We start from the raw sequence: 70,100 nt of genomic DNA, 5'->3' as shown, positions 1-70,100 counted from the left end.
CATGCAGAGTGTATGGGATGAGATAGAAGTGAGAAGGGAAAAGAGGATAAGGTGTGAAGAGGCCCCACGTGACGTCACCTCCAGCGCAGCCACTCGCCACGCCCATGACCCGCCCCCCTGCCTGTGATGTCCAGCATGTCCTCCTCAAGTGAGGAGAGGGTGTTCAGGCAGCCTCGGCCTCCTCCAGTCACCGCCTCACGCTGTCTCGTCTTGTGTGGGAGCTTCTCCTGCAGGAAAGAAGGGATGTGTTAGTGTTAGCCTTGTGAGCTGTTTTGAGAATGTACAAATGCTGTAAGCAAGATGTGGTAAGACTTCCAATAGTGGTGCGAGTAGGAGATGCAGAGCGTGTGAGTAGAAGGAGAAGGAGGTGGGATGAAGTGTAGTGAGGTGGTTGTAGGAGAGTGAAGGGAAGCAGTGTGGGGGAGTGTTGTGCGTGGCGAGACTGCAGTGGTGCAGGTACGAGGAGAGAGTAATTGAGGTGAGAGATAGGATTCTTATCCTGACAACTCCGCTGAGGTCATTAAACCAATTCCCAATGGCAGTCGGTGTGTTGCCTTTCTGCCTCCTGAGAGGAACACAATCTCCCTCTTCCTGTCCACCACCTAGATCAGGGCCTTGGACAACCAAGGGGGGTCAATACACGGCTCTTGCTTTCAAGACCAAAGCGTGATCACTACTTCATCTTTTATCCTAATTCTTCTAACTTTAATGGTGTCCTGCACTATGGACCTTGACCCTTCACCCCAGCTTCCGAAATTCAGCGGAAGGGTTCCAATTGCGCTGTGTGATATTGTTGAACGAAACATCAATGAACTGTAAGAAGCTCATCTATGGCTAATTTAGCAGAAGCACTGAGTTAATTCCTTCATTAATATAGTGGGCAAAGAAATTTCACAAAAGTGCATTAACAAGTTTTAACATCAACCAGTGTATAGTACATAGACCCTTCCAAATCAAACTGTACTAAAAAAAAAACTTGCTCACAGTAGTTATTTTTCAAATTAAAGATGCCATATTTTGGAATCATCACCCCAAACAGCTGGCAATATTTAATCATGCGTTTGTTAGAACATTGCCATAATTTGCATTTGAAAAAAAATACTTTTTATAAATCTGCTAAAATTTGATTCTATTGCAGGAAAATGCTATGAATAATTACTCTAGCAAATTATTCGGTTTAAAAAAAGAGGCACCGGGCCATATTTTTAATAAGTGATGGGAAACACAATCACTTCCAAGTCCCCCTCCAAGTCACAAACTATCCTGCCTTGGACATTACGCTGTTCCTCCATGTTCGCTGGGTCAAAATCCTGGAACTCCCCACCTAACAGCATTGTGGGAGCACCTTCACCACACGGACTGCAAGGATGAAGAGGAAGGCCCACCGCCACCTTCTTAAGGGCAACTAGGGATGGGCAATAATGCCCACATCTCGAGAATAAATTTTTTAAAAGTCTGAAACACTGGGGGCATGTGCCTTGTAACGTTCCTCAGCTGCTGTTCTTGCAACATTCCACAACATTCACCTGAGGAAGGAGGAAGCCTCCGAAAGCTTGTGAATTTCAAATAAAATTGCTGGACTATAACTTGGTGTTGTAAAATTGTTTACAATTGTCAACCCCAGTCCATCACCGGCATCTCCACATCACGTTCTTGCAACTCTTAGAGGGTCGATACTGAAGGCAGCAAGGGATACGCCATATCACCAACAAGCTGTCCGTTCACTTGACTATCTTCCTTGAAGAGCTTAGAGAGGGCAGAATTTCTGAGGATGAATGCATCATGGCAACTTCCAGCAAATCTGGCACTTGTGTGAAGGATCCTTTTTTGTGGTCACGTACAATCTGGACGTTCAGCAAGTTGTATCCCTTTCTGCTGAGAAAGCTGAGGGAGTTCAGAGCTCGCAATGCTACTTTGAGGAACTCAGCAATGACACAAAACTGGACGATCCTAGAATGCTGCTGGATGAATTCCTCAAGGTGAAGCCCTAAAAAGTGTGTCAGCGACCTGATGGATGATTGCCCAGACACCACCCTGGGTGATATTACCCAGATCCTCCCCGACAACTGCTTGAAATGAGCCTCTGGCATAAAAATTGAGTGCAGTCATCACCTTTCTAGTCACCAGTCGAGATGTCTGAGCAGATGATCTTGGCCGCAGGTCTTCGTGTAGTAGCTGGCCCCCCTCCCCTATTGCCACTTTGGTGAAGTTCTCAATGGCCCAGAATTTGCTGGAGCGGAGCATCTCACAGTGTTCCCCGTTACTTAGACTTTTTCCCTCATCCTTCGGCTTGAAAATTTTTTACATCGCAAATTGCTGGAAGTGTGAGCTGATAATTGCACAGCGAGGTCAACAAGGCATCTGGGACCTTGGTGAACGACGGGACCAACAGTCTATCTCCTTAACCTGGCCCAATAAATTTGCACAGCCTGCAAATTCTCAAATTCTTGGGGCAGAGTTTATATCTTGCAGGACGTATCCCCTTAAATGGTGCTTCACTTTCCTTTCCTCCATTCTGTGCTGCTCTTTGAAGTTTAGCAGTAATTGCACTGAAGACTAGTCTTATTCATATTACCTGGATATGTGCTAATTAAAACAGGACTAGGGTGACTATAGTGAATGAGCGAATGAAAACAGATTCAACATTTTGACACCTGAAGATTGGTATTTTACAGGGTCAAACAGCAAGGCACACTGGCATATGGAGACAGAGCTCATCCAATATAAATGTGGGGCCTTAGAACGTAGGTTAGTGGAAATCTGGAACTCTCTCCCCCAAAAAGTTGTTGAGGTTGGGGGTCAATTAGAAATTTCAAAACTGAGATTGATAGATTTTTGTTAGGCAAGGATATTAAAGGTTACAGAACCAAGGCGGGTAGATGGAGTTAAGGTGCAGATCAGCCATGATCTAATTGAATGGTGGAACAGGCTCAAGGGGCTGAATGGCCTACTTCTGTTCCTATGTCCCTATGTTGTGGTAACAAAACTTTTTTATTCAATGTGCAGCATTCCGCTAGAACACAAAGTAAATCTACTTGTGACAAATATCTTCTGACAATTGCGCACAAGGACAAACTGTAAGGAATGCAGAACAATGAAAGCAACCAGTCATTGTAGTCTATCCAAAAAATGGAATCTGCTAAACACAGAGAGAAAGAGAACTGAGGGAGCTGGAGGGAGTATTTGCCACAGTCGACATCCTTCTCAATAAACTATACAAACCAGAATTGAAGATATAATTGGAAGTTAATCTCAAGCACATTGTGATTCCAGGATATAAACACTTCAGCGAGTCCAGCTGCCTGAAGTTCGTGCACAATATGTCCCAGATCTAGGCAGCCTAGTGCTGTCTTTTGACAGTGTTGTCATAGTGACAGATGAAATATCTGATATTGAAGACAGATGCATTCTGAACATTCATTGCTGTACTCTGCATGTCAGCTGATGTGCTACAGCAAAAGGTGTTTGAAGGAGGATCAAAGGCAGACTTCAGACTAACAGCTTACTTTGTTGATTGTTGTGTTTTGCCGGCAACTAGCTCTAAAACAGTGAGCCTGGCGATGAAGGACAACACTCGAAAGATGGACACCAGTCCCTCTGCAAGGGGCAAATGTTAACCCCCAAGAACGGGTGTGTTGGGAACGGGTGGGAAGTAAAAATTGCAGAAATTTGAAGCATGATTGCAACCCTGCTGCCACTTCCGGGTTTAATGGAGATGGGTCGGAGGCAGGTCGGGGGAGGTCGGAGGCAGGTCGGGGGTGCCACCAACCCACTCTCTGGAGGCGGATCGGCCAGTGAAATCTTTTAAAGAGGCTGCAGGCCTCTATTTTACCTAAATTTTTATTTTTAACCCATAGAGGCTGGGATTCTTGGCAGGTAAAAGGAAGCGAGAAGGGCCAGATCCATGAGGTAAGTGCATTTAAAACATTGCTTGTGGGCCAGGAGAAGCAGGAGTGTTTCCCCCGGCCTCCTAAGCTAACCTCTTTACACAGCCCGCAATCGGACCCCACGATGTCCAACACCCTCCCCCCAACCATGTCCAACTTCCCTCCAATGATGTCCAACTTCTTCCACAAACCACCCCCGCCCCACCCGCAATTGCCCTACCCCGTCCAAACCCCGAAGACCCTGCTCGCTCCCCAGCTGCTTTCTCGCCTGATAGGGCCCGAAATCTGTTGAAAAAATTTCAAAGATGTCCTACAGTCAAAATCGTCATGAAGCGCAGGAAACCCTCATTTCTGGGTTTCCTGTCTGAAAATCTTTGAACCCCTCCTGCTCTCTTCCCCCCTCGGAGTTAATATCGGGGCGGAAGTGTCAGTGTCTGTAACTGATCGTGCAAGGTACAATTATAAATGATGGGATTGTGCTTTGAAACCACATTTTCTAAATGCAGTACACGTTATATTCATTGCCCACGTACTGAAACACGTGGGTGACATCTCCTAAAAGGAATTCAAATCAGCGGATGCTGTCGCATGAATGGCTCCTCTCCCCACACAGCCTGGGAAGGTCGCTTCAGACACTTTTTTAGAATGTAATTCGATGAAAGCAAATATTCCTCCAATCCCTGGTCAGACAAGATGGAGTTTGTGGTTGGAAATGGCAGAATACTACGAAGAGTAGCTTGATAGTTACGCCAAGTTCTTTCAAGACGAACAAAGTAACAGGGCTTGTCAAGTACCACAGAAAGTGTATGAACTGGCCTCAGCTGGCACTGTGAAGACACAGCTTCACACATCAGCCAAATCCATCTGGAAAGAAAAAGCTGGCAAAATATGAAAGACCAAGAAGTACATCAGCTTCTGCTTGTAACGATAATCATGACAGCAGTGCTCAGGTTAGCACTTGAGCTGAATCAGCCCTGATTACATAGAATTACATAGAATTTACAACACAGACACAGGTCATTCAGCCCAACAGGTCCATGCCGGTGTTTATGCCCCAGCCGAGCCTCCTCCCTCCTTATTTCGTCTAACCCTACCAGCAGAACCTTCTATTCCTTTCTCCCTCATGTGTTTATCTAGTTTCCCCTTAAATGCATCTATGCTAATCACCTCAACCACTCCTTGCGGTGGCGAGCTCCACACTCTAACCAATCTCTGGGTAAAGAGGTTCCTCCTGAATGCTTTATTGGATTTATTGGTGACGACCTTATATTTATGACCCGTGGTTTTGGTCTCCCCCCCACAATTATGGGGTAAGAGCAGGGGAATGGGACGATGGTGCTCAATAAAGCATCTGAACAATTCACGTTGTGTATGTACAAGAGCAAGAATGCAGCATGATCATAGAATCATAGAAAGTTGTGGCACAGAAGGAGGCCATTCAGCCCATCGTGTCCGTGCCGGCTGAAAATGAGCTATCCAGCTTAATCCCACTTTCTAGCACTTGGCCCATAGCCCTGTAGGTTACGGCACTTCAAGTGCACATCCAAGTACTTTTTAAATGAGTTGAGGGTTTCTGCCTCTACCACCCTTTCAGGCAGTGAGTTCAAGACCCCTACCACCCTCTGGGTGAAAACATTTCTCCTCAGTTCCCCTCTAATCCTTCTACCAATTACTTTAAATCTGTGCCCCTGGTCACTGACGCCTCTGCAAAGGGAAATAGGGTCCTCCCTATCCTCTATCTAGTCCCGTCATACTTTTATTTACCTCAATTGAATCTCCCCTCAGCCTCCTTTGTTCCAAAGAAAACAACCCCAGCCCATCCAATCTTTTCTCATAGCTAAAATTCTCCAGTCCTGGCAACATCCTCATAAATCTCCTCTGTATCCTCTCTAGTGCAATCACATCTTTCCTGTAATGTGGTGACCAGAACTATACGCAGTACACAAGCTGTGGCCTAACTAATGTTTTATACAGTTCTAGCATAACCTCCCTGCTCTTATATTCTGTGCCTCGGTTAATAAAAGGAAAGTATCCCGTATGCCTTTTTAACCACCTTATCTACCTTTCCTGCTACCTTCAGGGATCTGTGGACATGCACTCCAAGGTCCCTTTCTTCCTCTACACCTCTCAGTATCCTCCCATTTATTGTGTACTCCCTTTCCAATGATGCAGTCACTCATTGTTTTTCCCTGTGTGTGAGGCTGTGGTGATGCAAATGAACAAGAATGAAACCTCCGATGCGATACGCTGGCTAGAAGACAGCCTGCAGCCAAATTAAAATTCAACACAGCCTGCGCGATGCTCAACGGGCAGAACCATCAATGATTGAGGGGGGAAACTAGCACAGTGTTTCCCAAACCTGCCAAAAATTGGCTGTGTGCTGTCAATATGATCCCGAGAACAGTGTTAATGCTGAATAAAGCTTTTCAGAAGATGAAAGTGTACAGACGAGCAGCTGGTGCATTATTCTGTCCAAGAACCTGAGTACATAATGCCAAGGCATCATGAACTAGCAGGAGTTCATAGAATCATAGAATCTTACAGCACAGAAGGAGGCCATTCGGCCCATTGTGCCTGTGCCAGCTCTTTGAAAAAGCAATCCAATTAGTCCCACACCCCTTGCTCTTTCCCCATAGCCCTGCAAATTTTTCCTTTTCAAGTACATTGCCAATTCCGTTTTGAAAGTTACTATTAAAGCTGATTCCACCACATTTTTTTGGCGATGCATTCCAAATCGTAAGAACTCACTGCATAAAATTCTCCTCATCTCCACCCTGGTTCTTTTGCCAATTATCTTGAATCTGTGTCCTCTGGTTATCGACCCTCCTGCCAGTGTAAACAGTTTATCCTTCTCAATAACGTCTATCAAAACCCTTCAGTTAGTTAGTTTTAAAAAAATTACTTTGAACTGTGTTCATGTTGTTTGAAATGCTGAACTGGCAGAACTGAGGCATAAATAAAATGAAATATTTTTGAATCTTTATAGGTTTGAAATGCTTGTTGTTGAAATGCAAAAACAAGAACTTGTATTTATATAGTACCTTTAATTAGTAAAACGTCCCAAGGCGCTCCACAGGAGCGTTATCAAACCGAGCCATATAAGGAGGTATTACGACAAGTAACCAAAAACTTGGTTGAAGAGGTAGGTTTTAAGGAGCATCTTAAAGGAGGAGAGAGAGGTAGAGAGGCGGAGAGGTTTAGGGAGGGAATTCCAGAGGAATTCCAATCTACTCTTGATAATTAAAAATCATTTGAATTAAGCAGTGTTAATAACACAGCAAAGTTTGAATTTAGTGCTAGAAAAATCCAATCAACACATGATTTGATTTAAGCTACACTGAATTAAGAAGATTAGATTGCATGACCTGGAAATTACTGGGGCCCCTATCCACTGGCGTAAGTGCAGTGGAACAGAGTCCTTGCCTGCCCTCGCTCAAGGCCGGAGACCCCACCCAAATTCTGGGAAAAGGGTCATTTGCATAGCTAAGGTAGGCTACCAACGTGAATGAGCAGGAGCTACTCAGCCTGAACTTTCTAAGGCAGACCGGAGTCCTCCAGAGGCCCAATTAGGCTGACATTTTTTTTAAAACCTTCAGCTCCCGCTGAAGTCACTCTGATCATCCATGATCGCTAACCTTCTTCTAGTGAAGGTTTGGAGGCTTTAAAAGGCCTCAGTGGGACCTCACTCCAGGTCTCCACTGAAGCCTCTCGTGAGGGTAAAACACGGAATTTCCTGGAGGAAGCCCGGGAACTCCCTCTGACACATCACTTCATGTGGGGGCGGTGGGTGGAAAATCTGGCCACTGCCCTTGCAATTGGAATTCAAAGATCCGGTCCAATACTGGGCACCCCATTATCATCATCAAAATTCTTCCTCTGCCGTTGAGGCACATAAGGCAGTAACCAAACGATGCCGATCAATTCTGTCTTGGACTTTTGCCTCTAGCTCCCATAGTTGCAAGTGCACTGGAGCTGCACCCATTGTCATTGTGTTGCATAGAGTTCCTCTTGGCTGATCTCCAGCTCTTTTCCTTCAAGGCTTCCAAGTCCATGTCGATTGAGGGATCCTTGTGTTACGCGTTCTCAGAATGTGACCTATATAGGTCCATCTTCTCTCCCAGACTGTTGTAGTCAGTGGTGGCATCTGTGTTCTCTGAAGTACACTTTCATTTGTCACTTACTTAAACCATCTGATGTTAAACCAACACCTAAACCAGATTATCTGGTCATTATCACATTGCTGTTTGTGGGACCTTGCAGTATGCCATTTGGCTGCCGCGTTTCCTACACTACAACAGTGACCACACTTCAAAAGTACTTCATTGCCTTGAAACGCTTTGGGACATCCCGAGGTCGTGAAAGGCGCTATACGAATACAAGTCTTTCTTTCTTTCTTAAAGAGCTGCCGCAGGTATCTACACTGGAAGCTGTTGAGCTTCTTTTTGAATGGCTTTATTGGTCGGCCGCATTTCTGATCATGATGTGGAGATGCCGGTGATGGACTGGGGTTGACAATTGTAAACAATTTTACAACACCAAGTTATAGTCCAGCAATTTTATTTTAAATTCACAAGCTTTCGGAGGCTTCCCCCTTCGTCAGGTGAACGATGTGAAAAATCTGGTCACATCGTTCACCTGACGAAGGGGGAAGCCTCCGAAAGCTTGTGAATTTAAAATAAAATTGCTGGACTATAACTTGGTGTTGTAAAATTGTTTGCATTTCTGATCCTCATAGGAGCACAGTCAGCGCATTGCTCTTCAAAATTCTCAGCTTTGTTTTTTCTCCAATCACATTTGATTTCCAGATTGAGTGAAGTGTTTGAAAAGCTGCACTAGCTTTTCCAATGTGAGCTTCAACATCTGACATGAAGTCGCCATCGTCTTGCACCACCCTAAGTACATGAAAGAATGCACGATTTGAAGTCGTTCACCTTCCAGGTATATTTCTTAGTCAGACTCAACATTAACGTTCAAGACCTGGGTTTTTGCAGCGTTGCTGTATAACCCAATTCTTATGGCAATGTCTGCAACTTACACCCTCTCCAGCCCCAGGAATTGTGGGCCCAATGTATCTTTGACCTTTTCTTAAGTTCAATTTTTCCGCACAACTCTATTCTTTTGTTGCACTCAGAAGCTGTATCAACATAACATAATCAACATAACATAATCAACACAACATAGGTCTAATGGTCACCATAGATAAAAAATTACACTTATTTCTGCAGATGAAGGACCTTCTGCTTGAATTTGTGGATTGCCCCTGCTCCTGTCTGTGAATTTCTGGATCACCCCTGCTCCTGTCTGTGAATTTCTGGATCGCCCCTGCTCCTGTCTGTGAATTTCTGGATCGCCCCTGCTCCTGTCTGTGAATTTCTGGATCGCCCCTGCTCCTGTCTGTGAATTTCTGGATCGCCCCTGCTCCTGTCTGTGAATTTCTGGATCGCCCCTGCTCCTGTCTGTGAATTTCTGGATCGCCCCTGCTCCTGTCTGTGAATATCTGGATCGCCCCTGCTCCTGTCTGTGAATATCTGGATCGCCCCTGCTCCTGTCTGTGAATATCTGGATCGCCCCTGCTCCTGTCTGTGAATATCTGGATCGCCCCTGCTCCTGTCTGTGAATATCTGGATCACCCCTGCTCCTGTCTGTGAATATCTGGATCGCCCCTGCTCCTGTCTGTGAATATCTGGATCGCCCCTGCTCCTGTCTGTGAATATCTGGATCACCCCTGCTCCTGTCTGTGAATTTCTGGATTTCACTTATAACTGCCATGTGACCTTTGGTAGTTTTGCTGTACCCATTAGTGATGGCACAGGAATTGTATGGGCAAACATTAATTCGTGGTTGGACAGGAAGCATTATATGGGTAAGCACCTATCAGTGATTCTACAAGAGAAATTGTATGGATAAACACCCACCATTAATAATATGGTGGAAATCGTTGGGGAAGTACCCATCAATGATGATAAAAAGAAGAAAGAAAGACTTGGTACAGGAGGAACAATATGGATAAGCAGCCATCAGTGATGGTACAGGACGAATGGCGTGAGTAAACAAGTATCAGTGATGGTACAGGAGGAGTGGAATGGCTCAGTCCTATCAGTGACATTACTCACCTGCTGAGTTACTCTCCCCCTTAATGGTTGCGTTGTTTATTAAACAAAACACCAGTGGCAATATTTACATTTCAAAGTTACTTAAAGGAAAAGTACAAGATGGACCACAGAGGTGCTCAACATGTCCTGGAATCCAGTGTACACTTCATACCTTTGTATAAGTCATTCCCCTAAGACATAAGACATATAAGGAATAATAAGGGAAAAAAAACATTAGTGGGCGTAGTATATAGGCCTCCTAATAGTTGCAACTCTGCTGGAAGAAGTATTAATCAGGAGATAGTCGGGGCATGTAATAAGGGAACAGCCATAATTATGGGGGATTTTAATTATCATATTAACTGGACAAATCAAATTGGGCAGAGCAGCCTTGAGGACGAGTTCATTGAGTGCATCAGGGATGGATTTCTTGAGCAGTATGTAACTGATCCTACAAGGGGGCAGGCAACCTTGGACCTGGTCCTGTGTAATGAGTCAGGATTAATTAATAATGTCCTAGTTAAGGATCCCCTTGGAACGAGCGACCACAACATGGTTGAATTCCATATCCAATTAGAGGGTGAGAAGGTTGATTCTCAAACAAGCATACTGAGCTTGAATAAAGGAGACTATGATCGTATGAGAGCGGAATTGATTAAAGTGGACTGGGAAAATAGATTAAAGGGTAAGACGGTACATGAGCAGTGGTGTTCATTTAGGGAGTTATTTTACAACTTTCAAAATAAATATATTCCACTGAGGAAAAAAGGGTGTAAAAGAAATGACAGCCATCCGTGGCTAAGTAAAGAAATCAAGGATAGTATCCGACTAAAAACAAGGACATATAAGGTAGCCAAACTTAGTGGGAGGATAGAAGATTGGGAATTCTTCAAAAGACAGCAAAAAGTAACTAAAGGATTGATTAAGAAAGGGAAGTTAGATTATGAAAAGAAATTAGCAAAAAATATAAAAACAGATAGCAAGAGTTTCTATAGTTATATAAAAAGAAAAAGGGTGGCTAAGGCAAACATAGGTCCCTTAGAGGATGAGACCGGGAAATTAATGGTGGGAAACATGGAGATGGCAAAAATGCTGAACAAATATTTTGTTTCAGTCTTTACAGTAGAGGACACTAAGAATATCCCAACACTGGACAAACAGGGGACTCTCGGGGGGGAGGAGCTAAATACGATTAAAATCACTCAGGAGATGGTACTCAGTAAAATAATGGGACTCAAGGCGGATAAATCCCCTGGACCTGATGGCTTCCATCCTAGGGTCTTGAGGGAAGTGGCAGTAGGGATTGTGGATGCTTTGGTGATAGTTTTCCAAAATTCCCTGGACTCAGGAGAGGTCCCGGCAGATTGGAAAACTGCTAATGTAACACCGTTATTTAAAAAGGGTAGTAGGCAGAAGGCTGGAAATTATAGGCCAGTTAGCTTAACATCTGTGGTGGGTAAAATTTTGGAGTCTATTATTAAGGAGACAGTAACGGAACATTTAGATAAGCATAATTTAATAGGACAAAGTCAGCATGGCTTTATGAAGGGGAAGTCATGTCTGACAAATTTGCTTGAGTTCTTCGGGGATATAACGTATAGGGTGGATAAAGGGGAACCAGTGGACGTAGTGTATTTAGACTTCCAGAAGGCATTCGACAAGGTGCCACATAAAAGATTATTACTTAAGATAAAAAATCACGGGATTGGGGGTAATATTCTGGCATGGGTGGAGGATTGGTTATCGAACAGGAAGCAGAGAGTTGGGATAAATGGTTCATTTTCGGACTGGCAACCAGTAACCAGTGGTGTTCCACAGGGGTCGGTGCTGGGTCCCCAACTCTTTACAATCTATATTAACGATTTGGAGGAGGGGACCGAGTGCAACATATCAAAATTTGCAGATGATACAAAGATGGGAGGGAAAGTAGAGAGTGAGGAGGACATAAAAAACCTGCAAGGGGATATAGACAGGCTGGGTGAGTGGGCGGAGATTTGGCAGATGCAATATAATATTGGAAAATGTGAGGTTATGCACTTTGGCAGGAAAAATCAGAGAGCAAGTTATTTTCTTAATGGCGAGAGACTGGAAAGTACTGCAGTAGAAAGGGATCTGGGGGTCCTAGTGCAAGAAAATCAAAAAGTTGGTATGCAGGTGCAGCAGGTGATCAAGAAAGCCAACGGAATGTTGGCTTTTATTGCTAGGGGGATAGAATATAAAAACAAGGAGGTATTGCTGCAGTTATATAAGGTATTGGTGAGACCGCACCTGGAATACTGCATACAGTTTTGGTGTCCATACTTAAGAAAAGACATACTTGCTCTCGAGGCAGTACAAAGAAGGTTCACTCGGTTAATCCCGGGGATGAGGGGGCGGACATATGAGGAGAGGTTGAGTAGATTGGGACTCTACTCATTGGAGTTCAGAAGAATGAGAGGCGATCTTATTGAAACATATAAGATTGTGAAGGGTCTTGATCGGGTGGATGCAGTAAGGATGTTCCCAAAGATGGGTGAAACTAGAACTAGGGGGCATAATCTTAGAATAAGGGGCTGCTCTTTCAAAACTGAGATGAGGAGAAACTTCTTCACTCAGAGGGTGGTAGGTCTGTGGAATTTGCTGCCCCAGGAAGCTGTGGAAGCTACATCATTAGATAAATTTAAAACAGAAATAGACAGTTTCCTAGAAGTAAAGGGAATTAGGGGTTATGGGGAGCGGGCAGGAAATTGGACATGAAGCTGAGTTCGGATCGGTCAATGCCCTGTGGGTGGCGGAGAGGGCCCAGGGGCTATGTGGCCGGGTCCTGCTCCGACTTCTTGTGTTCTTTAGATTTGTGGTTGGGATCAGATCAGCCATGATCTTATTGAATGGCGGAGCAGGCTCGAGGGGCCGATTGGCCTACTCCTGCTCCAATTTCTTATGTTCTTATGTTCTTATGCATGGGGCTGCAACATATCCACTAGATTTCACAGTAAGCTGCAATTACCAGACCATCTGTCTGATCTGGTCCCCGGATCCATTTCATTTTTGTTTAAGTCAGCCCACCAAGTCTTCAGAAAATACAATTACAATATTAGAACTAAAATTATACGCAATAAATGAGTCTGTCAGTCTTTATCAATTTTTAATATCAAGAATTGCTGCAGTAACAACTAATCAAAAAGAAGAAAATAAATTTTGTTCCATGTGATTGACATAGGAGATGATCATTAACACTGTGTTGTACACACATTATTTTAATTAATGTGCATTAAATCCAAAGCCATGTTATTCACCATTCAGTATCCTGGCCAATATTTATCTCCCAACCAACATCACTAAAAACAGATTATCTGATCATTATCACATTGCTGTTTGTGGGAGCTTGTTGTGCACAATTTGGCTGCCGTGTTTCCTACATTGCAACAGTAACTACACTTCAAAAGTACTTCATTGGTTGTAAAGCACTTTGGGACGTCCTGGGCTTGTGAAAGGCGCTATATAAATGCAAGTTCTGTCTGTCAGTTGATAAATACAGTGTCCAGTGTAGAACTGAGATATAACAGGCTAGGAAGGTCCAGCTTCAGTCCCAGTTTTTGCTAAGTTAGCTGGTCAAAGTGGTGCAGCAATAGCAGAAAGACTTGCATTTATATAGCCCCTTATCACATCCCTCTGTAATGTCTCAACACGCTCCACAGACAATGAATTTGAAGTGCAGTCACTGTTGTCATGTATCTATGTTGTTAAGTGACTTCGGTGCCCCAGGAAAGGGAGCAGAAAATTAGCTACTGGTTTGCTGTCCAGCAACTCCTGCTGTAACATTAGTATGAATATCAGGTGAGGACATGATCAGGTTGGGTTATGATGCCCTCTAATCGTCTGCTGACCCTCACTACCTAGACTCACAGATGGAAGAATTGGGGTGAGGTATGAAGATCGGTCAGTTCCCTTTGAAGTGTACACCAGGATGAGCCTTCAGGAGAGAAAGGGAGAAAGTTGAAGCCAAAAAAAAAACCAAAATATGTTTTGTTATTTCTGAATGGAATGCGTGATTTTTTTCATAGCACATCTCACCTGCCCAGACCTCAGTGGGAAAGATGCAGTCCTGTGCTTGAGGACTTTAACTCATCAATCAATATCCAGATTCGAGTGTTAATTACTTTCATCCATTCAGTTCCACAGTTCGAAATGGAGATTTTCCATTTACCTGATAGCAGCCACTAATTGCTGTGGAGAGATCATTGGCAGCCTTGTGTCACATGATGGTGATGTCGTGTGCTTAAAGCATACAGAATTAGAACTAGCACCGTGAGAACTTTATAAATAAAATCTCGGTAGTTATCAGGTTACCTAAGAATAGCTTTTTAAGAAAAGTGAATCTAAGAGGCTACATGACGGAATTGTGGGAAGCTCATTTTTATCCTCAGTTCCCTACTCCTGTATGTTCCTGGTCTGAGTGATGTCATCCAGGGGAGGGCTTATATCGGAATGTAAGTCTCCCCTGAGAAAATAAAGAATGCAAAAGGAAGGAATACTGGAGCTTCTCACACATTTCTAGTGGCCAGCTGTGGAGCAGGATCAATGGAGGCCTAGTAGCAGGGCTGCAGCCTAATTCCCTAGACTGAGGATAATGTGGGCATGTGGAGAGACTAAGGAAAAGGAAAAGAAAAAATACAGCAATTTATGAGGAAAAAAAATAAATTCATGGTACTATTAAATAGGTTTTCTGTGGACTAACCCTTTCCTTCCCTAATATATTTCCCATACATATCTTGTACGTGGGGTTGCCAACTCTGGCTGGACGTTTTCTGGGAGGTTTCATCACGTGACCTCAAATCGCTCCCGTCATTGGTCGCCCAACTCATCCTTATGCCACACCGCCTTCCCATGCTGATCGGAAATTGAACAGACTTTTCATTACCCGATTGGATGATTCTTGACCATCAGTCAAGCAGTCCTTTCCCCACCTCTCCATCTCTGATTTATTTTTTATGTTACTATGATTTTTCTCCCGGGTTACTTGCAGTAATGTTAATCTTTAATTCCTGGAGATTCCAGGACAATCTTGGAGGATTGGCAACCCTACACGCATGACTGATCTTTATGCAACAGTCACCTCACCAACAGGTAAACGTTAAGTAGTAAAACCAACATATTCCCCTGAGTTCTGAACCTATTTTCGAAGTACTGTGCTGCAGGATTCACAATCACAGTTGTTGAAGACATCTCGAGAACCAATTGTATCCAATCTGACATTTATTGTGCCATTTACAACTGAATTGCAGATTGCATTTCTTAAAAGAGACAGTTTTGGTGTCCTTAGCTAAGGAAGGATATATTAGTCTTGGAGGTGGTACAATGAAGGTTCACTAGATTAATTCCTGGGATGAGAGGGTTGTCCTATGGGGAGGGGTTGAGTAGAATGGGTCTATACTCATTGGCGTTTAGAAGAATGAGAGGTGATCTCTTTGAAACATATAAGATTCTGAAGGGGCTTGACAGGGTAGATGCTGAGAGGTTGTTTCCCCTGGCTGGAGAGTCTAGAACTAGAGGGCATAGTCGCAGGATAAGGGGTCGGCCATTCAAGACTGAGATGAGGAGGAATTTCTTCACTCAGAGGGTTGTGAATCTTTGGAATTCTCTGCCCCAGAGGGCTGTGGATGCTGAGCTGTTGAGTATATTCAAGGCTGAGATAGAATGATTTTTGGACTCTAGGGGAATCAAGGGATATGGAGATCAGGCAGGAAAGTGCAGTTGAGGTCAAAGATCAGCCGTGATCTTGTTGAATGGCGGAGCAGGCTCGAGGGGCCGTATGGCCTACTCCTGCTCCTATTTCTTATGTTCTTAAATAATAATCAAACTTAGGCTGAGGTTATTATTCATATCAATAATAAAATCATACACCGTCAGTCAAGCTGAAAACATACATATGTAATGCAACAAAAACAACCGACAAATTCCCACAAAGACAGAATTAACATCCCTGACATACATACAAATCAGACGCATTAAAGATGTAGGCCATGTTATAGAAATTAAAAGTGGCAAGGCCATTGCCAGTAGATGGCCAAAACATTTGTAGGCTCACAGACAGATTTTTATTGGAGGCTGGATGTTAGTGATTCAGCTTCTGTTTATCAACATGGACAAGGTAAAAATAAAAAAGAAAGAAAGAAAGAACTTGCATTTATATAGCGCCTTTCACAACCTCAGGACACCCCAAAGCACTTTACAGCCAATGAGGTACTTTTGAAGTGTAGTCACCGTTGTAATGTAAGAAATTTGTGCACAGCAAGGTCCCACAAACAGCAATGTAACCAGAAAACCTGTTTTAATAATGTTGGTTGAGGGATAAATATTGGCCAGGACACTAGGGAGAACTCCCCTCCTCTTCAAAATAGTGCCACGGGATCGTTTACGTCCACCCGAGAGGGCAGACAAACCTCTGTTTAACGTCTCATCTGAAAGACGACACCTCCGACAGTGCAGCACTCCCTCAGTTCGCCACTAAAGTGTCAGCCTAGATTTTTGTGCTCAAGTCTCTGGACTGGGACTTAACCCCATGATCTCTGACTGAGAGGCGAGAGTGCTACCACTGAGCCACGGCCTTTTCTCTTCTTTCACTTTGAGTCTCAAATTCATCCACAAAAGACAATGTGGCTGCAGCTTCTCAAGTTGGCCCCTAAATGTAAAGAATATGCAGTATTTGCTGCTGACATTTGTATGGCATCCCCTTCTTCCCAGGAAGGGAAAGGTTTTGTACGTTTGAAATACAACTAATGCCAACAGTCGATTTCAATTTGTGACTTGACCTTGATAAAGTAATCACATACGTTAGACAATAAAAGCCACGAAACATAAGATAGATTAATCAATCTGCCAACAGAGTATCAATAGATTTTTTTGTTAAAGGAGCAGATGCATTCATAATTTACACGGGATGAACCTAGTGTAGATTATATGTGTTCACCATACCCAATCACAGCTATTTCTACATAGTAACACTATTCTTATACTTCAGCAGTTCCTTCCCACTGTAGATGTATATAAAGATTACCCAAATCTGGAAGATTCGTATCTCACCTAACCAGTCTGCAGCTCCTATGCACTTGAATGTCTTGGAATAATCCACCATCTTTACTCTCGGCTGCTACAGGCCCATTGTCCACCCAGAAGGTCAATGGTAACGATCCCTTGGGGAAGAACGTCAAAATCTGAATTAGCATTTTCAATTTCCTCAGCGCTAATGGAATTCTCCCAGTTCAATTTAACTGGAGCAGTATTCATTTGAACAGCCTAGTTATGTTAATGGGATTATCTCCACACTTGCTGGTGACTTCAATAAATAGTTTATACTCAAAGACATATTCAAGGTACAACTCTGATGATTCAACATTTCTTATAGGAATAGAAAGAAAGAACTTACATTTATAGAGCACCTTGCACAAACTCAGGACATCCCAATGTTTTTATAGCCAATGAAGTATTTTTGCAGTGTAGTCACTGTTGCAATGTAGGAAACGTGACAGCTAATTTGCAAATAGCAAGATCCCACAAACTGCAATGTGGTGATAATGACCGGATAATCTATTTTAGTGATGTTGGCTGAGGGATAAATATTGGCCAGGACAATGGGGAGAACTCCCCTGCTCTTCTTTGAGGATCTTTTATGTCCACCTGATTGGACAGACAGGGCCTCGGTTTAACGTCACATCCAAAAGACAGCACCTCTGTCACTGCAGCACTCCCTCAGTACTGGACTGGAGTGTCAGCCTAGATTTTGTGCTCAATTCTTTGGGGTGGGACTTCAACCTAGAAACTTCTGACTCAGAGGCGAGAGTGCTGCCCATTGAGCAACAACTGACACCTGATCAAGGAAGATAAAAGGCCATTCAGCTCATCAGTGCTCTATCTTTCTCAGACTAGCTGCCAATTATGATAGCTTCAATTATTTTATCTGCTATTGCTAATTGGTCTTTGGATGCCTGGGACAAATTTGTCCTCTCTTTTTTAAATATGGGTATAACTGGCTGTATTTAAAGTAGATAAGTCATCTGGTCCAGGATGGGATGCTTCCTAGATTGCTGAGGGAAGTAAGGGTAGAAATTGCAGAGGTGCTGGCCATAATCTTCCAATCCTCCTTAGATACGGAGATGGTGCCAGAGGACTGGAGAATTGCAAATGTTACACCCTCGTTCAAAAAAGGGTGTGAGGATAAACCCAGCAACTACAGGCCAGTTAATTTAACCTCAGTGGTAGGGAAGCTTTTATAAATGATAATCCAGGACAAAATTAACAGTCACTTGGACAAGTATGGATTAATAAAGGAAAGCCAGCACGGATTTGTTAAAGGCAAATCGTGTTTAACTAACTTGATTGAGTTTTTTGATGAAGTAACAGAGAGGGTTGATATTGTGTATATGGACTTCCAAAAGGCATTTGATAAAGTGCAACATAATAGGCTTGTCAGCAAAATTGAAGCCCGTGGAATAAAAGGGGTGGTGGCAGCATGGATACAAGAGTGGATAATTGACAGGAAACAGAGAGTAGCGGTGAACGGTTGTTTTTCAGACTGGAGGAAGGTATACAATGGTGTTCCCCAGGGATTGACACTAGGACCACTGCTTTTTTTGATACATATTAATGACTTGGACTTGGATGTATGGGGTACAATTTCAAAATCTGCAGATGATACGAAACTTGGAAGTGTGGTAAACAATGAGAGAATAGCGATAGAATTCAAGAGGATGTAGGCTGGTGGAATGGGCAGACACATAGCAGATGAAATTTAACGCAGACACGTGCGAAGTGATACACTTTGGCAGGAAGAATGAGGAGAGACAATATAAACTAAAGGGTACAATTCTATAGGGGGTGCAGGAACAGAGAGGCCTGGAGGTATATGTGCTCAAATCTTTGCAGGTGGCAGGACAGGTTGAGAAAGCGGTTTAAAAAGCATACGGGACCCTGGGCTTTGTAAATAGAGGCATAGACAGCACCTCCCAAACCTGCAACCTCTACCACTTAGAAGGACAAGGGCAGCAGGCACATGGGAACAACACCACCTGCACGTTCCCCTCCAAGTCACACACCATCCCGACTTGGAAATATATCGCCGTTCCTTCATCGTCACTGGGTCAAAATCCTAGAACTCCCTACCTAACAGCACTGTGGGAGAACCTTCACCACACGGACTGCATCGGTTCAAGAAGGCAGCTCATCATCACCTTCTGAAGGGCAATTAGGGATGGGCAATAAATGCTGGACTTGCCAGCGACGCCCACATCCTATGAACGAATAAAAAAAAAGGAGTACAAAAGCAAGGAAGTTGTGTTGAACCTTTATAAAACATTGGTTCAGCCACAGTATTGTGTCCAATTCTGGGCATCGCACTTTAGGAAGGATGTGAAGGCCTTAGAGAGGGTGCAGAAAAGATTTACTAGAATGGATCCAGGGATGAGGGACTTCAGTTATGTGGATAGACTGGAGAAGCTGGGGTTGTTCTTCTTAGATCAGAGAAGGTTGAGAGGAAATGTTACAGAAGTGTTCAAAATCATGAAGGGTTTAGATGAAGTAAATAAAGAGAAACTGTTCCCATTGGCAGAAGGGTCGAGACCCAGAGGACACAGATTTAAGGTGATTGCCAAAAGAACCAAAGGCAACCTGAGGAAAACTTTTTTACGCACTGAGTAGTTATGATCTGGAATGCACTGCCTGAAAAGGTGGTGGAAGCAGATTCAATCGTGGCTTTCAAAAAGGAATTGGATAAATACTTGAAGGGAAAAAATTTGCAGGGCTACGGGGAAAGATAGGGGAAATGGGACTTACTGGATTGCTCTTGAAAGAGCCGGCACAGGCTTGATGGGCTGACTGGCCTCCTTCTGTGCTGTAACCATTCTATGATTCTATGATTCGATGATACTACAACCATCTCCCTCTGAATTAACAGAAGAATCACGCACCAGTTGGTAAGAGAAAAAGAAAAACTGTGCCAGTCCGAAGATACCATGTACCCACATTGTACACCTACACATAAGCAAAATTATTTGTCTTCTTATTTGGTCCCTTTTTGCTGGAGGAGTTGAAGAGTAGCTTGATTGGCATCTATACTGCAAGGCCTTCACTTTTAGTCATTCTCAAAACTACAATGGTTGTAGTGCCAAATGGGAGTCGTACTCAATACCAGTATGAACAAGGTATCGGCCTTTGTTGTAGTCTTTCAAGAATGGAGGATCCATGTTGTCCTGAACATTCATGGGTGAGGTCACTGGTACAGGCTCTTCTTATTCATCACTTCTTTGGATCTTGAGTCCTTCAGCAAGAAATCCATCAAATTCCACTAAACCACAAATGTCAATGGTTGGTTCCAGTCTTTTTCTCCTATTCAATTTGAGTCTTGAATTCATCTGTTGATGACAAGATGGCTGAAGCTTCTCAGGTTGGCTCTTAAGTGTAAAAGATACACAATATTTACTCCTACTCCTACTATTTGTAGGACACGTTCAAATTGATGTGGGGTATGTGTTTGGAGGATGGAAAGAGGGAATATCTATGGGTTTGACATGTAACTACACTATCAATTGGCCCCACAGTGTTTTGAAAATGAAATCTACTTCTTCAATCTGTGAGGTGCTCCCCAACAAGCCGATTTCAGACAATAAGTTAAAGGCTCCATACAGCAGAATGAGTAAATCAATCTGCCAATAAAGTACAAGCAGTTTATTTGATAAAGGCGCAGTTGCATTTACAATTTACATGGAAGGCGTCTAGGTTAGATTGCAAAGCATGTTTACCATGCACATTAGCTCCCAGCTATATATACATATACGTATATAGAGTTAAGAACATTAGCTTAGAAATGACGCTTTAACACAATTGAATGACATCATTTTGTCAGCTATTTCAACTAAGGCGTCACCCCATAAATTGGTTAACACCTGTTAAAATAGCATACAAAGTAATTTAAATGCATTAAGCATTTGTATGCTAACTTCACACAAAGTCATTTCTGGGCTATGATTCTTATATTTCAGCACAGCGCTCTCTCTGCAGTTGTCCAATTGTGGTGAGTACATTCTTTTTTTAAGTGAGTCATTTTTTGGAATCACTTTTCTTTTCAGAATGTGCGTTCAACATTTGGAATGTAATTCTCATTTACTATTTGGCTGCTATGTCAATCTCAAACTTTGAGGCACAACACCCATCCCATAATCATGCAAAATACAGTTGCCATTCTATTCCTGTTGGTCACCTATGAAGACTGTGTGGACTGAAGAAACAATTGTTGCGATATGGAGGATAGACTAGGTTCCTTAACCAGTCCACTCTGAAAATTCCACTAAGCCTTTACTAAAATGATACGGCCAAAGGCTGCGCTGATGGCTCAGTTATAAAATGCACAATCCCGCATTGAACTTAATCATAAAGACTAGACAGGTCCCCAGTTTAATCGCAGACCAATTAACCAAGTGATCTCATCCAGGTGCCATCCCTAGGCCACGCAAGTGGAGGGAGAATCAGCCAGGGTTCGCACTCCTGATCATTAGCCGGTAAATCCTGCTGGAAAGCATGTGTGGATGTCAGGTTGCCATGGCCCCTCTGTCCCCTCCCCCTCCACAGTTGAAATGTTTTCCAGCACTCACTGTGCATACTCGCACATGAAGAGCAGTCACTTGGATGAGGTACTGAATGGTGACCAGAGCCCATCAAATTCCCCCAGCCAGAGTCAGCGTCTTCAGGCGCGGGTGGAGAGGAGAACGTTTCGGGTTGGTAAGCAACAAACCAGGAAAGAAAATTGGTGCTTTTGTCAAGTTCTTACTGTACAATATTATGCAAAATATAAAAACATTGTAGTTAGTCACAGATATCTCTCCATGTGAGGTAGGATGTCTAAAATAACTGTGAACCAGAGCAGGTATATACTGTGAAAGCTAAACCTCCTCACACTGTTGGGATGACGTGGGTTTGGAATGGGATCTGACTGCGATCAGCTCAGAGTTCATTACTGGTGCTATATGACATAAGAGAAAAGGTTAAGGATTCCAGAGCTGTGAAGGATTGTTAACAGCCCACTTGTAAGTTTTGTTAATGTGGTTGATTTCATTTAGCTTAACTTACGTTCAGCTAAAACATATACCCTGTCACACTGTAGTTTGTGGAGAGCTGTTTTATTTGTATAAGTTCATGGGGCTCTATTTAATTCCAACAGAGTCATCCTTGAGAGAGAAATGTGTCCTGGAAGAGCAACATGCCACTTTGACATAGCAGTAGCAAAAAGAATTAAGAATCTCCTCATGAGCTTCAGTGGTCTACTGCAGCACAGGCACAATGGGCCGAATGTGCTGTATCATTCTATGATTCTATGATGTATCTGTATGTGCTGCTGCAATCCCTCCTAATGAGTTAAAGCTGGCCTTCAAAGCCTCTTGCAATCTGACACTGAAGCTGCTACATCACTTGCCACAGTCAGTTGGCACTTGCTGCCCATCAGATCTCACGCAGGAGAAGCCCTCTTCAAGCACGTTGTCGATAGGCTGCTCACAATGTTGGACACAGACTTTCAGAACATCCAATTCCTGATGTGCAGCGGTTCCCATGGAACCGATTGAAGCAGGCACACCCCCCCCACACACACACACACACACACTCACACATACCCCACACCACCCCCCCCCCCACACTCACACACACCCCCACTAAGACCAGCATCCTCTGCTCAGTGACCTGTTGAGAGGCCTACTTCCTCATACAAGTTTGGAGAGAACTCGGAGCAATTGCATCCCTTCTCAGCACCTCCCAGACTTTCTGGAGATTCCTCAGTTAACATCCTTCATCAGGAGTCCTCCAAGAACAAAATGAAAATTAGAATTATTAACTATCCTGGAACTAAAAGCAGGAACCTCCTTTTGTCTTTCTAATGCCTTTTCACAACTTGCATCGGATGAGCTTTATATATTGCTCGATACTTTCCACCTCTTTGCAGATTTTTTAGAGGCAATTAACGCTATTTGAGTCAGTCCAATAAAGGACATCGGCCGCCTTTCCTTTCCAGTCCTGACGAAGAATCTCTACTTGAAATGGTCTTTTTGGATGTTGACAGACGTATTGTGTGTTTCTAGTATTTTCTATTTTTGGTTCAGGTTGTTGAGAAGATCCATGGCAGTGAGTGAATGCAAATGTTGTCTTGTCTTTTGTGCATCACCTTATGTAACGTCATTGATAACTCCTACTGTGATTGATTACAATCTCCAAAGGCTTGGCGTGTGATGCATCGATTGAAGAAAACATTAAGTATCATATTAACAACATAAAACTTATACACATCATCGCAAAATATCTCAACATGTACATCCACTTGGTGAGGTGGGGGGGGGGAGTTGGAAGGGAAGGAGTGGGGAGAAAATCAATACACTGTAATTACTGTTTGAAATGTTTGGTGCTTATCAAGGTCAGGGATGTCAATGCTGGGGATGGAAAACTTTTCCACTTCAGAGATCCAGCATCAAACATTGTCAAGTTAGGTACAGGCCAGATATATAATGAAGCTTCATCGATTCTTCACTTACAATGTGCTTTGAACTTATTATCCTAATAGCACCTCCAGCGTGCATTTTTCCATCTACCTACACTGTCCACACTAAGAACATAAGAGCATAAGAAATAGGAGCAGGAGTAGGCCATCTGGCTCCTCGAGCCTGCTCCGCCATTCAACAAGATCATGGCTGGTCTTCTACCTCGGAACTATTTTCCTGCACCATCCCCATATCTCTTGATGCCTTTAATATCTAGAAATCTATCGATCTCTGTTTTGAATGTACTCAATGACTGAGCCTCCACAGCCCTCTGGGGTAGAGAATTCCAAAGATTCACCACCCTCTGAGTGAAGAAATTTGTCCTCATCTCTGTCCTAAATGGCCTACCCCTTATTCTGAGTCAGTGACCCCTGGTTCTAGACTCCCCAGCCAGGGGAAACATCCTCCCTGCATCAACCCTGTCGAGCCCTGTAAGAATTTTGTATGTTTCAATGAGATCACCTCTCATTCTTCTAAACTCTAGAGAATACAGGCCTAGTCTACTCAATCTCTCCACATACAACAATCCCGCTGTCCCAGGAATCAGTTTGTTGAAGCTTTGTTGCACTCCCTCTATGGCAAGTATATCCTTTCTTAGGTAAGGAGACCAAAATTGTACACAATACTCTAGGTGGGGTCTCACCAAGGTCCTACATACTTTTGAATGGTATCGCTGAGTTAGTACCATTTTTTTCCAGATTGTGGATGACTTTGTGTTATGGGCCTACACCACCCTACTGGGTGAAGTGAGACTACCTAAGTCACTTAGAACTAACAGAGACAGTCTGCATTAGATTCACACCCAAGTCCCAGCACTGGAGCTAGCTTAGTATGTCCTTGGGCCAGCTGCTGTTCTGGTCTTCTGTTCAAAAGTGAGGAGCAGGCTGTTTTTAATTAACTGCTTTTCCCAGTTGAGTATAAAAGATGGTTGGCATCAAGGTGGTCTTATTCGCGCCGGTGATGTCCATCTGATGATGAAAATGGTATAGCAAGTTTTGTGTGCGCTCATGTGTCCATTCAAACCCTTGTCCCTTCACCCATCAGTAACACAGCCTAAAGCCCAGTGCCACCAATAACAGAAGGAAGGGGAATACAATAGTACTGTTTTTATGGAATTGTACCATTAAGTATAATAATGATATCACAATAATGATAGAATCCTGCAGAGTCTTTCAAAGAATTTTAAAAATGAACATCATCAACAAATGTGCATACATAAATATACCTATCTATAATATATTTAATGTTTGAGACTTCCTGTTTGACATGACAATTTCCTGTTATCGTGATTTAGTGCCCTTCTGTCACACTTCTTCCTATTCCTAAGAACATAAGAAACAGGAGCAGGAGTGGGCCAAACGGCCCCTCGAGCCTGCTCCGCCATTCAGTAAAATCATGGCTGATCTTCGACTCCACTTTCCCGCCCGACGTGTTACGTTAATGTGTACCAGGTAACGCCTGCTTTCATGGTATAGATGGCACTGTCCCTCTCCTACGACCTTCAGTGGAAGCCTTGAATCTATTTCAGCCAGTTTGCTCACTATGGGATTTTCGACACTCCTCCTCGCACCTGCCTGCTTTATCCAAAATTAGAAATTTTTGATTTTAAATCAATGTTTCGCTTTATTGTTTCCCTCAATAAAAAGGTTATTTTCCAGAGAGTGATGAGAATGTGGAACTCGCTACCTCATGAAGTAGTTGAGGCAAATAGCATAGATGCATTTAAGGGGAAGCTGGATACGTACATGAGGGAGAAAGGAATAGAAGGATATGCTGATAGGGTTAGATGAAGTAGGGTGGGAGGAGGGTCGTGTGGAGCATAAACAGCATAGACCTGTTGGGCCGAATGGCCTGCTTTTGTGCTGTACAATTCTATGTAATTGTATGTAAAAAAAAAGGTAAGAGCAAATAAATAAATGAGTGATCCCTGCAATCCTGCAATATGGTAAAAAAAAATCCCAAACTAGTGCAGAGTCGGTGCTGGGCTTCCTTCTGTTAGCTTTCTCGGGTAAAAATAACTGGCTTTCCCCTCTCATACTGTCAGAGTATTTAAATTAATACGTGATCCCTGGCCAACCTGTGTGAGCCCCTCGCTCTCTGCGGTGTGAGGAAATTTCCCATTTCTTTCAACGTGGAAGTAAGTTTCCTTTCATTGAAGTCATTTCCTTTCATTGAAGTCATTTCCTTTCATTGAAGTCATTTCCTTTCTGTTTCTTCCACATTGCTCAGCTTTCCCTCACCCCGGGTTTGTCTATTGTCCAACTCCCGTTTTTCACCTTCTTTGCTACCTTTAGCCAAGATGCCAGCACTTTCCTGTCATCTTGGGCTTTCTGCTTCGAATCTCAAGCCATCTACCCCTCCCCCAGCATCGAGGGCCATGCACCCTCCCACCACTCTTCCCCACCATCTCACTGCTCTTGATTCAAGCATACATTCATTCAATGCCAGCTTCCTACCTGAAGTTGGGCCATTGAGAATTTATTTTCTCCCTCTCCCGTGCTGCCTGTTTTGTTCTCTCCACTGGATTGAAGCCAACTCAGATCAAATCGCAAAATTTATTTTCCCTTTGGTCTCCACTTCAAATCATCCCCTAGGGTCCCATTTAGTTCATCTTATTTACCAAGACCTTCCAGTATGTCTGCTGCTCTGCTCTGACCCACCCATAGTGCCTATTGCTCCACCCAGACCCCCCTATAGTGCCTATTGCTCCACCCTGACCCCCCTATAGTGCCTATTGCTCCACCCTGAGCCACCCATAGTGCCTATTGCTCCACCCTGACCCCCCTATAGTGCCTATTGCTCCACCCAGACCCCCCTATAGTGCCTATTGCTCCACCCTGACCCACCCATAGTGCCTATTGCTCCACCCTGACCCCCCTATAGTGCCAATTGCTCCACCCTGACCCCCCTATAGTGCCTATTGCTCCACCCTGACCCACCCATAGTGCCTATTGCTCCACCCTGACCCCCCTATAGTGCCTATTGCTCCACCCTGACCCCCCTATAGTGCCTATTGCTCCACCCTGACCCCCCTATAGTGCCCATTGCTCCACCCTGACCCCCCTATAGTGCCTATTGCTCCACCCTGACCCACCCATAGTGCCTATTGCTCCACCCTGACCCCCCTATAGTGCCTATTGCTCCACCCTGACCCCCCTATAGTGCCAATTGCTCCACCCTGACCCCCCTATAGTGCCTATTGCTCCACCCAGACCCCCCTATAGTGCCTTAATGCTCAGCCCTGACTCCCCTATAGTGCCTATTGCTCAGCCCTGACCCACCCATAGTGTCTATTGCTCCACCCTGACCCCCCTATAGTGCCTATTGCTCCACACTGACCCCCCTATAGTGCCTATTGCTCCACCCAGACCCCCCTATAGTGCCTATTGCTCCACCCAGACCCCCCTATAGTGCCTATTGCTCCACCCAGACCCCCCTATAGTGCCTATTGCTCCACCCTGACCCACCCATAGTGCCTATTGCTCCACCCTGACCCCCCTATAGTGCCAATTGCTCCACCCTGACCCACCCATAGTGCCTATTGCTCCACCCTGACCCCCCTATAGTGCCTATTGCTCCACCCTGACCCCCCTATAGTGCCAATTGCTCCACCCTGACCCCCCTATAGTGCCTATTGCTCCACCCTGACCCACCCATAGTGCCTATTGCTCCACCCTGACCCCCCTATAGTGCCTATTGCTCCACCCTGACCCCCCTATAGTGCCAATTGCTCCACCCTGACCCCCCTATAGTGCCTATTGCTCCACCCAGACCCCCCTATAGTGCCTTAATGCTCAGCCCTGACTCCCCTATAGTGCCTATTGCTCAGCCCTGACCCACCCATAGTGTCTATTGCTCCACCCTGACCCCCCTATAGTGCCTATTGCTCCACACTGACCCCCCTATAGTGCCTATTGCTCCACCCAGACCCCCCTATAGTGCCTATTGCTCCACCCTGACCCCCCTATAGTGCCTATTGCTCCACCCAGACCCCCCTATAGTGCCTATTGCTCCACCCTGACCCCCCTATAGTGCCTATTGCTCCACCCTGACCCACCTATAGTGCCTATTGCTCCACCCTGACCCCCCTATAGTGCCTATTGCTCCACCCAGACCCCCCTATAGTACCTATTGCTCCGCCCTGACCCCCCTATAGTGCCCATTGCTCCGCCCTGACCCCCCTATAGTGCCTATTGCTCCACCCTGACCCCCCTATAGTGCCCATTGCTCCACCCTGACCCCCCTATAGTGCCTATTGCTCCACCCTGACCCCCCTATAGTACCTATTGCTCCGCCCTGACCCCCCTATAGTGCCCATTGCTCCACCCTGACCCACCCATAGTGCCCATTGCTCCGCCCTGACCCCCCCCTATAGTGCCTATTGCTCCGCCCTGACCCCCCCTATAGTACCTATTGCTCCGCCCTGACCCACCTATAGACCTTGACCCACCTATGGTCCCTGCATCTACCACCCCATCCCCAACCTTTACTATTTATTTCATTAATATCTCCAATTCAAGGAAAACAAACATTTCTCAAATGGCCTCCTATACTGTAGTTTTCCTCTTTTTCATCATTCCCCTTTCCTCTAACAAGGGTATTAAGGGATATTGTACCAAGGCGGGTAGATGGAGTTAAGGTACAGATCAGCCATGATCTAATTGAATAGTGGAACAGGCTCGAGGGGGTGAAGGCCTACTCCTGTTCTTATGTTCTTACTATACTTATATCAGTTTTACCTTCTATTAACGTATCTTGCACAACATTCAGGAATATTTAATTTGATGCTTTGATGGAAAACAACAACAACTTGCATTTATATGGTGCCTTTAACGTAGAAAAAAATGTCCCGAGGCACATCACATAGGAGTGGCAAAAAAAAATAAATGCCAAACGGAAGAAGGAGATATTAGGAGGGGCGACCAAAAATCTTGGTTGAAGAGGTGGGTTTTAAGGAGGTTCTTAAAGGAGGAGAGGGAAGTGGAGAGGCGGAGAGGTTAAGGGAGGGAATTTCAGAGCACGGGGCCGAGATAGCTGAAGGCACGGCCAATCGTGTGGTGAATGGAAAGCACAAGTTCGGCGAGGGTTGTAGGATTGGAGGAGGGAGATGGGAGTGGCAAGGCATTGAAGAGATTTAAACACAAGGATGAGAATTTTAGATTTGGGGCATTGGGGGTCTGGGAGCCAATACAGGTCAGCGAGGATAGGGGTGATGGGTGAGTGGGACTTGGTGCAGGATAGGATGTGGGCAGCAAAGTTTTGGACAAGCTGAAATTTATGGAGGGTGGAGGATGGGAGGGCGGTCAGGAGAGCATTGGAATAGTTAAGTCTGGTGGTGACAAAGGCTTGGATGAGGGAATTTCATCAATGCTAAGACAGTGTTAGGGAAAGGCTCAGATACATCAGATACCTGTCTTATAAAATGGCAAACAATTTTACAACACCAAGTTATAGTCCAGCAATTTTATTTTAAATTCACAAGCTTTCGGAGGCTTCCTCCTTCCTCAGGTAAATGTTCATCGTTCACCTGAGGAAGGAGGTAGCCTCCGAAAGCTTGTGAATTTAAAATAAAATTGCTGGACTATAACTTGGTGTTGTAAAATTGTTTACAATTGTCAACCCCAGTCCATCACCGGCATCTCCACATCAGGGGAGTGAAGGAAGACAATGTCGCAGAGTTGGAAGTATGTTGATAAATAGGACATGGGGTTTGAAACTCAGTTCAGGGTCGTACAGAACCCTAAAGTTGTGAACCTGAATGGGCAGCCATGGAGGGGGTTAGAGGCAGGAACAAGTGAATTTTTAGTGGGGGGGGAGGGGCGGAAAATGACGGCTTTCGTTCTCCCAACGTTCAACTGGAGGGAGGTCCAGCTCATCCACGACCTGATGTCAGATAGGCAGTCTGATAACATAGAGGTGACTGTGGAATTAAAGGTGTGTTGGAGGTGCGAAAGTTGACCCCAATCTCTTTTCTTGGCACCAGTGCATGGAGACTCAGGGGCAATTTAAATAAATGATACTCCGAAGAGCGCAAGCAATTAGAAATAAGCTTTACCTTCATTTGAAAAAAATCCCTTGTGGGAGAAGAAAGCAAGCTCCAACTTTGAAGGTTAACTTCATTTATATCAAATTGCCGTAGTAGGCACAGCTTTGATCAATCTCGCACAGTCTGGAACTCAACCTCCTCCACCCAATCATTTTTTTTCCCATTAAGGAGTGACTCTTGCCATCAGAGACTCTTCAAATCCAAAATGCTTGCAAGTAGTCATGATTTCTATTGGTTCTTTTTGAAAATCAATTAAAGTGTAAAAAAATTGCACAGCCATAAAATATATAAATTCCTCGAAGGCACAGTCCATCTGGTCAAACAGCTGTCACGTGTCTGGTTTTCCGTGGGTAAATGGGAAAGTCCATCATGTATTGATTTAATGTTGCCTGCTGGCTTTCAAGGTCGCTGGGTGGAACCGTTGGTGTCTGAAGCAGAGAAAAGACACAAGTAAATCCTAACTAAGGCGTGTACAGACTGATTACTTTCAAGGGGTAAACTTCCCAAGTATGCACCTGCGCTGGGAAACTTGTCGGACGACAAAGTACATTGGAAAACATCGTGGGCAGTGTGCCCAAAAGTTTCCCAATGCGACGGAAGCAGATGAGGCGCCTTGTCAATAACGTGTACTTGGAAAATTACCTCTACAGATTTAAATTTTTTAATATATATTTATTCTCAGGGTGTGGGCGTCGCTGGCAAGGCTGGCATTTATTGCCGATCCCTAGTTGCCTTGAGAAGATGGTGGTGGCGTTTCGTACCTCTGCAATTTCCCCCAGCCCACGCTTTGCTGTCCTCCAAATTTGGGCTCCTGAGAATCCCCCTTTCCTGACATTCCTCACTTGGGGCCCGATATTAGGAGGGAGACGGGTTGCCAGTGGGGGGTCAACTGGGCACGTGGTAACCCGCCCAGTAAAATCAGTGGGTTCCCCACGCGATCGTGAGTAAATTGAAGCCACTTACCTTGGCTTCCGGGTTTCGCGCTGGAAAGCTGCGCAGTGGGCGGTCTGCGCACCCGCATCAGAGGCTGTCAGCTGGAGGAGCCCTATTTAAAGGGGCAGTCCTCCACTGACTGATGCTGCAGAAAGGAGCCAAAATTACAGCATGGAGCAGCCCTGGGGGAAGGCTGCTCCCAGGTTTAGTGATGCCTCTCTCCAGGTCCTACTGGATGGGGTGAGGAGGAGGGGGAGGACAGAGATCTTCTCCCCATTGGACGGGAGGAAGTGGCCTGCCTCTGCCACCACGAAGCCTGGCTCAAGGTGGCAGAGGAGGTCACCAGCACCACCAACGTATCACACACCTGCATACAGTGCAGGAGGCGCTTCAATGACCTAAGTAGGTCAGCCGAAGTGAGTACACTTACTCATTCCCCTACACTCCGTCTGCCACATCACCGCCCCCACCCCACATCTCCTTCTGCACTGCCAACACTACTCTATCACATTACTCCTCACACCCACTCAAAGCTCATCCTCACCTTACCTGCACTTACTCACCTCACCAGTACTCATCCCACCACCACCACTCAACCCAATCCTCATACAATGTTGTGGCTCTGTCTCATACTCACCCTCTGATGCACCTCTTTCACGGTCAGCCTCACCCAACCTGCCACTACCTGTGCTGCAGCCACAGGGCATGCATCACATATGTGTAGTAGGAAGCGTAAGGCAAACATGTCGTGAGCATGAAGGGGATGCACAAGGGTGTTTGAGGGTTTGTCATGGTTTTTACTTATATTTGATTTCTGATCAACTCACATTACATATTATTATTGTCACCACTACTGCCACGTCTTGGCCATTCTTGACTGGCTTGTGCAATAATGCCCTTTCATGAGGTTCTCCATGAACACCCTTGATGCCACCCATTGGGTCACCCTACAGTGGGTGTATGTGTAGTTGCATGACTACTTTGTGCAGGTGCCTGTTACGCAGCACTGTGTTGTGTAGTTCCATATCGCGAAGGTGGACGACATGCCTGGCAAGGCTGGTGATGTTGCTCGTCCTCCAATGGAGTGATGAATGCAGCAATGGAACCCCCGCCCCCCCACCAGCCTGACGGTGTGAGTGTGAGGGGGTCCGCAAAGTAGGTAAATGTGTTTGGACAGCAGAGTTTAGGGTATGATGTAATAATTTGGAGTGTGGAGACAACGGTGTGGCAGGTAAAACTTTGTCTGAGGTGACAGGGTGCCCTGCTGCAATGAATGAGGGTTTACCCCGCACCTGATAAATGGACCTTTGCAGCTGCCACTGGCTGCTGGCTGCAACACGTCTGTTTAAACAGGGAGTGTTTCCCCCAGCATGGGAAACACGCGCTGGGTAGTCCAAAATCCGAATTCTCCTAAAATCTCCAACTAATGAAGTCTGTAAATGACCTCAAGTACCCAGATAATGATCTTAGGTGGGATCCCGCCGGCTTTGATTGCCGGTGGGAGTCCCGCATGCAGGGGCTGCGTGCGCACCGATTCGCGTCATTGGGGAACCCGGAAGTGGGCGGGTTGGAGCCGGGCTCCGGACCCGCTCCGGGAATCCCCAATTTTAGGAGCCCCCCCATCACGAACGCACCCGCTCGGCCATCCGAAAATTGACGCCTTAGTATCAGAGCTTTCAAATGTCCTGGTCCTACCTTATGGAACTCACTCTTTAAGTCTCTAATTATAGTATCATAGGGTGACATAACACAGAAGGAGGCCATTCGGCCCATCGTGCCTTAGCCGGCTTTTTGGTAGAGCTATCCAATTAGTCCCACTCCTCTGCTCTTTCCCCATAGCTCTGTAAATGTTTTCCCTTCAAGTATTTATCCAATTCCCTTTTGAAAGTTACTATTGAATCTGCTTCCACCACCCTTTCAGGCAGTGCATTCCAGATCATAACATCTCGCTGCATAAAAAAAATGTTCCTCATATCGCCTCTGGTTCTTTTGCCAATCACCTTAAATCTGTGTCCTCTGGTTACTGACCCTTCTGTCACTGGAAACAGTTTCTCCTTATTTACTCTATCAAAACCGTTCATGATTTTGAACACCTCTATCAAATCTCCTCTTAACCTTCTCTGTTCTAAGGAGAACAACTCCAGCTTCTCCAGTCTATCCACATAACTGAAGTCCCTCATCCCTGGTACCATTCTACTAAATCTCTTCTGCACTCTCTCTAAGGCCTTGACATCCTTCCTAAAGTGTGGTGCCCAGAATTGAACACAATACTCCAGATGAGGCCTAACCAGTGTTTTATAAAGGTTTAGCATAACTTCCTTGCTTTTGTACTCTACGCCTCTATTAATAAAGCCCAAGATCCCATATGCTTTTTTAACAGCCTTCTCAACTTGTCCTGCCGCCTTCAAAGATTTGTGTACATACACCCCCTTTAAAATTGTACCATTTTGATTATATTGCCTCTCCTCATTCTTCCTACCAAAATGTATCACTTCACACTTTTCTGCTTTAAATTTCATCTGCCATGTGACTGCCCATTTCACCAGTCTGTTGCTATCCTCCACATTGTTTACTACATTTCAGAGTTTTATGTCATCTGCAAATTTTGAAATGATATCCTGTATACCCAAGTCCTGATCATTAATATATATCTTCACCTTGCTACTCGCACCCTGCCTATAAAACCCCCAAATCATCCCTTTCCTTTGTGCTTTTGTTCAATTCTCCTAAATCTTTTAACCACTCAGTTAATTTCTCTTGAGCGAAGTGGAGTATTTCGTTATGACAAACGCGCTATATAAATTTGTTGCTACCACTGCTTTGTTCACAGCCTAAAATGGGTAGAAGTAAATGAGTGAAAAAACAAAGAATAAGTTTTTTTTTTAAGGACTGCGAAAGCCTCACCAATCCTGAGAAATTGGTGCAGAATTGAGAAGTGAGTCAGGACAAGGGTTGGTCATAGGCGGGAAGGATCAGATTTAGACATATCAGCACAGTACCGAGAGAAGTTAATGGCACAGAAGATTTGTTTAGGCCACCAGAATGGGTGCAACAACCATTGTTGGCCATTTCACAGTATATCAGGAGCTGCAGGAGAGGAAAGCCTGGGAGTACAAAGGGCAGAAGATGGCACTGCTTGCAGAACTGCACTACATAAAAGATTACCATGGACTTTAAACCACAAGGAGTTTCAAGGCACCAACAGCGGGCATCAGATGCTATGCTGTCCGTTGCTGCATTGACCAGGTATCACCCACTACCCACACACATATGCTTTAGCATAGACCGCTGACATTAAGAGCAGGGGCTCCTGTTGAGAGACAGAGATGCATGGTGTTGCATACGCTGTATGTTTCGAGCAGTGAGGTTTAGATGACACTAGTGTCCTGTTGTCAGGAAGACCAAGAGGCATGTTGGTCACGATGGTCTTTAGAGGGAACAAATGAAGATCGATCGGAAGAGATTGGCGGCCTAAACAAACTTTTCATCATTTTTTGCTTGTTAAGTGGGTAATTGTGAAAAGGAAATGATTGCAGGTGCATCGCAATAGGCCAGTTTCCAGTCATTCTGACGGAGCAAATCGACGGCAAGAAATCCATTAATAATGCTATTTTTAGTCAGTTTTAATTGGGCCATTGACACCCATTAAAATTGATAAAAGTAACATTATTAGCTTTTGCTTACTGAGGAAAATATATTGCACAGTAATCAGAATTCACAGATTTCACTAAAGACGGAAAGTCACTATTTTATTTTACAATAAATGCAGTCACACATTAGCCCTGTAATCTGGATAACCCCACACTAAATTGAGGTGCCGTGAGTCAGCCTGCCTCCATTAATGTCACTCTGAAATCACCAAGGGATGTGTGAGAGAGGCCATGGCTGACACCCTCAGTGATTTTCCCTCCTTCTCTGTAGGAAAGCACCAGGCCTGCACTTGATGGCATGTCTGAAATAAAGGTGTTTATGGAGACTACAAGCACAATCCCATGGTGAGATGAGCTGGGCCTCCAACAAAGGTGCCACTAGCCCGTTAAACCAGTGGCGTCCAAGCTCTTTGCCTTCACGGGCCTCATTGAAGCCCAACATGGAGCCACGGGGGAGGGGAACCTATAAAGTTCATAATTTGTATATACCTCAGGCAGCATATACAAGGGTTCATCCACCAATGAAGCAACAGCACTAAGAATAGCCCTCCAGGCGTACAAAGTTCAAACAGGAACAACTAGCAGATAATAAACATATAAACACAAATAAGCAAGGAAGAACGTGCTTTTATACAGCACCTTTCTGATCCTCAGGACATCCCAAAGTACTTAACAGCAAATGAATTATCTTTGATGTATAATCACTGTTATTATGTTGGCAAACAGAGCAGCCAATTTCTACACGGTAAGGTCCCACAAATAGCAATAAGATGAATGACCAGTTCTGACTGAGGGAGTAAATGATGGCCAGGATGCTAGGAGAACTCTCCTGCTGTTTGAATAGTGACGTGGGATCTTTTCCATCCACCTGACCAGGCAGATAGGACCTTGGTTTAACGTCTCAGACAAAAGACGGTACCTCCCATAAAGCAGCACGTCACTGAAATGTCTGCTTAGCTTTAGTGCTGAAGTCCTGGGAGTAAGGCTAGAGCCTATGACGTTCTGATCCAGGGTAAGGCTTGCTACCAATGAGCCAAGGTGACACTTTGAATAGAACTGAGTTGCCTGAGCTGTAAGTGTTTGAATACCAGGGCTCGGGGCTTTACTTTATCTGGAGAATATATTTATTCTTAATATGAATAGAGTTCTCTCATTTTTTTATATACATGCACCGCAGGCTTAAAGGCAAAACTCTTTTGTTGGTTGTGGAAATATGCAGTGCAACCATCTTCAGCCAGAAGTGCCGAGTGGATGATCCATCTCGGCCTCCTCCCGATATCCCCACCATCACAGAAGCCAGTCTTCAGCCAATTCGATTCACTCCACGTATCAAGATATCAAGAAACGGCTGAGTGCACTGGATACAGCAAAGGCTATGGGCCCCGACAACATCCCAGCTGTAGTGCTGAAGACTTGTGCTCCAGAACTAGCTGCGCCTCTAGCCAAGCTGTTCCAGTACAGCTACAACACTGGCATCTACCCAACAATGTGGAAAATTGCCCAGGTATGTCCTGTCCACAAAAAGCAGGACAAATCCAATCCGGCCAATTATCGCCCCATTAGTCTACTCTCAATCATCAGCAAAGTGATGGAAGGTGTCATCGACAGTGCTATCAAGCGGCACTTACTCACCAATAACCTGCTCACCGATGCTCAGTTTGGGTTCCGCCAGGACCACTCGGCTCCAGACCTCATTACAGCCTTGGTCCAAACATGGACAAAAGAGCTGAATTCCAGAGGTGAGGTGAGAGTAACTGCCCTTGACATCAAGGCAGCATTTGACCGAGTGTGGCACCAAGGAGCCCGAGTAAAATTGAAGTCAATGGGAATCAGGGGGAAAACTCTCCAGTGGCTGGAGTCATACCGAGCACAAAGGAAGATGGTAGCGGTTGTTGGAGGCCAATCATCTCAGCCCCAGGACATTGCTGCAGGAGTTCCTCAGGGCAGTGTCCTAGGCCCGACCATCTTCAGCTGCTTCATCAATGACCTTCCCTCCATCATAAGGTCGGAAATGGGGATGTTCGCTGATGATTGCACAGTGTTCAGTTCCATTCGCAACCCCTCAAATAATGAAGCAGTCCGAGCCCGCTTGCAGCAAGACCTGGACAACATCCAGGCTTGGGCTCATAAGTGGCAAGTAACATTCGCGCCAGATAAGTGCCAGGCAATGACCATCTCCAACAAGAGAGAGTCTAACCACCTCCCCTTAACATTCAATGGCATTTCCATCGCCGAATCCCCCACCATCAACATCCTGGGGGTCACCATTTAACAGAAAATACTGTGGCTACGAGAGCAGGTCAGAGGCTGGGTATTCTGTGGTGAGTGACTCACCTCCTGACTCCCCAAAGCCTTTCCACCATCTACAAGGCACAAGTCAGGAGTGTGATGGAATACTCTCCACTTGCTTGGATGAGTGCAGCTCCAACAACACTCAAGAAGCTCGACACCATCCAAGATAAAGCAGCCCGTTTGATTGGCACCCCATCCACCACCCTAAACATTCACTCCCTTCACCACCGGCGCACTGTGGCTGCAGTGTGTACCATCCACAGGATGCACTGCAGCAACTTGCCAAGGCTTCTTCGACAGCACCTCCCAAACCCGCGACCTCTACCACCTAGAAGGACAAGAGCAGCAGGCACATGGGAACAACACCACCTGCACGTTCCCCTCCAAGTCACACACCATCCTGACTTGGAAATATATCGCCGTTCCTTCATCGTCGCTGGGTCAAAATCCTGGAACTCCCTTCCTCACAGCACTGTGGGAGAACCGTCACCACACGGACTGCAGCGGTTCAAGAAGGTGGCTCACCACCACCTTCTCAAGGGCAATTAGGGATGGGCAATAAATGCCGGCCTCGCCAGCGACGCCCACATCCCATGAACGAATAAATTTTTTAAAAATCCTTTGGCCTGATATTCCCACACAGTTTGTCTGTGTTGCCCATTATCTTTGCTAATGCATAAATTTCTCATTTTTCTGCATTTCACATCCCTTCCCACTCAAAGGTTTCAGTGAATGATATTCGATGGAGATTATTACCTCTGAGCCCAGTGTAACAACAGAAAATACCAGAGATAAACTGCAAACAGGTTAACATCTGTAAAGAGGAAGGACAGTCTAATGTTTCAGGTGTAACCCTTCATTATAACTATTCTGACCAAGGTTTACATATAAAACATTTTTAAAAAAGAAAAAAGAAAGACTTGCATTTATACAGCACCTTTCATGACCTCAGGATGTCCCAAAACACTTTACAGCCAATTAATTACTCGTTGTAATGTAGAAAACGCAACAGGCAATTTACATGCACAGCATGGTCCCACAAACAGTAATGAGATAATGACCAGATAATCTGGGGTTTTTTGGCAAATATTGGCCAGGACCCCAGGGAGAACTCCCCTGCTCTTCTTCGAATAGTGCCATGGGATCTTTTACGTTCACCTGAGGGCCTTGGTTTAACGGCTCATCTGAAAGACAGCACCTCCAACAGTGCAGCACTCCCTCACTACTGCACTGAAGTGTCAGCCTCGAGTATGTGCTCAAGTCTCTGGAGTGGGACTTGAACCCACAACCTTCTGACTGCCTTTTCTCTTTTAGATGCTTACTGATATGCTGTAAATTTTCAGCATGTTCTGTTTTTGTTTGATGTTGTCATCATTTCTTGTTTTTTTTTGCACTGTAACAATATTGTAATAATTAGAAGGACAGGAAAGCACACTATTATATACTGGCGAGGGGTAGGCACTGCTGAAGCTGCTGGAATAACTGCTAGAATGTTTTATTAAGTACCCAAACCAGACGGAGCACGTACAGACTCAAGCCCTGCTGTGGGTTGCCATAATTTATTTGAGTGCCCCTAGGCCAGGGAGTGGAGAAAGAAAATCAGTCTGGGTTCTTGTTCCTGATCATTATCCAGTTACCTATGTGTTTGTGTGCATGCGTGCGTTTGGATTGTGCATGCGTGTGTGTGATATACGTGTGTGTGCGTGTGCGTGTTATACGTATATATGCGTGCGTGCGTGCGTTATATATGTGTGTGTGCGCAGTGTGCATATGTGTAAATGATGGATGACGAGAAGGTTTTAGCTTGGCTGTGAGATTGTCCACAGGTGAATAGTCTACTAACAGTCACTGTTTAGGCTCACACATGAAGAGTTGCTTTTTGGGTGGGGTAATGGAGGGGCAGCGGGAGCTTATTGAACTGTGGCCCAGCAGTAATCAGCACCTTCAGGAGAGGCTGGGAGTTTTTAAAAACAATATATATATAGAAATGGCACAGAATTATTCACTCTCACTACACCACACAGTTTAAAAACTGTCATTTCCTGATATCAGAGTGGGCTGCACCATGATCAACGAGATTTGGGTGGGGGTGGGAGGGGCGATTTTCATCTTCATCTCCTGTGCAGTAATGTGGCACAGAGGATCGCCCGCTCTTGAATGGAAAAACAATCAGGCGGGTTCTATAAAGGGCGAGCAATCCGCTCTGCCAAGTTACTGCCCAGGTGCTGGGGAGGAAAATCTACCCCCTGGTGGGAATTTCCAGCTGCTTACCAGTGAGAAGTCCGTCTGTGCACATGGATCAGGCAAGGAATTAAATGCCTCTCAGTGACATAGATGGAACCATACCAGCCCTCTGAACACAGACCAGGAGATGGCAGCTCTGATGTGAGCTGTAAGTGATCTCGAGAGGGGCTGGCGTAAGGATAGTGTTATAGGGTTGTTATCTACCAGGAGACTCAAGGTCACTGAGAAACAGATTTCCAGGTTTCATTTAACTTGTAACTGTCAATAAGCAATTAGAACCAAGAGTACTTCATTACACACTGCCACAGTCTTTCTTGGAATTAAATCCAAACCCTAGAGAGCAGTACATTCCAAGAGGGTTTTCACACCTGATCACCTTCTGGTGACCCCCGCCCCTCCCGGGAGGTGTGCGTGCATGTCTGACAATTGAGAGGACTGGGACAAACTTTGGCTAGATACCATCCACAGTCAAATAGTCTCCCAGCACTCACCGTCTGGGCTCACACATGATGAATGGCCACTTGGGTGAGGCACTGGAAGGTAGCCAGTGATGTGGAACAATACCCGAGCAGGAGTCAGCGCCTTCAGGGGAAAAGATGGAATCTCACAACACAGAAGGAGGCCATTCGGCCCATCGTGCCTGTGCCGGCTCTTTGAAAGACCGATCCAATTAGTCCCGCTTCCCCGTGCCCTCCCCCCCACACTCTCCACCCCCCCACCCACCCCACACCCCCTCCCCCTGGCTCTATTTGTAATACTCAAGCTAGTGATTTTATTTACATACTGAACCCTCCTCAATTTCCCACTCCCCTCCCTCCCTCCCTCCCTCCCTCTCCCCGTTGACATAGTTCTCATCCCCTGAAAACGCCAGACTGTATCGTTGCTATGGAAATGGTTTGGAACAGAATGCTGTGCATTCTGAGGTGCTAGCGTTCTTATGAGAACGGATAGGGAAGGAGGGATTGGCAGTACAGCTGGAAGAAGTCCTTTGCGACTCTCCTGTATCAATGGCGTGCCAAGTGTGAAACAAAAACCTATGAGCTGCTTGCAATTTATTCCTTAAATGTATCTCTCACATTTGCATATTTGCTTGTTGCTGCTGGACTAATTATGTACTAAATAATATCCATTAAATAACCATCAAAGCACATATTTGGATTAAAAATATCACTTTACATTTCAAAATATTTACCAAATTACATACACTTGATCTCAGTAAGGTTCAAGGGGGAGGGGGGAATTCTCCATGACCCCGTCTACCACCCCCGCCCCACTTTCCGGCCAAGCTTTCCTTCCCCCTCCTCCGCCCCTGCCGGGATCGCAGCTTCCCACTCCTTCCCTGCCCGCTGCGTGTAAATGGCGGTGGAAGGGCGGAGCCTGGGGTCCCAGCGGATTTTCCTGCTTTCCTACACACTTAGAATCATTCCCCGGGGCCGCAATGTCGAGGTGAAGCTGCGGTCGGGGCTGCCCGAATGGAGGGAGCAGGCCCCCGTCGCGGCCTCCTCTCCCTGCAGGTTGGCCCCGGAGACTTCCCACCGAAGGCCTGGGTCCCACCCTCTGCCCCTTTCCAGTCCCTCGTCCAAGCATCGATTTGTGTTGCAGCGGCCTCTCCGCAGCAGCTCCGCCAGTGTTTCTTCGGCTGGCACTGGCAGGCTCCCGTTTAAGGGTGGGAATCCCCCCCCCCAGCAGCTCTTGGCTACATTGCCGAGGCTCACAAATGAGTTAATGACCAGTTGAGAGAGACATGGGAGGGCATCCAACACCTACGGACCTTCATCCCAACAAGGAGTCAATGCCTTCAAGAGAGGAGGGGTGAAAATGATCAGAAAGTAAATAAATATTTATAATGGCATTTGTGTCAGGAACTATTTCTGAGTTGGCTTCTGACCAGTTGCAAACAGCAGGAGCAGTGTGGCAGCCCACATACAGCGAGCCAGAATTCAATGCACCGACACTGGCGGCTTCCCTCGCTAGTTATAGTGCGGTGTTTGTGTCGACATAATGTGAAAACCATGCAACATGGACAAAAAGAGACTACTATACAAAGACCAATGTGCGTAAGGCATCAACCGTGGCTCAGTGGGTAGCACTCTTGCCTCTGAGTCAGAAGGTTGTAGTTTCATAGTCCAACTCCAGAGACTTCAGCACAAAATCTAGGCTAACACTCCAATGCAGTACTGAAGGAGTGCTGCACTGCCGGAGGTGCCGCCTTTCAGATGAGATGTTAAACCGAGGCCCCGTCTGCCCTCACAGGTGGACTTAAAAGATCCCATGGCATTATTTCAAAGGAGATCAGGGGAGTTCTCCCTGTTGTCCTAGCCAACATTTCTCCCTCAACCAACATCAATAAAACAGATTACCTGGTCAGTATCTCATTGCTGTTTCTGGGACCTTGCTGTGTGCAACTCGGCTGCTGCGTTTCCTACATTACATCAGTGACTATACTTCATTGGTTGTAAAGCATTTTGGGACGTCCTGAGATGGTGAAAGGTGCTATAGAAATACAAGTTCTTTCTTTCTTTCTATGCAAGTCATGGCTGCAGACTTGGCAACAGGTTCACTTACAATCAAGGCAGCAGTGGAGCCGGCCAAAGTCAGTCTGACGTTTTTGCAATCATCCTAACAAGATATTGGGTAAAATCGCAGCAAATGAATTCGCACAGGCTGCTGCATCAGCAGCTAGGATGTGTGCTGAGTGCCACGAAGGGGCTTTACAATCTACAACACACGTAGGAGGACAAGTCATGGACAGCAGTAGATCTGATGAATTGCTCCATGGTGAGGCTGCTCTGCAACTCACAGTAATGAATTTGCACGTCAGTTTTGTAAGTACAAGTATTCATCAGGCCTCACTGCTAGTCGGGACAATATTGCAATCTAATATTTGTAGCACGTTTTCAACTCCATCAGATTTGAAGTAGGGAATTGAACCAGGCTTTTCCCTCTGGAATTGAGGTTCAAATCATCGCGTTACATCGAAACTATAGCACAGAAACAGGCCATTCGGCCCAACTGGTCTATGCTGGCGTTTATGCTCCACACGAGCCTCCTCCCTACTTCATCTAATCCTATCAGGATACCCTTCTATTCCTTTCTCCCTCATGTGCGTATCTAGCTTCCCCTTAAAGGCATCTATGCTATTTGCCTCAACTACCAGATAATCTGTTTTTTAGTGGTGTTGGTTGAGGGATAAATGTTGGTCAGGACACCAGAAGACCTCTTGTGCTCTTCTTTGCATAGTGCTATGGGATCTTTTATGTCCACCTCAGAGGGCATACGAAGCCTTGGTTTAACGTCTCATCTGGGGGACGGTACCTCCGACAGCGCAGCGCTCCCTCAGTACTGCACTGAAGTGTCAGCTTAGATCACGTGCTCAAGTCTCTAGTATGCAGCTTGAACCCATGACCTATGGACTCAGAGGTGCGGCTGCTACCACTGAGCCAAGGCTGACACGTTACCATTTCAAATACAGGTAAAGCAGTCGGTGTTTTGTTAATTGAGGGTGGAACATCTTTCATTGCCGGCTCTCATGACATCCCTTAAGCTGCTGGGGGTATCTTTCCCAAGGCCATTCATCATGTGTGAGTAAAGACAAGTCTCATCAGGCCATTCATTCATCAGGAAGACATCGCAGGCATCAATGGAAAATTATCAGGCAGTGGCAGGAAATCAGGCTTATTTTCCCTGTCCCTAGTTTGTGGACACTGATACCCAATAGTGTAATGGTTATAGCAGCGGCTCAAAGTTGCCTAATATATAGGAGAGCAGACTATCCTCAGCATTGTGCCTGGGAAACAGATGCAGCAAAGATGAACTGGGGATGGAGATTCTTTACATCAGGCGTCTGTCCCACAGCAGTGTCCAGGTATTTCTGAGGCTTCCCCAAAATAATACAACTGTGCTGGTGCCTACAATAGATACTGGCCCAGCGTGAGCCTCATAACAAGGCCGGGGCAGACCCGCCTCAGGAATACACCCAGGCCATGCAAATAACCCAGACCAGGAGAGCCAAGCATATCCCTTCCCTCACAGGCATAGCACACCTCTGGTACGCTGCGCTGTTGGGGGCGTAGCTTGGCCCAGAAAGGAAAATCAGCCCCTAGTTGTTTTAATTCTTTCTCTCCAACCAGTTTGAGTCCTGTCCTGTGATTTCTTAAAAGTTGACTTCTAGCAGTTGAGCCAATTGGCGACACTTGCTCTATCTGGCAGCTAAATTCCTATTTCAGCTATAAAAATTAAATTATAACTTAATAAGTGACAGTACTTTTATTTATTCTTGCAGATCAAAAGGTCTTGAAGCACTTCACACATTTGGAAGTGCAGTGACGGTTATGTGGGAAATATGGGCACCATGCCCACAAAAACCAACCAGATGAATGGTCAGTCAATCCGCCTTTAGGTGGTATTAATTGAGGGAGGAATATTGGCCAGGAACTGTGCGAACCGCCTGCTCTTCTTTGAGTAACATTGTTAGAGAAGCTATGCTATGTGAAGTTGTCTTCAGATTTAATTTTGTATCAAGGACTCAATTTTGTGGTTGAAAGACAATTTCTCCAGAAATTGGCTGAAACAGTCAGCAGTTGGAGAATGTCAACAAGACAGCTCAAATCTACAAGACACTTTTGCAAGGCTGGTACGGACTGTCATCATACAAGATAGAATGGATTCCTTGTGTAGTTTTGACCTTCTAATAGAGACATCTATCTGTTTGACAACTATATGTTTATCTTTTCTGTACAGCTTTTTGTTATGTCCTGAGACCCATTAGAGTACTGTGTACAGTTCTGATCTCCATATAACAAAAAGGACATAGAGGCACTGGTGAAGGTGCAAAAAAGATTCACAAGGATGATACCAGAACCGAGAGGTTATACCTATCAGGAAAGATTGTACAGTCTGGGGCTCTTTTCTCTAGGGTAACCTAATAGAGGTCTTTAAGATTATGAAGGGGTTTGAGTGGGACTAGCTGGATTGCTCTTGCATTGAGCCGGCACGGACTCGATGGGCCAAATGGCTTCCTTCCGTGCTGTCTCCTTTATGATTTATGATTTATGATTGATAAGGTATATGTAGAGAAGATGTTTCCACTTGTAGGAGAGTCCAAAACTGGGAGCCATATATATATATATATATATATGATAGTCACTAATAAATCCAATACGGAATTCAAGAGAAACTTCTTTACCCAAAGAGTGGTTAGAATGTGGAACTCGCTATCGCAAGTTGAAGCAACCAGCATGGATGCCTTTAAGGGGAAGCTAGATAAGCAGATGAGGGAGAAAGGAATAGAAGGATATGCAGATAGGCTGAGATGAAGTGGGGTGGGAGAAGGTTCGTTTGGAGCATAAACACCGGCACAGACTAGTTGGGCCAAATGGCCTGTTTCTGTGCTATAATTTCTATGTAATTCTTTGTAATTATGGAACTTTCACTCACTGATACCAAATCTGTGGAATGATGAGCTAATGGTGCCTAATGTAAACCAAGAGTAAAGATCAGGGAAGAGGTGTGATGTAAAGGCCTTCAGCTCAGGATATAATTGTGTACCGTTGTAACGAGAAGTCAGGTAGATCGAGGGTTGGCCACCCAGTCACTGAGCTCAGCTACTGTAATGTGTGGTCTCCCGCAGCCTTCGCATCGCCGTGCATGTTGTTTCTGAGTTTCATTTCCTCTAATGAATCTATGTCAACATTTAGGACTCTCATTCTCTGGCACAGAGGCAACAGCTCCAAGCATGCCTCCAGTGGCATATCTAACAAGCACCACAAGATCTTTAAGGTATATCAGAACAGCCACAGTTTTAACATCTTATGTGAAGGAGGCAATTCCAACTATACAGCATTGCAGTGGAGTGTCAAGCTAGACTACACACATATTTAACATATATATCAGGCAGACTTGACAATTGTTGAGACAGAGGCCTGGCTTATTTTGGCAGGCTATAAGATCTTACACTACATAGTAGAAAATTCCCCCTATTCATTCTGCATTGTTTTCCTGGAGTATCCCTTTAAGTGAGTTTTTCTCTTTGTTGCCATAAATTTTCATTCCATTATGGTATCAGTCGTGGCTCTGTGGTAGCACACTTTGCCTCTGAGTCAGAAGATTATGGGTTCAAGTCCCACTCCAGTGACCTGAGCACAAAATCTAAGCTGATACTCCAGTGTAGCACAGAGAGTGCTGCACTATCAGAGATTCTGTCTTTCGGATGAGACATTAAACTGAGGTCCCATCTGCCCTCTCAGGGTGGATGTAAAAAATACCAAGGCACTATTTGAAGAAGGGCAGAGGGGTCCACCCTGGGGTCCTGGCCAATATTTACACCTCAACCAACATGTCTAAAAAACAAATTATCTGGTCAATATGACATTACTGCTTGAGGGACCTTGCTGTGTGCAAATTGGCTACTGCACTTCATACATTACAATAGTGACTATACTTCATTGGCTGTAAAGTGCTTTGGAACATCCTGAGGTCGTGAAAGGTGCTATATGAATGCAAGTCTTTCTTTCTATGAGCCTGGAGTAGCCAAGAGTACAAACGGATTTTTTTTTTATTCGTTCATGGGATGTGGGCGTCGCTGGCGAGGCTGGCATTTATTGCCCATCCCTAATTGCCCTTGAGAAGGTGGTGGTGAGCCACCATCTTGAACCACTGCAAAGTGATGGAAGGTGTCGTCGACAGTGCTATCAAGCGGCACTTACTCACCAATAACCTGCTCACTGATGCTCAGTTTGGGTTCCACCAGGACCACTCGGCTCCAGACCTCATTACAGCCTTGGTCCAAACATTTACCCTACAGTGAACCTGAAACGAGTGATTTCTGAAGCTTTTATTTAGCATCACGGAGACTACAGGGCCAATTTTAACCCTGACCCGCCTGGTGGGAATGGGGCAAGCGGGTGGTTAAGATGGTGGCTCTTTCCGGCTACGGCCATGGAGGGCAGGGGCCTTGTTAATATTTAAAAGTTAGGGTCCGACAGCATCATTCGGATCCCGATGTGATTTTAACCCTGGGTCACGCAAATTACGCACTGCGCCGGACCTGCCAGTGAAAACTGGCAGTAAACAGAATCATGGTCAGTACAGGCCCAGGTAAGGTCGAATTTTTAATTATTTTAAGGTTGCCTCATGAGTCAGGAGGACTCCTCCACACCTCACTAGGCTACCTTGGGTCTCCCCTGCTGCCCTCCTCCAACCGCGATTACAATGGGCCATCCTCCTCCCCCCCCCCCTCACCACCACTTACCTTATGCCGAGGACCCTTCCCTCGGGTTCCTGACGGCTGACCCCTGCCGTGCAAAATCCCACTCTCACCCGCTGACCACCTAGGCATTCCCACCGGGTTCGGGCAAGAGTCTGCAATCCAACACGGTAATGAGGCCCTAGAGTTCCAATGACTCGAGTCACCGGATTCCCACCTGTCCCGACCCCCAAACACTGCACTCACGCCCCGAGTTCAAATCAGGACTTACATCACCAGATCTTCCAATTTGTGTACAATCCGTCACATTTTTAGTGTACATACAGTAAACATTACTAAGTTTACTGGTATTTTCCCAGCAAACAGAATAAATGAAGGGCTTGTTATATTCGGAAGTTCCGGGGTGGGGTCTAAAGCAGCCCTTGAATCTCCAGCCAAATTTGGACCTTTGCACTTCGGATTTTTATTGCTTGGCTGAGTCTTCAAACTTATAAAATCTTTCATAGGTTGGAATGTCAGTGTTAACCAAATCTGCTGTGCTTACCTCCAAGGTACCGCTGCTCTTTTTCCCGAACCATGTCACCATCCGGTTAGGTGAAGGAGAACCTGACAGCGAAACAGTACCGTGAACAACTTAAAATGAGTTTGCATTGCCTTATATTCAAAAGCAACTTTAATACACAGCATATTTACCACGTGGTTTAGTTAGAGAATACGATTTCGAAAACTATTCCATCAACCATCGTTCGTCATTACAGCAGTTGCATCTTCAATGTAAATGTACAACGGGCTCTTATTGCCCATTTTTATTTAGTGACACCACAAGTCCCAGCCAGAATGGAGATGAGTGGGTAATTCCCCGTCAATCACGCCTGGAGCCCGCACTGCTGTAAATGACGAATTGATTTTACACACATAATTTGTATTATGTAACTCTCCTCCACTCACTGCATTTTGCTGGAGAAATAATCCTGCTCTACTCGGGGGGGGATTCTGTTTGCTGCAGTTTTGGTCACGAGTTCGGAGACTGTCAATTAAAACCATAAGTCCCGCTCCGCCTCCAACTCATTGGTGTCAATATTCACTCCGTTTTTTTTTTAACCTGCTTTCTTCTTTTATGTGTTTCTATCCAACATTGTGTTGTACAGTTGAGAGAGCAGGCAGGCAACTCACTGCCAGACCTGTGTCAATGTTACCCTTGAAAGCAGCCTAATGTGTGTGTGGAGCGGGGCTCCAATAAAATTGAAAGTAATCATTCCTTTATATCGCTGTATTTTTCTTTGTTCTGCTTAAGCAGCCATTTTCTAACTTGTTGATTCTCTGTCTCTCACCTGGCACTTAATGAAAGCAGCCTCCTTCTACTGGATACATATGGAATGACGTAATATCGTCTTAAACACATCATTCACCCTCCAGTTTCCTCTCCTCTTGAGTGAGGAGGCAGGCAGCATCTTTTGTTTTCCATTTATTTAAGTGATTTGGATGTCGGCACAAATCCATTTAAACACATCTATCTAAACTGAAGTTTGCTGCAGATACCGAATTGGGAGCAATGCAAAGTGTCCAAAACAATGTAGGAGATCGCAGGAGGACGTGGACAGGTTAGCAGAGTGGGTGGATAGGTGACAGTTCAATGCAGAGAAATGTGAAGTAGTACATTTTCAGAAAAAGAGCGATGAAAGGAAGCATACCCTAAATGGTAAAACTCTTACTGTTGCACACACCAACTGAGCTATTGGGGAAGCAATATTTATTTATCAAAATTTTAAAAATCTGATTTATAATGACCTCCCAGGACCAGACCTGTGCACAGGCCTCCATCACTAGCACAAACCACACCTGAAGGCATACAATTGTGGCAAAATTAATTCTGTGTGCTGCTCCACACATGTGGACACTAGCTTGAGCGGAGACCCAATCAATGTACGTGCTGGATAAAGCATTATGCCTGGTCAGTGGAAGACAGGTCCATAATTTCTTCCTAGGATCCATCAGCACAAATCCTTGAACCTGCCTCTGAAATGGTAGATTCCAGTGATATGTTTTTCACAATGATACATGTTCATCTATAAAAGAAGAGACGAAGCATTTCAACAGTTCAGCACCCACCTGGGGGAGGTTGCAAATCATCTACATTTTCCGTTGCCATTCCAAAGTTTTCCAGCCCAGAATTTCTCTGAGCATCCACAGTCGTCTCAAGAGATTTCCTCGATGACATTTTTCTTAGAGTGGCAAAAGGAGGTTACAATTATTAAACAGGAGAAGTGGCAGTGTTAAAACAGATTTTATACAAATGAAAAATCTTATATGAAATATTTGAAATAGATTTCTAAATGGCTGGGAGTGAGTAACAAGGCTGTTGTTTTTCTCAATGGCTGGGGTGGGGGGGGGGGGAGGGGGGGGGGGGAGGGGAGGGAGTCAGATGGCACCAGCACAGAATCGCAAGTTGAGTGAGACTGACCCAGTGAGTCCAAACACGTCGGAGGAATTTCTACACAACACCACGGACAGGAATAAAGGGTCCCAAATCATCCTTTATGTAATGAATTAATTACGTAGAACTTACAGCACAGAAACAGGCCATCCTGGCTGAAGTCATCGAACTCAGCACAGACTCCAGACAGAATCTATGGAGCACCTGGTCAACACCACACTGAGCAATTTCTAAAACATTTCTAAAGATTCTTTACCACTTCTGGAACATTCATACCTTAAAAGAATTAATGTGTCCTTACATACCTTATCTCATCCTGATAACTAGATTCTAGGAGGAAAAGAAAAATTCAATTGTAAGTTTAAGATTTTAATTAAACATGAAGGTATCCTTTTATTTTTATGTTAACAATCTAATTTCTCAGTTGGATTGTAATTTTGTAATATGGGATTTTTTTTCTCATGAAATGTGGTACGTTGGGTCTGTCTGTGTACGAGAATGTGTTTGTAATGGGTGGCTGGGGGTGGAGTAGAGGGAGGAGAGATTAACACTATTAAGTGTGATGTCTAGATGAAGGACCAAAGCCTATAGTACAAAAGTCCACCAAAGCTGAAGGGATGTGGTAAATCATGACCTAATGATTAGACGATCCCAAGCTTGGGTGTTAACAACCTATAGATGGACCACTGAGAGGAGAATGGAGTTCCGAAGTTTTAGGAAAAAATGTGTTAGAGCAGGAGACAGTGCAATGAGTTTTAAAAGACAAAGTAGTGTCTTTAAGTGAGGCTCACAGAGCACGTAATGGGTCCAATGTGCTGCACTGACGTTAATTCAATCCCTTTTGGTCCTTTCTCGGTTGGCCTCCTGATAACCAGCTTATGTCTTCTTTGATCATGAATCATGTAGTTATCTAGAACCAGGGGGCACTGACTTCAGCTCAGAAGAAGAAAGGTGAACAGACAGTCTAGGTTTAACTACTTTACATGGAAGGCGGTGAACATATGGAACATATTGCCCGTAAAGGGAGTGGAATGTATAGTGCTGGCAAATTCAGGAGGGAACTGGATAGTTATTTAGCGGAGAGAACAATTGAGGGGTATTTTTCAAATGGACTACAATGTTCCTATCTCTGTTTACATTGTTGGAACTTAACTTCTTCATGGTAAAGATTTTAATACAGTAAGTAAAATAAATCACTCCAGCCCATTCGAACAGGATAACGGTCGAAAGTTCTGGTAGCACAGATAAAATTCATTAGGTACTGACACAGAGCCCAGTATTACCTGGAATTAAACTCCACGGTTACCAGCAACACTGTAAAGCTCACTGAATACTACAATCCAATATGCACATTAGACCTTATATATTGAGTATTATGAATGTAATGTATGCCAATATGGTGCAACCAAAGAACAATTGCAATATAAAAAAAAGTTGTAACTAAGTAAGTACATCAGCATTTAAAGGATTGATAGAAAAATGCCACTAACCGGAGTGTTTGGTTCGTTTTATGCAGAACGCGATCACTATGATGAGTATGATAAGCAGGATAACCACAGCAATAGGCACCACAATAGCAATAATTAGCCAGGTCTGATCCTGACTGGCTGCAAAATTAAGCACTTCAAGGAATTAGTCAATAGCTGATAACCCAAGGACACAGACTTTTTAGATAATGTGCAATGTATAGAGGATAATAGGTAAATGGCACGCAGCTACAAGGCTGTGATTCAAGACATTGTCACAAAGCAAGAGAGTGACGTTCAACTGAAGCTCCAATTCTCTCCCTGTCTCACCTGAAAGTGTTGACTCTTGCTGGGGTGTGGTTTCATGGGCACTGGCTGCCCTCCAATAACTCACCAAAGAGTATACTTCTTATGTGAGCCTTCGTATAGACAGTGCTTGTTGGTAGGCTGTTTGACTTTGAGAGTGTAATGGCAGAGTCTGACCCTGTTGTCACCCAATGTCTACATCCATGCAGTTGACAACAGTTGACAGCAATTAGGACGACCTGACTGGTTTTCCCTTCCCTACCCTAGGGAGATTGAGGTCAATTGTAGCACCCCCATCATCGCCCATCTGAGATCAGTTAACTCAGCACAGACTATCAAATGGAACCTAGGACCTTCGTGGCCTGGCAGTCACTTATCCACTGAGCTATTGGAAGAGCTCTGAAACTGAAGATTCATTGAGAAATAATCCAATTTAATAAGAAGAAGAAATAGTAAAGAACACCAGCAAATCCTTTGTCCTTCAAATTTCCCACATAACAACAGTGACCACATTTCAAAAGTACCTCATTGGCTGTAAAGCGCTTTGGGATATCCTGAGGTTGTATAAGGCGCTATATAAATGCCAATCTTTTTATGATATAATTGTCACAAAATACTACATTTAAGATACTGGTTTCTCAGTATAGTATTCTGCAGTATCTTTGTGATTTTGGAGCTAACATAATGTGATGAGATTTTACAAGACCCTACCAGACATCAATGTGTCTGTCAAAGGAAATCATAGTATTAGCAATGTTTAAAAAGAGAATAAATTGTCAATTCATTAGCTCATTCTTTTACTGCCCTCTCCTGCATGTTGACATGAAGGAAGTTTTGATCGGGTGTTGATGTCCCTGCCACCTGCTCCTGTAGGGGCCACTGTTGTTACTTTTATCCACATCATGCGGAATATTTGACAAATTATATCAGACTGCATTGGTTAGTTATTAATATTGATATATAAGTAACCCCTTATTGTGAACAAAATGAATTGAAGAATGAGCAAATAGCTATTAAATACCAACAATCAGTTTGAGAAGTGGAAAAGGGAGAACAAATGCTAATCGTGAAAAATCAAAGTTTCCAATCCATCAGGTAGGTGTCCTGTATCTAGTCTGAGTACCAGAAACTCATTAACAGAGAAATCATGGAAAAAAATCCATAATTTAACAGGGTGTTGTAGAGGTAATGAGGGCAGATTGTGTCAGCAAATTCAACAGGGGGCTGGATGGATATTTGATGAGGGAAGTGATTGAGGTATGAGAGATAGAAGAGTGTATTATACTGTCTGAACTTTTAGACCAGTCTGAGGGACTATACTGATCGTTTCCAGTCTTGTACGTTCTTTTGCCTCAATTTGCCCTAATGGTCCCTGGTAGTGCACAACAACTTAAGAAAGTGTACCAAACAATTAAAAATTACATACAAAAACCTTCATTATTTAAACATCAAATATCTCATCTTTTTTAGAAGCTGGAGCTTTTGGTATAAACGTGCAATTTAATTTGCTTCATAAAAGCTGAGAAGTTTTCCAAAAATATTCTTGTTAACATTTCTCTGCTATTACAACAGCCTGAGTACTGCCATCACAAAGATGTATCATATCGTCCCTGTCATATGATTAAGCATAATGGTTACTTCAAAGTAGGTTATTCTCTATAAATACATTCAAAGCTCAAACAAAGATTCCTGATTCTGAATGTTCTTGCCTCTGTTCCCAAAGGCACAGACTCATGGTTATTGGCAGTTCTCTGCCACTTCTCCGACAATTTTGATATATATTAATGACTTGGACTTCGGTGTACAGGACACAATTTCAAAATATTTTTTTTATTCGTTCATGGGGTGTGGGCGTCGCTGGCAAGGCCGGCATTTATTGCCCATCCCTAATTGCCCTTGAGAAGGTGGTGGCGAGCCACTGCAGTCCATGTAGTGAAGGTTCTCCCACAGTGTTGTTAGGTAGGGAGTTCCAGGATTTTGACCCAGTGACAATGAAGGAACGGCGATACATTTCCAAGTCGGAATGGTGTGTGACTCGGAGGGGAACATGCAGGTGGTATTGTTCCAATGTGCCTGCTGCCCTTGTCCTTCAGGTTGCAGGTTTGGGAGGTGCTGTCGAAGAAGCCTTGGCGAGTTGCTGCAGTGCGTCCTGTTGATGGTACACACTGCAGCCACGGTGCCCCGATGGTGAAGGGAGTGAATGTCTAGGGTGGTGGATGGGGTGCCAATCAAGAGGGCTGCTTTGTCCTGGATGGTGTCGAGCTTCTTGAGTGTTGGAGCTGCACTCATCCAGGCAAGTGGAGAGTATTCCATCACACTCCTGACTTGTGCCTTGTAGATGGTGGAAAGACTTTGGGGAGTCAGGAGGTGAGTCACTTGCCGCAGAATACCCAGCCTCTGACCTGCTCTTATAGCCACAGTATTTATGTGGCTGGTCCATTTAAGTTTTTGGTCAATGGTGACTCCCAGGATGTTGATGGTGGAGGATTCAACGATGGAAATGCCGTTGAATGTAAAGGGGAGGTAGTTAGACTTTCTTTTGTTGGAGATGGTCATTGCCTGGCACTTGCCTGGCGCAAATGTTACTTGCCACTTACCAAGCCTGGATGTTGTCCAGGTCTTGCTGCATGCAGGCATGGACTGCTTCATTATCTGAGGGGTTGCGAATGGAACTGAACAATTTGTAGATGACACAAAACTGGGAAGTGTAGTAAACAGTGAGGAGGATAGTAATAGACTTCAAGAGGACATAAACAGGCTGGTGGAATGGGCGGACACATGGCAGATGAAATTTAACGCAGAGAAGTGCAAAGTGATACATTTTGGTAGGAAGAACGAGGAGAGGCAATATAAACTAAAGGATACAATTGTAAAGGGGGTGCAGGAACAGAGAGGCCTGGGGGTATATGTGCACAAACCTTTGCAGGTGGCAGGACAGGTTGAGAAAGCGTTTAAAAAAGCATATGGGACCCTAGGCTTTATAATTAGAGGCATAGAGTACAAAAGCAAGGAAGTTATGTTGAACCTTTATAAAACACTGGTTCGGTCACAGCTGGAGTATTGTGTCCAATTCTGGGCACCACACTTTAGGAAGGATGTGAAGGCCTTAGAGAGGGTGCAGAAAAGATTTACTAGAATGGTTCCAGGGATGAGGGACTTCAGTTACGTGGATAGACTGGAGAAGCTGGGATTGTTCTCCTTAGAGCCGAGAAGGTTAAGAGGAGATTTGATAGAAGTGTTCAAAATCAAGAAGGGTTCAGATAAAGTAAATAAAGAGAAACTCTTCCATTGGGGTGAGAACCAGAGGACACAGATTTAAGGTGATTGGTGAAAGAACCAAAGGCGACATGAAGAGAAACATTTTTACGCAGTGAGTAGTTATGATCTAGAATGCGCTGTCTGAAAGGGTGGTGGAGGCAGATTCAATCATGGCTTTCAAAAAGGAATTGGATAAACACTTGAAGGGAAAAAAAATTCAGGGCTACGGGGAAAGAGCGGGGGATTGGGACTAACTGGATTGCTCTTATAAAAGCAGGCATGGGCTTGATAGGCCATTTGGCCTCCTTCTGTGCTGTAACCATTCTATGACTGTATGATTCTATCATACAAGATCATTCTGCGTTTGTGAGCCGGGACAATGAATGTTCGCAGGATATTTGGTCATGGGTGGAATCACACCTGAACCTGATCCTGTCCTCACCTGACGTCTGCACACATGTACATTACAGCAGGAATCAAAGGACAATGAATATTCTCCCCCTCATTAGCCTGGGGGCTCTGAATCCAATTATAATGGCGCAGTCGCCAACCAATTAACTAATTCAGCATTTTCCAGGAAATGAACTTGGGATGTTCATGTTCTATATGGCTCATTTCCACACTGAACTTAAGATTCATCTAGCGAACCAGCAAGAGAGCCCTCACACGGCTTTGGTTTAATGTAGATTTTGTCCCTTTGACCAATTGGCAACTCACTGTACTAAACAAACCCAATTTCACTTATAAGGCATTCTACTTACGTGGTTCCACTGTGATGTAAAGTACAGCAGTTTTAGGCTGATGAAGAGCCTGTATGGTGGCCAGACACGCAACTTCAGCATTGGCACTAAGTGTGAGATTTAAGGTGCTGAGGGAATTGTAGAGATGTCCTGAAGATGGGCTATTGGTGGTGGTGTACATTCTTGAATCCACTGCTGTTTGGTTTCTTGTCCAGGTGATAGTTGGTTCAGGATTCCAGCCTTCTGCCTTACAGACAATGTCTGTGCTACGGTTTAACACCACAGACGTAACCTTGCTCACAAAAGATACCATTCCATCGACTGTGGCATAATAACAGCAGAGATTTTGTTTTATACAGTGTTTCATCAGAGATAAATTTGCCACTTATTTTTTTTTAAGCCTTGTATTAAAACTATTCTAAAATTAGTTCAAATGCTTTATTTATTACAGAACTTCTTCCTCCCGTCACCTTACTCACACATGCGGGAGTATGTTTTATATTATTCATTCTCAGGCGTCACTGGCAAGGCCGGCATTTATTGCCCATCCCTAATTTCCCCGAGAAGGTAGTGGTGGGCCTTCTACTTGAACTGCTGGTAGCTTTTTGATACAACTGTGTGGCTTGCTAGACCACTTGCGATTGTAGTTAAGAGTCAACCACGTTGGTGTAGAACTGGAGTCACACATAGGCCAGACCGGGTAAGGACGGCAGGTTTCTTTCCCTAAAGGACGTCAGTGAACCAATTGGGTTTTTACGACAACCAGACAGCTTCATGGTCACTTATACTGATGCCAGCTTTTTATTTCCAGATTTTTTTTTAAATTGAATTCAAATTTTCAACTTGCCATGGTGGGATTTGAACTCTTGGGATTTATTAGTCTTGGCCTCTGGATTACTAGCCCAGTAACATAACACTCACTTTACCATACCCTGAAGTGTAGGTAACCTGCTCTCAGGGCTCTGCCCATAGTGCTCTGAAACCAGCTGTTCCATATATAGATGCAGGTGATGGAGTAAACCATTAGTTGTGGACGTAAATGACATGTAAATGATCTGACCTGCAGAGGACCAAAGGCCATGGAACTGTGGCCCTACGAATGTTCCGTCGGATTAAGATCCCCTGTTGCAGCAAGGTAAGTGCCCAGAGCTGACCCTGCGTGCATACTCACTGGTGTCTCTGTATTTTACTTCAGAGCCAAGCGGGTCACTGGAGGTTGGCAGCTAACAACAAATGTGAATGGAGAGTGCCACACAAAGGTTGCTCTTTTGAGACAGGGATATTTAAAAAATGTTAAAGTAGAAGTAGCTCTAGACACCTTTTAAAAAGAGCTGTGAATGCTTTGTGGTGAGCCACAGATCGATATTGGTAAAGGCCAATACAGCTGGATGCCCATTCACTCTCCTGGATAGGGGATGGTTGTGAATATGTGTGTTGGGCGGAGAGAGAGGGGTGGGCGGAGAGGGAGGGGGGAGGTGAATCAAAATGACCTAAACAGGATGAAAATGCTTCTCATGGGCCTGAAGAGTGTGGGCAGAACTGAATACACTCAAAATTAAAGTGCACAAGGTAGAAAGAAAACCAAACAAAGGCGAGGATTGAAAGGATTGCCTTCACATCAGTAATTGAATAGTATGGAAAGCTGTAGTGATGCAATTCCTTTGATCCTTCAGATAATCTTTTTAATCCCCTGTCCCGACTCCCACCCTTTTCATTTCCTTGTCATCTCATGCTTGAAGCCTCTGATCCTATTGGATGAATTAGCGATTTGTTCCTCACTTCAAGAAAACTAACATTTGGGCTAGCAATGTTCACAAAGTCAAGATGGGGCCTGAAATATGATACTTGATACAAATCTGGTGAACCCTCTCCTCCCTACACCTTGACACAAACTTCCCTTTGTTTCTATCCAGTAGCTCTATTATTAGCTACAATAAAGGCTTCCAGCTGAGGTAAGAATGGAATGGTAACGGTAAAAAGAACTGAAGCTCTATTAGAATGGAAAGAAGAGATTTTTTTTTAACAATACATAAAATGTTAAAGCGCATAAAAGTAATTTTTAACAATGAATACAATTATTCTAATTCACAGTTCCAGATTGGTGTCGTTTTTTTTTCTTGGTTAGTGCAGTGATAATGATAAAAAAGAAAGGAAAAAGGAAGAGAGAATTATACTGAATTAAAAACAGAAAATGCTGGAAGCACTCAGCAGGTCAGGCAACATCTGTGGAGAGGGAAGCAAAATTAACATTTCAGAGTGACCTCTCATCAGAACTGAAGAGAATTACACTGGCCATGGGAGCCTTCCAATTTTTGCCGGATTTTCCATGCTTCCCTTCACCTATCCTATTCTGCTGTAACCAATTTACACCTCCTCTTTTGTTTCTAGATTTGTCTCATTATTGTTATAAACTGGATAGCCTGGTGGTGAAGGATGGAATACTAGAGCCTGGTCCTCAGTTGCTTCCAAGCCTTTATTCACAAAGATCCACGTTACCCATACCACACCCTAGATAAGCTCTCATATAAATGGATACAAGAGAGCTCCCAATTGATACAAACCACCTGAATACAATTAACACTAATTGATATAAATCACATGCATACAATTGACAATTACCACCCTCCTTGCCTTGCACCATCATCATTTTTGTTATTTAATCACTCCTGCCCTCCACCCTATCACAGACCTCTCCCTTTTGTTCTTTCTCTTCCCCCTTCCTCCTTTTCCCTGGCTCTTTATTTGATTAAAAGCTGTTCATCTCTAACGTCTTCCAGCACTGATAAACGGTCATCGACCTGAAACTTTAACTCTTGTTTCTCGCTCCACAGATGCTGCCTGACCTGCTGAGTGTTTCCAGCATTTTCTGTTTTTCATAGAATCATACAACACAGAAGGAGGCCATTCAACCCATTGTGCTTGTGCAAGCTCTTTGAAAGAGCTATCCAATTAGATCCACTCCACTGCTCTTTCCCCATCGCCCTGCAAATGTTTCCCTTTCATGTATATATCCAATTCCCTTTTGAAAATTACTATTGGATCTGCTTCCACCACTCTTCCAGGTAGTGCATTCTAGATCATAACAACTTGCTGCGTAAAAACAATTTATCCCCATCTCCTCCCTGGCTTTTTTGCCAATTATCTTAAATCTGTGTTCTCTGGTTACCGACCCTCCTGCCAGTGGAAACAGTTTCTTCACTATCCACTCTATCGAAACCCCTCATAATTTTGAGCACCTCTATTAAGTCTCCCCTTAACCTTCTCTGCTCTAAGGAGAACATTCCCAGCTTCTCTAGTCTCTCCACATAACTGAAGTCCCTCAGAGAATTATACTGACCTTGCACAAACAAATCTGCCTGCTGACTTCCCTCAGTTTGGAGACTGCACTTCACGGTCACATTGTTGTTCAAGGTCACTGCTGAGATGACAAGTTCCGAAGTAAACGTGTTCTCAGTTGTATAATTGCGTTGTCCAAACTGAGAGTCCGTAATAATTGGTCCCTCTGGTGTTACAGAAAGGACAGGTGTCTTACCCATTATCCAGATTATAATCAACCAGGGCTGAGACACTGTGCAGTTGAATGCAGCATCACTGTTAAGCAAAGCAAAAGCACTTTTTGGACCTTCTATGATTCTAGTAGATAAACACATACCTAAAAGAGAAATAGTTGATATTAGATAAAAGTAACATTGAGCCGAGCAACAGATCGTACCTTGAAGAAAAGAGGAAATTGGTAACAAAAAGCCTCTTGGCATTCAAACACTACACAGTCATGCTGTACTCATAATTTTGCCTTGAGGATGTAACATCTGGGTTCGATATGATAAAGACTTCAAAAGGGACGTGAGTCTAAGCAGGACTCTACTGTGTATCTCCTGTGTAGTGTGGCTAGGTATGGGTTAAGTGTGATTGTGTTTTTTTTAAAAAGCCTGATACTTACGCACACAAAGGCCTAGAAATTGGGCCATGACCATTTTTGGGCGCCCAGGGGCCGGGGCGGAGGTCGCGTTGGGAAATGTGCACGCATTTCCTTCCCGCTGTAATAGTCTGAGCAGCGCCTGAAAAACGGGCACTGCGTGGACCAATTGCTAGGCCATTGGCTATGTTACAAGTGGGAAACTTGTACTTTTTCATTGTTTAAAAAAAAATTGCTTGGACTTTAATGAAAAGTTAAGTGAAAAAAACCCCAGTAAAGCTGATACATTCCAGTACGTTGAGCAGCAGAGAGTTGGCACGTGAGTTCAAATCAAAACACTTAAAACAAAAGGATTATGTTTTCACACTGGCGGATTTGTTAGAAAGATGGATGGGTCATTGGCCACCACTTTGCACAACAGTGTCCCAACGTTCTCCTGGAAAATAGCAAGTGATGTTATGGCTGTGAAGAAGCGATGAAGGCTGTAGTGAGTATGGAACATCACTGAATCTGAAATGCTAGTCCCAATTGGGATGGCTTGGATATTTAGAGAAAAAACAATCAGAAAATGGCTCTGTCCAGATTGGCTCAGGCCTGAACGCTCCGTGGTTTAAAAAGAATAATGTCAACACACGTACATAGAGAGGCAGTACAGCTCTCTCCATATTCACGATATCATTACCCCAAAAGAGTGTCTGATGAAGTAAGGAGGGAGGAGGCTCGTGTGGAGCATAAACACCAGCATAGACCAGTTGGGCCGAATGGCCTGTTTCTATGCTGTAAATTCTATGCAATTCCTGGTGGTCTAATGGTGGGCACGCATCTGATGCACTGGCAGTGCCTTTGGATGGGTATGGATCTGCTGTTAGTGATTGGAATTGACTACAATAGTAGCTGGATAGCTTTCTTTATCTAACCTTTTGCTTTTCCTTCAGTAGCGATTGACTGATTTGTGTCTGTTGTTTTGTTGTGGTTTAATCATTAAAGTTGACTTTTCTTAATGGTTCGGTGGGTGTGAATTATTTTCATTGCAGTGCAGAATCATAGAACCATAGAATCATAGAAAAGTTACAGCACAGAAGGAAGCCATTCGGCCCATTGAGTCCGTGCTGGCTCAATGCAAGAGCAATCCAGCTGGTCCCGCTCCCCTGCCCTATCCCCGTAGCCCTGCAAATTTTTTCCTTTCAAGTACTTATCCAGTTCCCTTTTGAAGGCCATGATTGAATCTGCCTCCACCACCCCCTAGGGCAGTGCATTCCAGATCCTTATCACCAGAAGTCTGAATCATTAATGGTATATTGGAGGTGAGAGTTGGATGTTCTTTTTTATTTTGTTTTTACGGAGATGAGGGATGTTCATGTTGGGGAATGGAACTCTTCCCATTTCCCCAGTCTGCGTCAGGCACTTCCAGGTCAGATAAAGCACAGACAGATACAGTGTAAAGGTCCTTATTCTCTGCGCTAACAATGTGTCTCACCCCCAGCCTCAGAAGGGCACCTCTTGCTGCAGATTTGTTCATTTCCCACATCAAATATCCTTAGACCTGTATGAGTGACATTGCCAATTAAGGGCAGTTTGGTTCCATAGGTCTACACCCACTAGGTATTGGACTGAGACAGTCAAAGATCATTTCACATAAGACCTTTGCAGCCAGCAGATAGAGACTTTCATCTCATCAGTTTAGGCTGGATTTTGACCCAGGTCCCAGAGGTGAAAGGCCAGTGACTAACCCACTGCATCACCCAGTGCCATGGGGGAGATGGGGGGCGTGGATGTTCTGATTCCTGACAATCCAGGATGGGCGCATGTTTGATTGGAATAGGTGTATACCTATTGCCTGCTGGCCTGTTGGGATGGAGTGCTCCTGTCCTGACCATGCATCCAATGCCTGCCAATTGATTCAGATGGCTATGCATCGAATGCCAGCCAATCTATTGAATATGCTTTGTCCACTTTTCTTTGCCATTTACTGGTAAGGATGTGCCTGGATAGCTGACAGTCTACTTGGTTGGGTGTATGACTGATTGTTGGCAATGTAATAGCATAAGTATACATCTGAAGTCTTGCAATCGATTACAATGGGTAATGAAATGCATCCAGTTTCTAGAAGACTAGCAGAGGGCATGTATTTGCTGCTCTTACGTGAAAAAAACCATATCCGTTCAAAAAAGTTCTCCTCAATAATTCATTGACCCAAACTTTCAAACTAAAGCTCAGAGGATTGAAATTTTGCATCTTCCAAATCAGTAGCCAAATTTATCTAAATACTCATATCATTTAAATATACAATTTCAGATTCTTTTGCATAATATCACATTTTGAGTCGACACCCTTGTTAGGTGTTAGCCTTGGCTCAGTGGTAGCTCTCTTGCCTTTGAGTCAAAAGATTATGGGTTCCAGTCCCATTTCAGAGACTTGAGCACATAATCTAGGCTGACACTCCCCGTGACAGCACTGAGGGAGTGCTGCACTGTCGGAGGTGCCGCCTTTCGGATGAAATATTAAACCGAGACCCCATCTGCCCTCTCGGGTGGATGTAAAAGATCCTGCGGCACTGTTTCGAAGAAGAGCAGGCTAGTTCTCTCCAGTGCCCTGGCCAACATTTATCCCTCAACCGACATTACTAAAATAGATTATCTTGTCGTTATCACATTGCTGTTTATGGGAACTTGCTGTGCGCAAATTGGCTGCCGTGTTTCCCACATTACAACAGTAACTACACTTCAAAAGTACTTAATTGGCTGTAAAGCGCTTTGGGGAACATCCTGAGATCATGAACGGTGCTATATAAATGCAAGTCTTTATTTTTCTTTCCGAGGGTAGGGAAGGGAAAAATCAGCTAGGGATCCCAATTCTGATCAGTGGCCAGCAATTCCTGTTGGAAAGGGTAAGTGTGTGGACAGAATCGAACTTAGCTGTGATGCCCTCCTCCCACACAACCTGCTGACATTCACTATCTAGAGTCACGCCTGAAGAATAATCACTTGAAAGAGGGTAATGGAGGGCTGCTTGTGACCTTGGAACCATAACCCAGCATGACAACACAGAGAAAATTGGAGGGGGGAGTAGAAACATAAATACATCACAAGTTTTCACAATGGTTATATCTGATTGTAAAATGCTCACTATTGTATAATTTACTCACCCAAAGATATGCTAAATAACTTCAGAATTGTTCTGACAGTCGCCATGATGTCTGACAGGGATTCTCATCTCAAAGGTCGTGGCTGAAATGAGAAAATCTAGATTATTAAGAGAAATATAATAATAACTTACACTAATGCTCAGTTACAATGCTTCTGACTGCCAGTGCAAGAAGGCCTCACAACTTCCCTGTTGGTCCATACCTGCATCTGAGAAAGTGTAAAGGAAGTGCTCTGTTCCACTCATGCATGACCAAATGTTAATTTAACAAGATGAATCACATTCCTCAGATAGAGTGGCAGACAAGTACAGAAAAGCACATACCAGTGTCTGAGCAACACTCTCTGCAATAGAAATTGGACAGAAACAAGGAAGAAACAAAGGCCAAGTAATTCAATTGTGTTGTGCCCATTTTATAGGTGTAAAATGGGCCCATAAGAGCCCAAAATGGGGGGGCAGTGTGCACATACTCATTCCAAGCCGGATGTACACCACCTGCCATATTGGATGCGTCCAGTATCGGAAGTATTAAAAATGCTCATTATAATGTTTAAATAAGGGCCCTACACTTGTTGTAGGACTCATGTGAAATTGGTCTGCCCCAGCACCTCACAAATCATATGATAAACTCGCTCAGCAAATCATGGCAGTAACAGGCAGCAGGGACCCTGCAGCAGCACTGTTTAAAGGGCACATCCACTCCATACAGATTAATTGCTGGTTCTTCCTTATAGGCTGCCAGTTAACTTCTGGGTGTTTTCTTTATGCCTATTTTTTGCAATCCACAACTGAATTGTGACATTGTGACTTCTGCTGACAATTTTTTTGCTGGTGCTGGAAAGCTTTAATCTGCCTTGAACACAGTTTTATTGCAGCCATGGGTGGTCTGGTAGAGCTGCCTTTGGAGCTGGAGGACAAGGAGAGAACAGGAGCAGCTGGGAGAAGAGGGAGGAGAAGTAGACTGCGCAGGAGGCCGAACCCACAGCTGGTCTTCTACCTGAACTTCACCGAGGAGCAGCCTACGAGACGCCTTCACCAAGGAGACCGTCACTGAGCTATGTCACCTGCTGCAGCCACAACCTGAGCCTCGCACCAGGGCATGGACAGCTGTCAAGGTCACTGTGACCCTTAACTTTTATGCGACTGGCTCCTTCCAGGCTGCAGCAGGTGACATCAGCAACAACTCTCAGTTTGCTGTGAACGGCTGTATCCGGGAGGAAGGGGAATCACTGCTGCAGGCCATGGGAGCCTGCGACAGCACCACTGGAGACTTTAACATTTAAATCTGCCCCCTTCCCATGACATTGCAACACTGTGCGTAGCATTTCAAGCGACCGGCCTTGCTATGTCACAAATGACAGGAAATATGTCAACAAGAACTTGCATTTTTCGAACGTCTTTAATGTAGAAAAATGTCCTAAGGAGTTTTGAAGAGGGATAAGGAAAATAGATGCTGAGCCAAAGAAGGAAAGATTAGGAAGGGTGACCAAAAGCTTAGTCAAAGAGATGGGTTTTAAGGAGGGCCTTAAAGGAGGAGAGGAAGGTGGAGAGGTAGAGGGAGTTAGAGGTGGAATTCCAGAGAATGGGACCCAGGCAGCTGAAGGCACGGCCGCCAATGGTGGAGTGAAGAGACAGGGATCCACAAGAGGCAGAAGTCAGAAGAACAGAGCGTACAGAGGGGGTTGTAGGGCTGGAGGAGGTCACAGGAAGGGGATGGGAGCAAGCCCATGGAGGGATTTAAACTCAAGGAGGAGAATTTTAAATTGGAGGCGTCAGGGAACAAGAGCCAATGTAGATCAGCGAGGACGGGTTTGATGGGTGAGCAGGACTTGCCGCAGGATAGATTATGGGCAGCAGCATTTTGGATGAGCTGAAGGATGGAAGGCCGGCCAGGAGAGCACGGAAGTAATGGAATTTGGAGGCAATAAAGGCATGGATGAGTGTTTCAGCAGCAGTTGGGCTGAGGTAGGGACAGAGCTAGATGATGTTATAAAGGTGGAAAAAGGCAGCCTTTGTGATGGAGAGAATATGAGGTCTGAAGCTCAGCTTGGGATTGAACAGGATGCCATGGTTACGAACATTTTGGTTCAACCTGAGACAGTGTCCAGGGAGGGGAATGGGTTGGTCCTTTTTGCGTATGATGTATTCCTCTTAATTGCACTTCATTAAAATGCACCCACCCATATTTGGGTGGATGTATTGCATGGCCAATGTCACTTCCGGTGGAAAGTCCCAGGAGTGGCGGTGGCTGGGCAGGGCATCGGCAGCATGGTCCCCTGCCCAATTACCTTTCCCTGCCCATTGGAGTTACACCTGGAAGCCGGTATATATCCAGAGGGAAAATCTGCCCCAAAGTTCTCCCAGCCACGGAGAAACCAAACCAAAAAACCCTTACTCTGTAATACACATGCTTCACTTACAAAATGCTTGTCAAAAATGGAGGATCTGTTGCTCTGATGCAAACGGACCCTTCTGTGACCAGTTAAATAAACCAGCCTGGAGTCTCATGGATTATTCTTCTCACATCATTTTGTACTTAAATTGATGATATTCTCTCAAAATCTTGTTATGTGCGGCAACGTAGCTAAAAATGAGGTGCCAACCTGGTGAAGCTACAACTCAGGACTACACGCATGCTAAACAGCAGAAGCAACATGCTATAGACAGAGCTAAACGATTCCACAACCAATGGATCAGATCAAAGCTCTGCATTCCTGCCACATCCAGTCGTGAATAGTGGTGGACAATTAAACAACTAACGGGAGGAGGAGGCTCTGCAAACATCCCCATCCTCAATGATGGCGGAGTCCAACATGTGAGTGCAAAAGACAAGGCTGAAGCGTTTGCAAACATCTTAAGCCAGAAGTGCCGAGTGGATGATCCATCTTGGCCTCCTCCCGATATCCCCACCATCACAGCAGTCAGTCTTCAGCCAATTCGATTCACTCCACGTGATATCAAGAAATGGCTGAGTGCACTGGATACAGCAAAAGCTTTGGGCCCCGACAACATTCCGGCTGTAGTACTGAAGACCTTGCTGCGCCTCTAGCCAAACTGTTCCAGTACAGCTACAACACTGGCATCTACCCAACAATATGGAAAATTGCCCAGGTATGTCCTGTCCACAAAAAGCAGGACAAATCCAATCCGGCCAATTAGAGTCATAGAGTCATAGAGTTATACAGCACGGATAGAGGCCCTTCGGCCCATCGTGTCCGCGCCGGCCATCAGCCCTGTCTACTCTAATCCCATATTCCAGCATTTGGTCCGTAGCCTTGTATGCTATGGCATTTCAAGTGCTCATCCAAATGCTTCTTGAATGTTGTGAGGGTTCCTGCCTCCACAACCCTCTCAGGCAGTGAGTTCAAGACTCCAACCACCCTCTGGGTGAAAAAGTTCTTTCTCAAATCCCCTCTAAACCTCCCGCCTTTTACCTTGAATCTATGTCCCCTTGTTATAGAACCCTCAACGAAGGGAAAAAGCTCCTTAGTATCCATCCTATCTGTGCCCCTCATAATTTTGTACACCTCAATCATGTCCCCCCTCAGCCTCCTCTGCTCCAAGGAAAACAAACCCAATCTTCCCAGTCTCTCTTCATAGCTGAAGCGCTCCAGCCCTGGTAGCATCCTGGTAACATCCTGGTGAATCTCCTCTGCACCCTCTCCAAAGCGATCACATCCTTCCTGCAGTGCGGCGACCAGAACTGCACACAGTACTCCAGCTGTGGCCTAACCAGTGTTTTATACAGCTCCATCATAACCTCCTTGCTCTTATATTCTATGCCTCGGCTAATAAAGGCAAGTATCCCATATGCCTTCTTTACCACCTTATCTACCTGTTCCGCCGCCTTCAGGGATCTGTGAACTTGCACACCAAGATCCCTCTGACCCTCTGTCTTGCCTAGGGTCCTCCCATTCATTGTGTATTCCCTTGCCTTGTTAGTCCCTCCAAAGTGCATCACCTCGCACTTTTCCGGGTTAAATTCCATTTGCCACTGTTCCGCCCATCTGACCAACCCATCTATATCGTCCTGCAGACTGAGGCTATCCTCCTCGCTATTTACCACCCTACCAATCTTTGTATCATCAGCGAACTTACTGATCATACCTTTTACATTCATATCCAAGTCATTAATGTAGACCACAAACAGCAAGGGACCCAGCACCGATCCCTGTGGTACCCCACTGGCCACAGGCTTCCAGTCACAAAAACAACCTTCGACCATCACCCTCTGCCTTCTGCCACTAATGATGTGGAGATGCCAGTGATGGACTGGGGTTGACAATTGTAAACAATTTTACAACACCAAGTTATAGTCCAGCAATTTTATTTTAAATTCACAAGCTTTCGGAGACTTCTTCCTTCCTCAGGTTAATGTTCAGGAGCTCCTTGAAGCCTACGCATTTATACATATAGAACAATCCCTAGTGTTTACAGAATGCCCCTGCAACTGCCCGTTGCCAAGGCAATCACCGTGTTCAGACAGAGAGGTGTCACCTGCAGAACCCCCGAATACACATTCAACAAAAAAACAAACAGGGAAAAAAAACAGAGAGAGGCAGAAACATCCGGAAGGCAGAGAAAGCCAGCAAATGACCCATTATATTAAAAACAGATAACATTTGTTCGCTGGTGGGGTAACGTGTAGCGTGACATGAACCCAAGATCCCGGTTGAGGCCGTCCTCATGGGTGCTCATGGGCGGAACTTGGCTATCAATTTCTGCTCGACGATTTTGCGTTGTCGTGTGTCTCGAAGGCCGCCTTGGAGTACGCTTACCCGAAGGTCGGTGGATGAATGTCCATGACTGCTGAAGTGTTCCCCGACTGGGAGGGAACCCTCCTGTTTGGCGATTGTTGCGCGGTGTCCGTTCATCCGTTGTCGCAGCGTCTGCATGGTCTCGCCAATGTACCATGCTCTGGGGCATCCTTTCCTGCAACGTATGAGGTAGACAACGTTGGCCGAGTCACAGGAGTATGAACCATGCACCTGGTGGGTGGTGTCCTCTCGTGTGATGGTGGTATCTGTGTCGATGATCTGGCATGTCTTGCAGAGGTTACCGTGGCAGGGTTGTGTGGCGTCGTGGACGCTGTTCTCTTGAAAGCTAGGTAATTTGCTGCGAACGATGGTCTGTTTGAGGTTGGGTGGCTGTTTAAAGGCGAGTAGTGGAGGTGTGGGGATGGCCATAGCGAGGTGTTTGTCCTCATTGATGACATGTTGAAGGCTGCGGAGAACATGGCGTAGTTTCTCCGCTCCGGGGAAGTACTGGACGACAAAGGGTACTCTGTTGGTTGCGTCCCGTGTTAGTCTCCTGAGGAGGTCTATGCGATTTTTTGCTGTGGCCCGTCGGAACTGTCGATCGATGAGTTGAGCGTCATATCCCGTTCTTACTAGGGCGTCTTTCAGCGTCTGTAGGTGTCCATCGCGTTCCTCCTCGTCTGAGCAGACCCTGTGTATTCGCAGGGCCTGTCCATAGGGGATGGCCTCTTTGACGTGGTTAGGGTGGAAGCTGGAAAAGTGGAGCATCGTGAGGTTGTCCGTGGGCTTGTGGTAGAGTGAGGTGCTGAGGTGCCCGTCTTTGATGGAGATTCGTGTGTCCAAGAAAGAAACTGATTCTGAGGAGTAGTCCATGGTGAGCTTGATGGTGGGATGGAACTTGTTGATGTTATCGTGTAGTCTCTTTAGTGATTCCTTGCCGTGGGTCCATAGAAAGAAAATGTCGTCGATGTATCTGGTGTATAGTGTTGGTTGGAGGTCTTGTGCAGTGAAGAAGTCCTGCTCGAACTTGTGCATGAAAATGTTGGCGTATTGGGGTGCGAATTTGGTCCCCATGGCTGTTCCGTGTGTTTGGGTAAAGAACTGGTTATCGAAGGTGAAGACATTGTGATCCAGGATGAAGCGGATGAGTTGTAGGATGGCTTCCGGAGATTGGCTGTTTTTGGTGTTGAGTATTGATGCTGTCGCAGCGATGCCGTCATCGTGGGGGATACTGGTGTATAGTGCCGAGACGTCCATCGTGGTGAGAAGTGTTCCTGGTTCAACTGGTCCGTGGGTACTGAGTTTTTGTAGGAAGTCTGTAGTGTCGCCACTAAGCCAGTTTTGTATCCAAAGTGCCAAGGCACCCTGGATTCCATGGGCTCGTACCTTCTTGACCAGTCTCCTGTGGGGGACTTTATCGAAGGCCTTACTGAAATCCATGTATACCACATCTATTGCGTTACCCTCATCCACACGCCTAGTCACCCCCTCAAAAAATTCAATCAAATTAGTCAGACATGATCTTCCCTTGACAAAGCCATGTTGACTATCCCTGATTAATCCTTGCTTCTCCAAGTGGAGACTAATTTTGTCCTTCAGAATTTTTTCCAATAATTTTCCTACCACTGATGTTAGGCTCACTGGCCTGTAGTTCCCCGGTTTGTCCCTACTCCCCGTCAGTCTACTCTCAATCATCAACAAAGTGATGGAAGGTGTCGTGGACAGTGCTATCAAGCAGCACTTACTCACCAATAACCTGCACACCGATGCTCAGTTTGGGTTCCGCCAGAACCACTCAGCTCCAGACCTCATTACAGCCTTGGTCCAAACATGGACAAAAGAGCTGAATTCCAGAGGTGAGGTGAGAGTGACTGCCCTTGACATCAAGGCAGCATTTGACCGAGTGTGGCACCAAGGAGCCTGAGTAAAATTGAAGTCAATGGGAATCAGGGGGAAAACTCTCCAGTGGCTGGAGTCATACCTAGCACAAAGGAAGATGGTAGTGGTTGTTGGAGGCCAATCATCTCAGCCCCAGGACATTGCTGCAGGAGTTCCTCAGGGCAGTGTCCCAGGCCCAACTATCTACAGCTGCTTCATCGATGACCTTCCCTCCATCATAAGGTCAGAAATGGGGATGTTCGCTGATGATTGCAGTGTGCAGTTCCATTCGCAACCCCTCAAATAATGAAGCAGTCTGAGCCCGCATGCAGCAAGACCTGGACAACATCCAGGCTTCGGCTCATAAGTGGCAAGTAATATTTGCGCCAGACAAGTGCCAGGCAATGACCATCTCCAACAAGAGAGAGTCGAACCACCTCTGCTTGACATTCAACGGCATTACCATCGCTAAATCCCCCACCATCATCATCCTGGGGGGGGTCACCATTGACCAGAAACTTAACTGGACCAGCCATATAAATAGTGTGGCTACAAGAGCAGGTCAGAGGCTGGGTATTCTGCGGCGAGTGACTCACCTGCTGACTCCCCAAAGCCATTCCACCATCTACAAAGGCACAAGTCAGGAGTGTGATGGAATACTCTTCACTTGTCTGGATGAGTGCAGCTCCAACACTCAAGAAGCTCGACACCATCCAGGACAAAGCAGCCCGCTTGATTGGCACCCTTTCCACCACCCTAAACATTCACTCCCTTCACTACCGGCGCACAGTGGCTGCAGTGTGTACCATCCACAGGATGCACTGCAGCAACTCGCCAAGGCTTCTTCGACAGCACCTCCCAAACCCGCGACCTCTACCACCTAGAAGGACAAGAGCAGCAGGCACATGGGAACAACACCACCTGCACGTTCCCCTCCAAGTCACACACCATCCCGACTTGGAAATATATCACCGTTCCTTCATCGTCGCTGGGTCAAATTCCTGGAACTCCCTTCCGAACAGCACTGTGGGAGAACCTTCACTACACGGACTGCAGCGGTTCAAGAAGGCGGCTCACCACCACCTTCTCGAGGGCAATTAGGGATGGGCAATAAATGCCGGCCTGGCCAGCGACGCCCACATCCCATGAACGAATAAAAAAAAACGTTCCTTTTCTTTTAAAAAATTGACTGCCTTCTAACCGAGTGGCTAGTGTTTAAACATTAAGTTCGCTTCATACCTGATCTGCGGCCTTGCTAAGCAGCAAGAAAAGCTTTCATTTTTTTCATCTTCTTTGAAGTGTCAACACAACGTTCCAGTAAATCATCAAAGAACTTTCCAGTCGTCTCTCAAATGAGCGGTGGTCAATTCAAAGCCTTGGACAAAGGCCTTTTGAAAAACATTCGCAGTTAAAAACTGAAGCAGCTTTCAAACTTCCTGATCAGTGAAAAGCCTACTGAGTAAACAAAGTAAATTTATAAAGAAACAAAATGAAAATATCGTACAAAAAAAAAGTGAATCTCGTTACTGAGAAAGATCTTCGAGAAACAGCAAATTAGCAGGCAAAAGGAATGAACAATACCACCTCATATCAAAAAAGGATTACTTTCGTACCTAAATTAGAGGCTAAAGTCTGCAGGAACCAAAATGAGGTTTAATATTTAACCAGCTACTTACTAAGTACATAGCTGGTGTTTATACCTCGTACCAATAGCACCTCTTACAGACCCTCCCTTTCGTTCAATAACAGTCTTATGCTGAAATTCCTATTGTTTTGTAAAATGGGCAAAACACCTTGTTTTTTTTGTGTGGAAATTAACAAACCACCAATGAAATTAGGGGAACGTACACTTTTGAAATGTATGATTCCCAAGAATACAGCTGCACTACTGGTTACCAAAAAAAATGCAGCCATTCACGAATCACCCGCAATCATCATCTTTAAATGCCTTTCAAGCAGCCATTAAACCACTTAACCAGTGTAAACATTGGGAAGTTTGCTACAGAATGCACAATAATAGTACCTAAAATGGCTCAACGTCTGCAGACATTTTACTGACCAGTCCTGGTGTCCTCTGTTATGGAGTGTTGCATAACGTAGTTTTAGGAGTGTTTCATTACTGCATCACTAAAACCACAAATGCCTCACTTCAACATAGTGGGGGCGATTTTCAACCGTCGGCTGCCCGTTTCTCACCTGGTCCCCTTGGTGCAATGTTCAGGCGGGCCTGTAAATAGGCGAGCAGCCCACCCCGCCCACCGTGGGAGGCTGCTTAAGTACGCAAATAGGGATCTTACGCCGTT

The 70,100-nt window shown here is 44.9% G+C and overlaps 1 protein-coding gene across 2 annotated transcripts; it reads right to left on the bottom strand.

Annotated features, from left to right (window-relative positions):
- Window positions 1–29,564: 29,564 nt before the first annotated feature.
- Window positions 29,565–69,402, bottom strand: LOC137327462 (immunoglobulin superfamily member 5-like). Of its 2 annotated transcripts, XM_067993313.1 has the most exons (10): window positions 69,382–69,402; window positions 69,037–69,249; window positions 61,164–61,245; window positions 57,440–57,754; window positions 54,124–54,423; window positions 49,823–49,954; window positions 48,638–48,662; window positions 48,008–48,120; window positions 46,443–46,504; window positions 29,565–30,003 (listed from the first exon to the last, which is right to left on the bottom strand). In XM_067993313.1, exons 3-10 carry the CDS (start codon window positions 61,207–61,209, stop codon window positions 29,893–29,895), a joined length of 1,104 nt encoding a protein of 367 aa, XP_067849414.1. In that variant the 5' UTR covers window positions 61,210–61,245; window positions 69,037–69,249; window positions 69,382–69,402; the 3' UTR covers window positions 29,565–29,892. The 2 variants fall into 2 exon arrangements, with proteins under 2 accessions (XP_067849414.1, XP_067849415.1); XM_067993314.1 differs by lacking the exon at window positions 69,382–69,402 and having other exon boundaries at window positions 49,823–49,939; window positions 69,037–69,365.
- Window positions 69,403–70,100: the final 698 nt, after the last annotated feature.

The sequence above is a fragment of the Heptranchias perlo genome, chromosome 11 (assembly GCF_035084215.1).
Source record: "Heptranchias perlo isolate sHepPer1 chromosome 11, sHepPer1.hap1, whole genome shotgun sequence".
Lineage (NCBI taxonomy): Eukaryota > Metazoa > Chordata > Chondrichthyes > Hexanchiformes > Hexanchidae > Heptranchias > Heptranchias perlo.
The sequence above is the reverse complement of the archived record's forward strand: the minus strand, read 5'-3'. Positions and strand labels throughout refer to the sequence as shown.

Excerpts from the sequence above, each read along its gene's own strand:
- LOC137327462 (XM_067993313.1), bottom strand. The coding sequence starts at position 61,209 with ATGGCGACTGTCAGAACAATTCTGAAGTTATTTAGCATATCTTTGG. Across the intron at positions 57,755-61,163 it reads GTTATTTAGCATATCTTTGG|GTATGTGTTTATCTACTAGA; the intron begins GTGAGTAAATTA and ends TTTCTCTTTTAG. Across the intron at positions 49,955-54,123 it reads TTACATCACAGTGGAACCAC|TGCTTAATTTTGCAGCCAGT; the intron begins GTAAGTAGAATG and ends AATTCCTTGAAG.